This window comes from Dendrobates tinctorius, unplaced genomic scaffold, assembly GCF_039654945.1.
Source record: "Dendrobates tinctorius isolate UK_male_01 unplaced genomic scaffold, ASM3965494v1 ptg000062l, whole genome shotgun sequence".
Lineage (NCBI taxonomy): Eukaryota > Metazoa > Chordata > Amphibia > Anura > Dendrobatidae > Dendrobates > Dendrobates tinctorius.
In genome coordinates, this window is record NW_027361730.1 from 32,494,392 (window position 1) to 32,566,480 (window position 72,089).

Here is a 72,089-nt window from a genome sequence, read left to right on the forward strand (position 1 = left end):
TGATACATAAAAGAGTGGGAAGGTTTAGGATTAAAGGTCAGTCTGAAGGTCAGTCAGACAGGAGAGTCGGAGGGAGGAAGTCACTCGGAGAGGAGTGAGGGAAGGAGATCCCTGGAAGAGGGATGGAGGAAGGAGTGCTGCAGCAGGCCTGAGTGACTCGGGTCTGCTGGCACGGGAAAGGAAAGAAGGAGAAAGACATTGAACTGAAGCCTGAGCTTCCAGAAGAAAGAAAGACAAGTACGGAACATAGGAGTAAAAGGGAACACAGAGGACGTGGGTTAGGAGAGAACCCTGCCTAGAAGTTCTAAGCGCAAGGCCGGGGATCAGTCCCTGAGGTTGTGTGGACACTAATGGTTCTGCAGCAGACACCGGTGGAGTAGTGGGCTGTAAATGCACTACTCCCATCTAAGACTTGGGGGCACAACAGCAACACGGATAGAGAGCTGGGGCTCAGGAGTAAGGAGTCCCCGAAGCAGGCTACAGCTGTCTGCCGTACAAGTAGAGTTCTTGGGAACATCTGATAGGAGGAACTCCAGTGTAACTCAGTACTAGGAGATCTTCACACTTAAAGGCGCTATAGAGGAGACGTTCAGAAAAGGTACATAAGTTGGCGGAGTGTTGGAAGGGACCATTCCAGCTTGCCTGGAGATTGACTGAGTCCCTGACCCGGAGGACACGGCATAAAAGCGGGCACTACAAACTGTGAGTAAAGCTTTGGAACTACATGCCCTGGTGTCCTCCATTCCTTCCTGCGTCCGCCTGCTTGGCACTGCTGCATCCCCTGCGCCGGACACTACACCATCTAAGTGTCACTTTACCTATTCTGCCCTGGGACGACAGCCCTGCCTGTGGAGGGCTATAACATCACTGCTGCACCACACCATCTGTCCCAGAGGATCTGTCTGCAGCGTCGGCCAAACATCTCACTTGCCGAACACCACAGGTGGCGTCACAAACTTTTCCATTAACTACATTCCACCATAAGTATTATCCTGCCATTACTTGGGCGCCCAGGGCCACGGACCGGGTCTCCGCTGCTGTGACACACCACCCGCTGAGACCAGCCTGGTACCGAGTAACCCCGCAGCCCTGGAAGGGCGACCCATAAATATATTGTATGTTTTTATAATTAACTAGCTGAAGAGTCCGATGCTGCCCGGGCATAGTAACAAACTACGGTTAGTTATAACAAATTATAATGATTATATCTCTATATATAAAGATGAGTGTAGAGCCCCGCCCACTCCGCATAGCCACATTCACTATAAAATCCCACATCATCCCGTCAGCCAGGGCTACCGGATAACTACCCCTAATATCCCACATCATCCCATCAACCAGAGCCACCGGACTACTACCTCTAATATCCCACATCATCCCGTCAGCCAGAGCCACCGGACTACTACCCCTAATATCCCACATCATCCCATCTGCCAGAGCCACTGGACTACTACCCCTAATATCCCACATCATCCCGTCAGCCAGAGCCACCAGACTACTACCCCTAAAATCCCACATCATCCCGTCAGCCTGGGGTCAGAACCAGAGCACTGAGTGGAATGGTCCTAATTTCCATACCAGGGATCCCTTTAAGAGAGGCCTGGCGTCAGAACGAGAGCGCTGAGTGGATTTGCCCTGACTTCCATACTAATGATCCCTTTAATAGAAGCCTAGGGTGAGAATCAGAGCGCTGAGGGATTTACCCTAACTTCCAGACCAGAGATCCCTTTAAGAGAGGCCAGGGGTCAGTACAAAAGTGCAGAGTGGATTTGCCCTCACTTTCATACCAGGGATCCCTTTAAGAGGTGCCTTGGGTCAGAACCAGAGTGCTGAGTGGATTTTCCCTGACTTGCATACCAATGATCCCTTTAATAGAACCCTGGGGTCAGAATCAGAGCGCTGAGGGATTTGCCCTAACTTCCATACAGGAGATCCCTTTAAGAGAGCCTGGGGTCAGTACCAGAGCATTTGAAGGCAATTGCCCTGACTTCCATACCGGGGATCCCTTTAAGAGAGGCCTGGCATCAGAACGAGAGCGCTGAGTGGATTTGCCCTGACTTTCATACCAATGATCCCTTTAATAGAACCCTGGGGTCAGAATCAGAGCGCTGAGGGATTTGCCCTAACTTCCATACAGGAGAGCCCTTTAAGAGAGCCTGGGGTCAGTACCAGAGCATTTGAAGGCAATTGCCCTGACTTCCATACCGGGAATCCCTTTAAGAGAGGCATGGGGTCGGAACCAAAGCGCTGGATGGATTTGCCTTGACTTCCATACCGGAGATCCCTTTAAGAAAGGCCTGGGGTCAGTACCAAAGCACAGAGTGGATTTGCCCTAACTTCCATACCAATGATCCCTTTAAGAGACCCTGGAGTCAGAACCACAGAGCTGAGTGGAACGGTCCTAACTTCCATACCAGGGATCCCTGTAAGAGAGGCCTGGGGTCAAAACCAAAGCGCTGGATGGATTTGCTCTGACTTCCATACCAATGATCCCTTTAAGAGGGAAGATGTGACTATGAGATGGAGGATGTGTGATGGGTATATAAGCATGGGAGGGGGATTCATTTCTGTCATGTACTCACTGCTCCTTTCTGGGGGCAGACAACGGCTGGGAGCTTATGTTCCTGGGGATGCTAGATTTCTCCCACCATGTCAGTGTCTGCTGAGGTGTTGTCAACTGGGAAAACTTGCTCATAGCAACCAATCACAGCTCAGCTTCTTTTAACCAGCTCTGGTGAAATGAGAGATGCTTAGTGATTGGTTGCAAGGAAAACTGTTGCTCATAGCAACCAATCACAGCTCAGCTTCTTTTGAACAGCTCTGGTGAAATGAAAGATGCTTTGTGATTGGTTGGTGATACACACATACATACATACATACATACATTCACTTTTATATATAGAGATTATAAAATTAATAGAGTGGCCAAAACGCACCACAATCGACACAATTAAGACTAAATGAGGTGTCATCTCCTACCCACCTCCCCATCAGCCTAACACTGTGTGTCCACTTACTCGTGGATGCACAATCTAACTTGTTAATAGGCCATTATCCATTTTATATTTCCGCACAGCACAGTATGGTCACTTTACTGTATTCTTAGTTTAGAAAAACTTAGAGAATATAAAACTGCAAGGAAACCTAAAGTCCATATAATTTGCTGTTATTGCCGCAGTGGGATCCCGGACGTCCAGTGTAATATTGGCTTTTTCTACCCTGGTTAATACTTCATCAATTCTATGTGTCAGGAGCTGAACAAAGTCTGTTTGTTCTGGGTTCTTCTCTCTTTGATTATTCGCCCTGGGGAAGTTGATACTGTCAGTGGGTGAAAGAAGATATTCATTACAGTAAAAAATGTGAATGACCTCTCATGGTCATTTGACAGATTGACAACTGCAGAATGAATATTGTATATGTAAAGCTGTTCCTCACATTGGGGATATGACTTTTACCATGGCTCCTCATCAGTTTTGACAACATAATATTGCAGTGTTATCATCAGAGACGCAACATCTGGAAAGATGCAAAGCTGCGGAGGCCTATATGATCTGGGTCAGAGGAAGCAAAAAGGCAAAATTCTAGTGTAAAATCATTCTTCTAGCAAATGTAAAAATCTATTTTCAGGTAGAGCACTTTCATACCTTCCATCGTATGTGTCTACATACAAACCTACTCTGGTTCCCTGTCTACCATCCCCCAAACATATGTCCACATTGGGATTGGGCACATTGAGTACCAGTATATGAAGCATAAAGAGCCTCTGTGTGCAACTGGACCCGTGCCACTGTAACGTAGGAAAAGGGGCCATGCTACATAGAGCAGAGACGTGCAACATGATACCTGATGCTGCTGTACAAAATCCATCATAATATATATATTGCCGCCTTACAAGGACACGTAATGGAGGTTACAATGACATAATTGTGGGACATTTCTGTGTGTGTTTGTGTCTGCATTCACTGCCTTGACGTTAGTTTTCTTACAAGCTAGCAGTCCCAGGGGTTGTCTGGAATGAGGCCAGGTAAGTCAGTGATCTCACGCAGCTGGATATGGGGGGAGCCAGCGTATCCAGGTTATGAGTTAGACACATAAAGTACATTCTTAATATAATTTATGTGGATTTTTAAGTTTAGGCCTGATGTGCTGGAGGAATCCCTCAGCTTTAACCGTTTGTGTTTCGAAAAGTAATGTCACAGTGGTCCCCAGTTCCATTCCTAAAAGATCTTCTAGATAAATGTAAGACAGAGCTTCACTGTCTCAATAAGGCGTGACAACTTTTAGGCTATGTGCACACTCTGCGGATTCACCAGCGGATTTTTCTATGCGGATCCGCAGGTAAAACTGTAGGTAAATTGACCTGCGGTTTTACTTGCGGATTGGCCAGTGGTTTTCCCCTGCAGTTTGACACCTGGACAATGGAATAGGTGGCAAACCGCAGCGGAATCCGCAGAAAGAATTGACATGTCAATTCTTTCTGCGGATTTAAAAACGCAACTTTTCCGCAGTGAAAAACCGCAGCATGTGCACTGCTGATTGTAAATCCCATAGACTTACATTGTACTATACACTGTCTGCGGAACTTCTGCGAATCCGCAGAGGCCAAATCTGCTGCGGATCCGCAGCAGAATCCGCAGCGTGTGCACATACCCTGAGCGGAAAGCCAAGATCAGCTTTATGACAATCATACATAGAAAGAAGAAGGGAAAACTATGGCTCACAGAGAAAGCAAGATTTTCTCCCAGTCTTTCCAGTATCTGTGATTGTAAGTGGGTCGCCCTCGCACACCCAGGGCAGCGGGGTACTCGGTACCGGGCCGATGTCGAGGCGGGAATGTGTCACAGCAGCGGTGACCCGGTCCGTGGCCCTGGGCGCCCAATATCAATGGCGCTGATGTTAATGGTGTTAAAGTTTATATGAATAGTTTGTGACGCCACCCGTGGTGTTTGGCAAATATGGTGTTAAGCCAACGCTGCATACAGATCCGCTGGGACCGATGATATGTGCAGCTTAGATGGTAAAGCTCCCCACAGGTGGAGCTGTAGTCCCAGGGCAGTGTAGATGTAGCTGGCACGGGGATGTAGCAGTGCCGAAAGCGTAGGGAACAGACAAGACACAGCGGTTGTAGTTTCTGTACCTTTACTGAGTATATGCAGTCCAGAGTCCTGATTACAGATGGTATTGGAGCAGGTTAGCCTGGAAGCAGATCAGGATTCTCTCTCAGCAGAAGGGCTGTGCAGTCTCCTTCCTAGCGCCTTGTGGTGTGAAGCACTCCAGTACTTAGTTACTCTAAAATGCCTCTCTTTAGGTGTTCCTAGTCTTTACTTGTATGTCAGACAGCTGTAGCCTCTCTCGGGGACTCCTCTCTTCAGTCCTGGCTCTCTATTCAATTGCTGTTGTGTCCCAAGTCTTCGCTGGGAGCAGGGCATTTACAGCCTCCTACTCCTCTGGTATCTGTGGTAGGACCGTCAGTGTCCGTACCACCGTGGAGACCAGGCTCCAGTTCTGTGCGCTCTCAAGCTGAGGGAGCTCACCTTCTGCAGCTCAACCTCTCAGCTTCGCCATTCCCGTCTGCACACTTCACACTATCTGATCCTTCTTCCTCCTGGCCCTCAGAGGACACTCCTCTCCAGAATCCTGGTTCAGAGTTCCCCCTGCTGGCTCGGAGTGGGACTGTGTTGCATGCATTAGGTTAACTGCTGGAGAGACCCATCACTGCTTCCAAGCCTGGCATTACCCTCCCCTGGAGGAAGGCAAAGCCAGTGTGGCGACCATACCCCTGGGGGCGCCACATAAGAATACCCCAAAATGCAATAATGGTCTTGAAATCAGAAGTGACTTAAAGGGGTTATCCAAGGCTATTGTTTTTAAAAGGGCTATGACAGACAGGGAGTTACTAACTACCTGCCTGTTATGCCCAGCGTCGGCTCAGAGTGATCACAGCTGCACCATGTCAACAGAGCAGCTCTTCCTCTTATGGACTGCTCTGTCAATGGGGCGTGACTACCAGTCAGCATGATGGGACGCCCTCCCAGGGCTGTGGGGTACTCGGTACCGGGCCAGTCTCTCAAAGGGGAATGTCACAGCAGCGATGACCCGGTCCGTGGCCCTGGGCGCCCATGTAAAAGGGGTTAAGTGATGGAATAAAGTTTATGAGTGAATGATTCGTGACGCCACCTGTGGTGTTCGGCAATGAAGATGTTAAGCCGATGCTGCAGACAGATCCTCTGGGACAGATGGTGTGGTGCAGCAATGATGTTGTGGCCCTCCACAGGTAGGGCAGTAGTCCCAAGGCAGTGTAGATGAAGAGATAGGGGAGAGACATAGATGGTGCAGTGTCAGGCACAGAGATGTAGCAGTGCTGAGGGTTGCAGGAAGAAGGCAAGGACACAACAGGGTGCAGTTTCTTTACCTTTACTTTGCTTGGCAAATGCAGTCCAGGGTCCAGATTACAGATGGCACAGGAGCTGGCTAGCCTGGAAGCAACTTAGGAATCTCTCTATGCAGATGGGTTGCGTAGTCTCCTTCCTAGCGCTTATTTTTAGGTACTTCCAGGACTGTATTACACTGAAGTTCCACTTGCTTATTCTCTTTAGAACTCCCTCGTATGGCAGACAGCTGTAGCCTTCCTCTTCTGGCTCACACATCGCTGTTGTGCCTCTGAGTCTTATGTGGGAATAGAGCATTTACAGCTTCCTATTCCTCCGGTTTCTGTTGCAGGACCATCAGTGTCCGTACAGCCTTGGAGACCGGGCTCCAGATCATGCGTTATAGCTGGGAATGAGCCTGAACTCTCTGCTCAATCTCCCAGCTCTTCTCCTCCACGTCCACACACGTTTCCCTCCTCACACGAACTCCTCCTAATTTTCCCCCCTGGCCCCAGAGAGTAGCTCCTCCCCCCAGTTTTGGTTCAGAGCTCCCTCTGCTGACCTGGAATGGAAACTGTTGTGTGTTGTGATTAACTGCTAGAGAGATCCTTTATTGCTTCCAAGCATGACATCACACTCCCTAGGAGGAATTCAATGCCACTGTGGCGACCATATTCCTGGGGGCGCCACAATGACATTGGCAGTCCCACCCATTCAACAGAGCAGAAGAGAAGCTACTGCTCTGTCAATGTGACATCACCAGAAGCCGCAAAATCGACAGCAGGAGCGGAACATGACTGCTCTGATCAAGCAGAGATCGCCACAAGGTACAACAGGTAGATAGTCAGCAACTACCTGCCTGTAAGTTTTTAAGCCCATAAGAAAAAAATTTAAATAGTGCCATATAACCTCATTTAACTCCAGGGGACTCTATTTAAGTCTAACACAGTAAGACCTATTTGTACAGAGACTGCTCTTCTCTGCATCATAGGGGAGGAGGAGCAGCAGAAGAAAGGACAGATTAGGCTAGGTTCAGATTTGCAGATGTCAGAGCTGCGGAAGGCTGAGTAGTTCCTCTGTGAAGCTCCGCCCACTGCTGCACCTCCTCCGTTCAGCTCCGCCTACGTCTGCATGAGGCCTGCGTACCTATCTTGGGTATGCAGGCCATACGGAAGTATGAGGATTTGTCCGCATGTGTCATTTTGATGCTGTTTCGAGCTGCGCCGAACGCAGCATGTTGCATTTTGTTGCGGTCGCCGCAGCGTCAAAACGACGCAAGCGGACGCATCCGCATGGCCTGCGTACCCAATGTTAAAGATAGGTAAGCAGGCCGCATGCAGTTAGCCATCAGGGTGGATAGAAGATTGAGAGACAGGTAGAATGAGGAGAAGGCTTCAATTCTGCTGGATCCTGTCTCTCAAGAGACCCCCATGGAGTATGGGGAACCGAAGCAACTTGGCGCGATGTCCTCTCGCTCCCTGGAAAGGGAAAGAAGGTTCTCTGAGGGGCTATGCCTCTATTGTGGTAAGACAGGCCATTTTATCAAGCAATGTGAAGGTCGCATAAATCAGGAAAAGAAAAAAAAGGGGTCAGAGTAACCCCCCGTTCATATTGCATTTTTACAGTCCGCAGGAGTTTCTTTTTCTGGTAGTTCTATCTGTCATGGTCATACTATGGATTTTCAAGTGATGGTGGACTGTGGGTCTGCACTGAATTTGATCGATCAACAATTTCTAGACAAGTATAAGATTGAGTCTGTACCTTAATCATCTCGTTTTCCTGTAGTGGCGATTGATAACACTCCGCTAGGGCATGGTTGCGTTTCCCAAAAGTTCACCGGGTTTCCTCTCACTGTGAATATGGAGCACCAGGAATCCTTAGATTTGTTTGTACTTGATTAATTGCCTTTTCCAGTCATTATGGGGTTACCCTGGTTAAAAGTGCACAATCCTGTACTGGACTGGTCGTCAAATACTATAAGATCCTGGGGTCAGGGGTGTTATGGGAAATGTTGTGATGTACACATCGCTGCTGTGGTGAAAAATGAGCTACCTGAAGCCATTCAGGAATTCTGGAAAGTATTTTCTGAAGTTGCGTCACAAGCTCTACCACCGCATAGAAATTACGATTGAGCTATTGAGTTCGTCCCAGGTGCTACTCTCCCTAAGAGTCGTTTATTTAATCTGACGATCCCCGAGAGGTCATATAAGACCCTCCAAGTCCCCTGTGGCTGTGGGATTCTTTTTTGTCAAAAAGAAAGATGGGGGTCTTAGGCCGTGTTTGGATTTCAGGGAGATTAACAATATCACTGTACGCAATTCTTACCCCTTGCCGCTAATTCCGGATTGTTATACCAACTAGTTGGTTCACTAAGATTGATCTCTGTGGGGAATATAATTTGCTGCGAATTAAAGAAGGCGATGAAAGGAAGGCAGCCTTTAATACCCCAGAAGGTCATTTTGAGTGTCTAGTAATGCCTTTCGGCTTTACAAATACTCCGGCATTCTTTCAAAATTTCATCAACGACATTCTGAGGCCGTTGATCGGTAGGAGTGTTATCGTTTATTTGGATGATATTTTGATCTACTCGCCCGATCTGGCAGAGAGTCCGCGAGGTTCTGCAGATTCTGAGAGAAAACACACTCTTTGCGAAACTGGAGAAATGCAAGTTTTCTGTACAGAAAATTAGCTTTTTGGGGTACATTGTTTCCAGTGATGGGTTTGAGATGGACCCGGTGAAGGTTCAGGTGATATTGGAGTGGCCAGGACCTGAATGCTTGAAGTCATTTCAGAGATTCTTGGGGTTTGCTAATTATTACAGAAAATTCATAAAATAATTTTTCTGTTATCGTCAAACCCCTTGCTGATCTGACTAAGAAGGGTGCCAATACTGTCCAATGGTCCCCTGAGGCTGTGAAGGCCTTTGAGGATCTCAAGGAGAAGTTTAGCTTTGCTCCTGTTTTGATCCAGACAGACGAGACTAAGCCCTTTCTGGTAGAGGTGGATGCCTCATCAGTAGTAGTGGGGGCTGTTCTGTCACAGGACGGAGAGGATGGGTTACATCCCTTTGCGTTCTTTTCTAAGAAATTTTCGGAGGCGGAGCTCAACTACGATGTTGGGAACCAAGAATTGCTGGCTATTAAGCTTGCATTTGAGCATTGGCAACATTTTTTGGAGGGCGCTAGCCATCCTATACAAGTCTTTAGTGATCATAAGAATCTGATCTATCTGGATGCAGCTAAATGTTTAAATGCTCGTCAAGCCAGGTGGGCATTGTTTTTTGCTCGGTTCCATTTCTCTGTGATATATCCCTGGGACAAAGAATGTTAAAACTGATGCTTTGTCTCAAAGTTTCTCCCCAGCGGTTAATACTGAAAAGGAGGAATCTATTCTGCAGAAAGGGGTGGTGGTGGCAGCTTTAGGTTCTGAGTTGGAAAATAGCATTCTTAAAGCCCAGAATGCAGCACCAACCAACACTCCGTATGGGAAATTGTTTGTGCCTGAAGCCCTGAGGAAAGCTTTGTTTACGGAATGTCGTGAGTCTTGTTTGGCAGGTCATCCAGGGATTGCCGAAACTAGAAAGTCAATCGGTCATAATTTCTGGTGGCCGGGGTGGCTAAGAGAAATCGTCAAGTGGGTGTGTCAGTGTACCGTGTGCTCTAGGTCTAAGGCTTCTCATGCTCCAGCAGCAGGGTTACTGTGCCCATTAGAGGCTCCTAGTTCCCCATGGACGCATCTTGCAATGGGGTTTTTCTCTCATCTGGGTTGTGGTAGACCGGTTTAGTAAGAGGTGTCATCTGGTCCCGTTCAATAAATTACCCTGCGCTAAGACACTTGCCAGAGCATTTGTGAAAGAGATTGTCAGACTCCATGGTGTCCCCACGGACATTGTCTCCGATAGGGCACCACAGTTTGTGGCTCGATTTTGGCATGCCTTTTGTGACATACTTAAGGTTCATCTGTCATTTTCGTCGGGTTGTCATCCAGAGTCCAATGGACAGACCAAGAGGAAAACCTAGGACGTTGAGCAGTTTTTGAGATTTTTTGTAGCAATCAGGAGATGTGGTCGGAATATCTACCATTAGCTGAGTTTGCTCTCAATAATCATACATCTTCTTCGGCTGGGTGTTTTCCTTTTTTTTGTTGGGGGATTGGGGCAGCGGTGCCTGAGGAGGAGAGTTTTTCTGGAAATTTGGAAAGGGTTTGGACCAGTGTGCGCCATAATCTGAATCAGGCTAATAGGAGGGCTAAGAAATATTTTGCCAAGAAAAGAAGGGAGTCGAGGTTGGTTGTTGGGGACATGGTTTGGTTGTCCTCTAGGAATCTGCATTTAAAGATCCCATCTAAAAGGTTGGGGCCTAAGTTTGTAGGACCCTTCAAAGTGGTTCAGATTGTTAACTCGGCAGCGGTCAGATTGGACATTCCTTCATCCTGGAAAATTAATTCAGTTTTTCATGTATTTTTGCTGAAGAAAGTTGACACGTCTGATAAGGTGGCTATGCCGTCTGCTTCTCTAATTGATGAGAACTGTGAGTTTGAGATTTCACGCATTCTTGATTCCAGGTGGCACAGAGGAGGCTTAGGCTGAGTTTACATGTGGCGGTTTTTTTGTGTTTCCGCGGCGGTTTTATCCGCGCGATTTTGCCGCGAAAAATATGCATCCCATGCATTCCTATGGGATTCCGCAATGCTGTGCTAATGCTGCGGTTTTTACCGCGGCGGAATCACTTCGCGGTAAAAAACGCAGCATGCTCATTAATTTCGCGGAATCGCGGTGATCCCGCACCCATAGGAATGCATTGTTCTGCTTACTTTCCGCATGTGGCTATGCACACCATGCGAAAAGTAAGCAGAACATTTGTGGATGGTACCCACGGCCCGGAGGAGAGGAGACTGTCCTCCAGGCTTTGGGTACCATATCCCTGTAAAAAATAGAATTTTTAAAATAAAAAATATTGTTATTCTCACCTTCCGACATCCCGCGCAGCCTTCCCACCTCTCTCCATGCTCCCGGTCCCAGTTAGTCTTTGCGAGCGATGACGTCCATTCTTGCGGGATCGCGAAGTCTCGCGGTCATTCGCGCGACGTCATCGCGAATGACCACGAGACATCGCTATCCCGCGAGAACGGACGTCATCGCGGTAATTGTCAAAAAGGATTACTGGGACCGGGAGCGTGGAGAGAGGCGGGAAGGCTGTGCGGGACGTCGGAAGGTGAGAATAACAATATTTTATTTTTATTATTATTTTTTACATTCTATCTACATTCTATCGCATAGGCGGCCTCAATAGTAAAATGTTGGTCACACTCGTCAAACACTATGTTTGACGAATGTGACCAACCTGTCAATCAGTTTTCCAAGTGATGCTACAGATCGCTTGGAAAACGTTAGCAATTCTGCAAGCTAATTACGCTTGCAAAATGCTAGTTTTTCCGCGGGAAAATCGCGGGAATTTAAAATGCGATTTTCCCGTGGAATGGAATTCCGGAATTCTCGCGGTAATTTCCGCGAGAGTTCCGCTACGTGTGAACCCAGCCTTACAGTATCTCGTGTCCTGGAAGAGTTTCGGTCCCGAGGACAATTCCTGGGTAAAAGCTGTGGACATCTCAGCCTCAAGATTAATTAAGGCTTTTCACAGGAGATTTCCGAATAAGGCTCGGCCTAGAGGATCCGGGGGATCCTCGTTATCCCCTTCACTACCAAGGGTGGTTTGCACGTTAACTCCTGGGCCAATTTTCACAATTCTGACCACTGTCCCTTTATGAGGTAATAACTCTGAAACGCTTCCATGGATCCCAGTGATTCTGACAATGTTTTCTCGTGACATATTGTACTTCATGTTAGTGGTAAAATTTCATTCAGATAACTTGTGTTTATTTGTGAAAAAAACAGAAATTTGGCGAAAATTTTGAAAATTTCGCAATTTTCCATCTTTGAATTTTTATCCCCTTAAGTCACAGAGATACGGCACAAAAAGCTTAATAAGTAAAATTTCCCACATGTTTACTTTACATCAGCACAATTTTGGAACCCAATTTTTTTTTGCTAGGAAGTTATAAGGGTTAAAAGTTGGCCAGCGATTTCTCATTTTTACAACACCATTTTATTTTTGGGGACCACATCACATTTGAAGTCCCTTTGAGGGGTCTATATGATAGAAAATACCCAAAAGTGACACCATTCAAAAACTGCACCCCTTAAGGTGCTCAAAACCACATTCAAGAAGTTTATTAACCCTTCAGGTGCTTCACAGGAATTTTTTGAATATTTAAAAAAAATGAACATTTAACTTTTTTTCACAAAAAAAATACTTCAGGTTCAATTTTTTTATTTTACCAAGGGTAACAGGAGAAATTGGACTGCAAAAGTTATTGTGCAATTTGTCCTGAGTACGCTGATACCTGATATGTGGGGGGGAACCACTGTTTCGGTGCATAGCAGAGCTCAGAAGGGAAGGAGCGCTGTTTGACTTTTTCAATGCAGAATTGGCTGGAATTCAGATTGGACGCCATGCCACGTTTGGAGAGCCCCTGATGTACCTAAACAGTGGAAACCCCCCACAAGTGACCCCATTTTGGAAACTAGACCCCCCCAAGGAACTTATATAGATATGTGGTGAGAACTTTGAAACCACCGTACAGCGGTACAATTAAAAAATCATATTTTTTCTACAAAAATGATCTTTTCACCCCCAATTTTTATTTTCCCAAAGGTAACAGGACACTAAAAGTTATTGTGCAATATGTCCTGAGTACGCTGATATCCCATATGTGGGTGTAAATGACTATTTGGGTGCATGGCAGAGCTCGGAAGGGAAGCAGCACCATTTGACTTTTTTGGCTGGAATTGAGATCAGACACCATGTCGCGTTTGGAAAGCCCCTGATGTACCAAAACAGTGGAAAGCCCCCACAAATGACACCATTTTGGAAACTAGACCCCCCAAGGAACTTATCTAGATCTGTGGTGAAAACTTTGAACCCCCAAGGGCTTCACGGAAGTTTATAACGTACAGCCATACAATTGAAAAATCATATTTTTTCCACAAAAATGATCTTTTCACCCCCAATTTTTATTTTCCCAAGAGTAACAGGACCCAAAAGTTATTGTGCAATTTGTCCTGAGTACGCTGATACCCCACATGTGGGGGTAAACCACTATTTGGGCGCATGGCAGAGCTCGGAAGGGAAGCAGCGCCATTTGACTTTTTTGGCTGGAATTGAGATCGGACACCATGTCGCGTTTGGAAAGACCCTGGTGTACCAAAACAGTGGAAACCCCCCACAAATGACACCATTTTGGAAACTAGACCCCCCAAGGAACTTATCTAGATGTGTGGTGAGAGCTTTGAACCCCCAATGGCTTCACAGAAGTTTATAACGTACAGCCGTGCAATTAAAAAATCATATTTTTTTCCACAAAAATGATCTTTTCACCCTCAATTCTTATTTTTCCAAGGGTAACAGGACCCTAAACATTATTGTGCAATTTGTCCTGAGTACGCTGATACCCCATATGTAGGTGTAAACTACTATTTGGGCTCATGGCAGAGCTCGGAAGGGAAGCAGCGCCATTTGACTTTTTGGCTGGAATTGAGATCGGACACCATGTCGTGTTTGGAAAGGCCCTGATGTACCAAAACAGTGGAAACCCCCCACAAATGGCACCATTTTGGAAACTAGACCCCCCAAGGAACTTATCTAGATGTGTGGTGAGCACTTTGAACCCCCTAGTGCTTCACAGAAGTTTATAATGCCCAGGCGTGAAAATAAAAAAATCGTATTTTTTCCACAAACATGATCTTTTAGTCCTTAATTTTTTTATTTTCCCAAGGGTACCAGGAGAAATTGGACCCCAAAAGTTGTTGTCCAATTTGTCCTGAGTACGCTAATACCTCATTTGTGGGAGAAAACTACTGTATGGGCACACGTCGGGGCTCGGAAGGGAAGTAGTGACCTTTTGGAATGCAGACTTTGATGGAATGGTCTGTGGGTGTCATGTTGCCTTTGGAGAGCCCCTGATGTACCTAAACAGTGGAAACCCCCCACAAATGACACCATTTTGGAAACTAGACCCCCCAAGGAACTTATCTAGATGTGTGGTGAGCACTTTGAACCCCCAAGGGCTTCACAAAAATTTATAATGCCCGGGCGTGAAAATGTAAAAATCGTATTTTTTACACAAACATGATCATTTAGTCCCCAATTTTTTTATTTTCCCAAGGGTACCAGGAGAAATTGGACCCCAAACTTTGTTGTGCAATTTGTCCTGAGTACGCTGATACCTCATTTGTGGGAGAAAACTACTGTATGGGCACACGTCGGGGCTCGGAAGGGAAGTAGTGACCTTTTGGAATGCAGACTTTGATGGAATGGTCTGCGGGTGTCATGTTGCCTTTGGAGAGCCCCTGATGTACCTAAACAGTGGAAACCCCCCACAAATGACACCATTTTGGAAACTAGACCCCCCAAGGAACTTATCTAGATGTGTGGTGAGCACTTTGAACCCCCAAGAGCTTCACAAAAATTTATAATGCCCGGGCGTGAAAATGTAAAAATCGTATTTTTTACACAAACATGATCATTTAGTCCCCAATTTTTTTATTTTCCCAAGGGTACCAGGAGAAATTGGACCCCAAAAGTTGTTGTCCAATTTGTCCTGAGTACTCTGATACCTTATATGTGGGAGAGAACTACTGTATGGGCACACGTCGGGGCTCAGAAGGGAAGTAGTGACCTTTTGGAATGCAGACTTTGATGGAATGGTCTGCAGGTGTCATGTTACCTTTGGAGAGCCCCTGATGTACCTAAACAGTGGAAACCCCCCACAAATGACACCATTTTGGAAACTAGACCCCCCAAGGAACTTATCTAGATGTGTGGTGAGCACTTTGAACCCCCAAGGGCTTCACAGAAGTTTATAACGCACCGGCGTAAAAATAAAAAAATCATATTTTTTCCACAAAAATGATATTTTTGCCCCCAATTTTTTATTTTCCTAAGGGTAACAGGAGAAATTGGACCCCAAAAGTTGTTTTGCAATTTGTCCTGAGTAGGCTGATACCCCATATGTGAGGGTAAAACACTGTTTGGGCGTATGGCAGAGCTTGGAAGGGAAGGAGCACCATTTGACTTTTTCAACGCAGAATTGGCTGGAATTGAGATCAGATGCCATGTTGCGTTTGGAGAGCACCTGATGTGCCAAGCTGTGGAAACCCCCCAATTCTAACTCCAACCCTAACCCCAACACACCCCTAACCCTAATCTCAGCCCTAACCCTAGCCCTAACCCTAGCCCTAACCCTAGCCTTAACCCTAGCCCTAGCCTTAACCCTAACCCTAATGGGAAAATGGAAATAAATACATTTTTTTTATTTTATTATTTTTCCCTAACTAAGGGGGTGATAACGGGGGGGCTTGATTTACTATTTATGGCGGTTTTTATATTTGGCAACTGTCACATGCTAAAAGACGCTTTTTATTGTAAAAATAGTTTTTGCATCACCACATTTTGAGAGCTATAATTTTCCATATTTTGACCCACTGAGTCATGTGAGGTCTTATTTTTTGCAGGATGAGTGGACATTTTTATTGGTATCATTTTCGGGCACGAGACATCTTTTGATCGCTTTTTATTCCGATTTTTGGGACGCAGAATGAAGCAACAACAGCGTTTCATGAATTTCTTTCGGGGGGTGCGTTTACACCGTTCTGCGTGCAGTAAAATTGATAAAGCAGTTTTATTCTTCGGGTCAGTACGGTTACAGCGATACCTCATTTATGTCGTTTTTTATGTTTTAGCGCTTTTATGCAATGAAAACAATTTTATATAAAAAATAATTATTTTTGCATCGCTTTATTCTGCGAGCTATAACTTTTTTATTTTTTCGCTGATGATGCTGTGTAGCAGCTCGTTTTTTGCGGGACAAGATTATGTTTTCAGCGGTACCATGGATATTTATATGGGTCTTTTTGATCATGCATTATTGCACTTTTTGTTCGGCGGTATGATAATAAATCATTATTTTTTGCTTTGCTTTTTATTTTTATTTTTTAAGGGGTTCGCTAAAGGGGTTAACTAATGGGACAGTTTTATAGGACCGGTCATTACAGACGCGGCAATACCAAATATGTGTACTTTTATTGTTTTGTTTTTATTTCCAAAAAATGAATTTATTAGGGAATATTTTTTTTTTTTAATTTATTTAGCGATTTTTTTAAAATTATTTTTACACTTTTTTTTAACTTTATTACATTGTCCCAGGTGGGACATCACTGTCCTGTGACAGATCGCTGATCACACATCACAGATCGCTGTGACAGATCAGCAATCTGCACAGGCACTGCTGCAGGCTTCCTCCTTGCCTGCGCTTTGCAGGCATGAGGAAGACAGCTCCCTGCAGGCCCCCGAAGGTCCCCGTCACCATATTGGATCCGGGGACCTGCAGGGAAGGAGCCCCCTGCAGCAGTGCTGCACATTGCTGTGGGGGGCTCAGGGAAGCACGGAGGGAGCCCCCTCTGTTATGAATGGGTTGCCAAGGAAAAAAAAAACAACACAAGCTAAGTCTCAGAAAACCAGAGAGGTTGATAACTGCAGAATGCAGATCCCTGATTCTAACCACGCAACTAGCAGCAGTCGTGGAGCGTTCCTACGTTGGTCCTAGACACCTCGTCACAACCGGAGAGCTAAATAAGCCTAAAGCAGGAAAAGAGGAAAACTAACTGCCCCAAAGCAGACCCCAAAGGAAAGACAGCCCCCCACATATATTGACGATGAAACAAGATGAAAACACATACAAAGGCAGGAAAATAGGCTGAGCAAACGATGGGGCCAAACTAACTAGAAAGGACAGGAAAGGAAAGACACTGTCTGCAATCTGCCAAAAACCCTACCAAAAATAATGTCCAACACATCTGAAAGCAAAATTAACCCTTAAGTCACTAGACTTCTCCCACTATATCAGCACTCTGAAATATTCTGAGACAGAGCAAAAAGAGGCCAATCTAATAAGGGACAAAAAAAAGCAAATTGGCAAATACAGATAAATAAGAGTGGAAATTCAGCACAGCCCAGCCGGGCTGGCTGACCACACAAACAACTGAATTGACCAACAAGATCAAGTGTGAACATTAGCAAAAACAAGCTTAACTTGAGAAGACTGGAACAGAGCTGAGTCCAAGACCTGAGAAGCAGACTGAATCACCAGCACCTGGATAGGGCGTCGGCTGTCTTATATTCAGTCAGATACTCCAGAGATCCAATCGTTATCCTCCTCACCAGATGGCAGATCACTACCAATTAAACCAACCTCACTACCTCCTGTCACCACCAGAGGGAGTTCAATATAGAGTCACCGCACACATGAATTTTGATTCAAGTGAAAAAAATATTTATTTTTATTTATATTTGATGGTGAAGAAGCGACAACTTGACGTTTCGGCCTCACAATGGCCTTTATCATAAAGTCGCTGAAAAAATAAAACATACATAATAAAAATCAGAGAAATATATACAAAATAAAAGTATACAAAATAGCATACAGGATATGGAATGAGTATCTCCCAGGGGTGCATTTTAACTAAATCACATGCCGTATGATCATTGGGGAACATAGAGACATTTGAAAGGCAAGGAAAAAGGAGAAAGAAGGCAAGGCGGTAGACAAAATATAATTACATAGAAAAAATATTGCAATCATACCCCTTTAGAGAAGAGAGGTTGCAGTCACCGGTTAAATAGTTTCACTGTTATGCAATGTTTCAAGATTCAGTGGATTGTCCTGTAAGTGGGAATTAAAAGAGGAGCACAAAAATTATGTAGTCTGCTGGTTATGGTGTCAAAAAGACATATAAAAAAAGAAAAATGATGAAGACATATCATAAACCCTAGAGAATATAGCAGTGCATTATAGTACCTAAAACTGGTATGTTTGACCTTGTAGTTATGAATATAAGAAATGTAATCAGGAAAAGGGTTTGAAGTAGCTCAAAGGTCAATGATATTAATTTTTAGGATACCAAGGGTTTGTTTGTCGTATGATAAAATTGCATTAAAATAAAGGACGTGACCCCACATGGACAAAAAAATGGGGAGGGGGTTTGTATTAATTATATAATTATTCACATGAGGTAAGATGCAATATCAAGATCAGTGAAGCATACATATGGCTTGACGTATAAAGAGGCATATGGAGTACCTTTCTGGCAAGTGGTCCTAATTCCTGGGGATCCACAATTGTGGAAATATGCCCAAAGCAAATTGCCTTGAAGAAAAAAAGGGGGTTTCTTTATAAATATGTAAAAGAAACTACATTGGTGATGCAGCGATAATTGAATAAAGACATGTTACTTACTGTCATTGGTGGCCAGAGGGAGAACGGAAGGAGAACTCTCAACTGGTGGAGCAGAAAATGAGCTCATAACAGTACCCCCCCTTGAGGAGGGGTCACCGAACCCTCATCCATGCCACCAGGCCGATCAGGATGGGCCCGGTGAAAAGCATGAACCAATTTATTGGCATGAATATCAGAGGCAGAGACCCAAGAATTATCCTCCTGGCCATAACCCTTCCATTTGACCAAATACTGGAGTGTCCGTCTAACCAAACGAGAATCCAATATTTTCTCTACCTCATATTCCACATTGCCTTCAACCATTACAGGGTCAGGAGGTGCCGCCACAGGAACTACTGGCTCAACAAACCTCTTCAACAGTGATTTGTGAAATACGTTATGGATTTTGAACGTAACTGGAAGAGCCAATCGAAAAGAAACAGGATTAAGAATCTCCAAAATCCTATAAGGTCCAATAAATCTGGGCTTAAATTTTGGAGATGCAACCTTCATAGGAATATTCTTAGACGACAACCAACCATATCACCCACTTTAAACCGTGGACCAATGGTCCTATGCCGGTTGGAAAAACACTGGGCCTTTTCCTGAGAGAGTGACAATTTATCCACCACTTGGTCCCATATCTGCTGCATTCTCTCAACCACGGTGTCCACACCTGGGCAGGACGAAGATTCCACTTGCCCTGAAGAGAATCGAGGATGAAACCCAAAATTACAGAAAAAGGGTGACATGAAAGTGGCAGAACTAGCTCTATTGTTCAGCACAAATTCGGCCAAGGGCAAAAATGAGACCCAATCATCTTGATCAGCAGATATAAAACATCTTAAATAAGACTCCAGGGTCTGGTTTGTTCTCTCAGTCTGCCCATTGGTCTGGGGATGAAACACGGAGGAAAAGGATAACTGAATTCCCAGATTGGAACAAAAGGCTTTCCAAAATCTGGAAACAAACTGGACCCCTCTATCAGACACAATGTTCTCAGGAATCCCGTGTAACCGAACCACCTGTTGTAAAAACAAGGGTACCAACTCAGCGGAAGATGGCAACTTTGGAAGTGGTACAAGATGGACCATCTTTGAAAATCAATCACAAATTACCCAGATAACAGTCATTCTCTGAGAGACAGGAAGATCAGAAATAAAATCCATTGAGATATGGGTCCATGGCCTCTTGGGCACCGGGAGGGGCATCAGCAACCCACTAGAACGAGAACAGGGTTTACACTGAGAACAAGTCCCACAGGACTGTACAAAATTCCTGACATCACGAGATAAGGCAGGCCACCAAAACGACTGACTCACCAAATCTCTAGTACCAAAAATACCTGGATGACCAGCCAATGCGGAACAATGGACTTCAGACATCACAATCTTCCCATAGGGCAACGCTCAGGTTTATCCTCCTGAAATTCCTCCAGGGCGCATCTCAAATCGGGCGAAATGGCAGAAAGAACTACCCCCTCACCTAGGATAGTAGTAGGCTCGGTCACATTAAGAGAATCAGCAAAAAAACTCCTAGAAAGGGCGTCTGCCTTAACATTCTTAGTGCCCGTAAGAAAAGAGACCACAAAATTAAAACGCGTGAAAAACAAGGCCTATCTAGCCTGTCTAGGATTCAAGCGTTTGGCCGACTCCAGATAAGTCAGATTCTTGTGATCGGTGAGGACCACAAATTGATATCTAGCTCCCTCCAACCAATGCCTCCACTCCTCAAATGCCCATTTCATGGCCAACAATTCCCGATTCCCCACATCATAGTTGCGTTCAGATGGGGAGAACTTTCGAGAAAAGAAGGCACAGGGATTCATCTTAGAAGTCACAGGGTCTTTTTGGGACAAAACAGCTCCTGCACCAATCTCAGAAGCGTCTACCTCCACTTGAAATGGAAGTGAGACATCAGGTTGCCGTAAAACTGGAGCTGAAGTAAATCTCCGCTTAAGCTCCTGAAATGCTGAAACAGCCTCAGGAGACCAATTCAGCACATCAGCTCCCTTCTTGGTCAGATCAGTCAGTGGTTTGACAATACTAGAAAAATTACCTATAAATTTACGATAGAAATTAGCAAAACCCAAAAACTTCTGAAGAGCCTTCAACGAAGTAGGCTGAACCCAATCATAAATGGCCTGTACCTTGGCCGGGTCCATTTCAATAGTCGATGGAGATAAGATAAATCCCAAAAATGAAATCCTCTGTACACCAAAGAGACATTTTGATCCCTTAACAAACAGGGAATTCTCCCTCAAAATCCGGAACACAGTCCGGACATGTTCCACATGGGAATCCCAATCACTAGAAAAGATCAAAATATCATCCAGATAGATGATCAAAAACTTATCCACAAAGTCTCAGAAAATATCATTCATAAAGGACTGGAAGACAGAAGGGGCATTAGAGAGCCCAAAAGGCATCACCAGGTACTCAAAATGTCCCTCCGGAGTATTAAACGCCGTCTTCCATTCATCCCCGTGCTTGATGCGAATAAGATTATACGCCCCCCTGAGGTCAAGCTTAGTAAACCAGCAGGCACTCTTAACTCTGGAGAATAAATCAGACATCAGAGGTAACGGGTTCTGATATTTAACCGTCATCTTGTTAAGGGAACGATAATCAATACACGGTCTTAATGAACCATCTTTCTTGGCCACAAAAAAAACAGCGCCTAAAGGTGACGAGGATGGTCTAATATGACCCTTCTCCAACGACTCCTTAATATAGGATCGCATAGCATCATGTTCAGGTACAGATAAGTTGAAAACCCGACCCTTGGGAAATTTACACCCAGGCATCAATTCAATTGCACAGTCATAACTCCTATGAGGAGGCAAAGACGCAGACTTACTCTCACTAAATACATCAGAGAAATCAGCCAGATAATCAGGAATATCATGAGACTGAGGAGAGGTGGAGAACACAGGAGCGTCCCTAAAAACACACTGACAACCCCAACTCACCACAGACACAGATCTCCAATCCAAAACTAGGTTATGAGTTTGCAACCAGGGGAAACCCAGAACAATAGTATCATGCAAATTATGCAGCACTAAAAATGTACAATTTTCTTGGTGGTCTGGGGCAACTCGCATTATCACCTTGGTCCAAAACTGAGGTTTATTCTCCGCCAAAGGAGTGGCATCAATACCCCTCAAAGGAATAGGCGTCTGCAGAGGTGTCATGGACAAACCACGATGTTTAGCAAAGTCCAATTCCATCAGATTCAGAGCTGTTCCTGAATCCACAAAAGCCTTAGTGGAAAACGTGGACAAGGAGCAGATCAGAGTAATTGCCAAAAGGAACTTAGGTTGTACACTGCCCACAGCAAATGTGTGTGCAGAACGTTTCGATCATTTAGGGCAGACAGAAATAGTATGAGAGGCGTCTCCACAGAAAAAACACAACTTATTACGCCTTCTAAACTCCTGATGTTGCACCCTAGACAAAACCCCATCACATTTCATAGGTTCTGACATTTGTTCAAAAGGTGGCAGCGCCTCCCATGTAGTTTTACGTTCACGTAAACGCCGATCAACTTGAATGGCTAATGACATAGAGCCATCCAGACCAGAAGGAACAGGAAATCCCACCATAACATCTTTTACGGTCTCTGATAAACATTTCCGAAACAGGGCTGCCAATGCACCATCATTCCATGTAGTAAGGACCGCCCACTTTTGGAATTTTTGACAGTATAACTCTGCAGGATCCTGACCCTGGTTTAATGCCAACAGGGTTCTCTCAGCTTCATCAACGGCATTAGGTACATCATACAAGAACCCCAAGGCCTGAAAAAATGCATCCACATTAGTCAGAATAGGATTTTCAGGTGTCAGAGAAAACGCCCAATCCTGGGGATCGCCGCGCAGCAAGGAGATGACAATTTTAACCTGCTGCACAGAGCTCCCCGATGAGTTAGGCTTCAAGGCAAGAAATAATTTACAATTATTCTCAAAAATTCAGAAATTTAGACCGATCCCCAGAAAACACATCAGGAGTAGGGATCTTGGGCTCAGCAGCACGTGACTGAATGAGGTAGGTGGAAATTCCCTGTACTTCAGCAGCAAGTTGCTCCACACGATCAGACAATTGCTTAATCTCCATTAGGAGAAAAAAAAATCCTCCTAAGGCCCCAGAGAAAAAGAGGAAAAAATAAAAATAAAAAAAAAATTTCAACACTCTTTTCTCTTTTTTTTTTCCCTTTTAAAACAATTTTTTTCCTGCTTTTGAGTACCCTAGAATCTGCGATAGGGCTGGTGATTCTGTTATGAATGGGTCGCCGAGGAAAAAGAAACAACACACACTGTCTCAGAAAACCAGAGAGGTTGGTAACTATGCAGACTGCAGATCCCTGATTCTAACCACGCAAATAGCAGCAGTCGTGGAGTGTTCCTACGTTGGTCCTAGACGCCTCGTCACAACCGGAGAGCTAAATAAGCCTAAAGCAGGAAAAGAGGAAATCTAACTGCCCCAGAGCAGATCCCAAAGGAAAGACAGCCCCCCACATGTATTGATGATGAAACAAGATGAAAACACATACAAAGGCAGGAAAATAGGCTGAGCAAACGATGGGGCCAAACTAACTAGAAAGGACAGGAAAGGAAAGACACTGTCTGCAATCTTCCAAAAACCCTACCAAAAATAATGTCCAACACATCTGATAGCAAAATTAACCCTGAAGTCACTAGACTTCTCCCACTATATCAGCACTCTGAAATATTCTGAGACAGAGCAAAAAGAGGCCAATCTAATAAGGGACAATAAAAAGAAAATTGGAAAATACAGATAAATAAGAGTGGAAATTCAGCACAGCCCAGCCGGGCTGGCTGACCACACAAAAAACTGAATTGACCAACAAGAGCAAGTGTGAACATTAGCAAAAACAAGCTTAACTTGAGAAGACTGGAACAGAGCTGAGTCCAAGGCCTGAGAAGCAGACTGAATCACCAGCACCTGGATAGGGCGTCGTCTGTCTTATATCCAGTCTGATACTCTAATCGTTATCCTCCTCACCAGATGGCAGATCACTACCAATTAAACCAACCTCACTACCTCCTGTCACCACCAGAGGGAGAACGGAAGGAGAACTCTCAACTGGTGGAGCAGAAAATGAGCTCATAACACCCCTCCCTGCCAATGCTTCCCTTTAACCCCCGGTACACCGTGATCATGTTTGATCGCAGTGTGCCAGGGGTTAACGTGTCGGGGGCGGTCCTTGACCGCCCCAGACACATTGTGCCGGGTGTCAGCTGTGATAATCAGCTGACACCCGGCCGCGATCAGCTGCGCTCACCACGTGGGCGCCGCTGATTGCTCTGACGTAATATTCCGTCCATGGGAATTAGGTCCCAGGTCACATGGACGGAATATTACGTCTATTGTAGGAAAGGGGTTAAAGGGGAGGTACTGTTAGAATCTGTTCAGTTTGTGACTATCGACCATTTTCTTGTAGTGTTCTGGCTGCTGGTCTTTTTCCCCTGGTGCTGGGTTTGTCTTGGGTCAGGTGATTGTATCACCCTTTATTAACCTGCATCTGTCTCCAATTCCTTGATGGACTACAGTGTTAAACCGCTTGAAGTCTGGCCTGGAGCCTTGCTTTGCCTTCTGAGTGTTTAATTAGTGCAGTTCTGGGACCTCTGGTTCTCCTAGTCTTAATTTCTGTTTTCAGTTTGTTTCTGCAGCCTTCTCTTTGTTTTCTATTAGGAGGTGACTCGTTTTTGTACCCAGTCCTTAGATCTTTCAGGGACCCCCTTCCCCTTATCCATAGGTCTTCGCTTGAGATTAACCTCGGATCATCGGTGGGTCTATTCACAAGGAATGGGTCGCCCACTCCATTGTAGGGTATCAGCCTAGTCGCAGTGCAGGGTCAGTTTTCCCCCCCTCCTACTCTAGTCCTGTGCTGCAGAACCGTAACAGCTGCATTATACTGTATCGAGGAATATGGGAAATACATTATACTATATGAAAAACTATGGGGTGCACTATACTATGGGAAGTGAATTGTACTACATGGATGACTGGCGTTGTATTATACTATATGGAGCACTATGAGGAGTGTATTATACTATATGGAGGACTGAGCAGTGTATTTTAATATATGGAGGAGTGTATTATATTATATGGAGGACTGAGTGTATTTTAATATATGGAGGGCTATGAGGAGTGTATTACACTATATGGAGGACTGAGGAGTGTATTATACTATATGGAGGACTATGGGGCACATTATATTATATGGAGGACTATGGGGTGTAAACTGTAGATGTGCTGCTCATAACATGATACTTTATGGGGACAGATTGATCCTTTAGTGATTGTTCTGTCCCCATCATTCTTTCTCAGATGGTGGAAAGAGGCCGGGAAACAAGTGTTGAACGACTTCAATATTGTCGATCACACTCATTTAGGGCCCTGAACTCAGCGCATGTAAATACACTCGAAATGCTTCTGTGTGATGTGCAATATGTTAGAATTTGGGGCCCCATTTTAAACTTTGCCTAGGGCCCCACTTTACCTAAAACCGGCCCTGACCCTATGTGCACCGCTTCAAAAACACTACCACTTTGCATGGGGCGCTAAAGATTGCACATTATAAAATGTATTTACTTTTCCCTTATCTTTTATTTCTTATTATCTATAGTAAACCTTGTACTTGTGAATAGATGTCACATTGCTGGCTAAAATATCCAGCTTCTGTTCTGCCCAAAGGCCTTCCCTTAGTAACCTCCGTCTGTTACATTCAGTACAAGAGGTTACTTTTTCTAACTACACAAATAAGTATTCTAAAAATATTAGCAGGATCAACAGCCAGGGAATCTTTCTTTTCCTTTCCTCCCACACACTTGAAAGAAAGCACTGGGTGGAGGTACTCTCTAGAAGGCAGCGTACAGCAGGGATGTCTAATTAGTAGTTTGTAGGGCTATGCGCATCCTTCTATTTTTTTTTTCCTTAGTTTGTGGCTTGAAGCTTATATGAAAGCATCTCCACCCTTCTTATGTGATATTTTACTTGCATTTAATTTCCCATTAGAAGACTGTGTAGGGATGCTCATTTTTTCTGCCAAACATCATTATCACAATGGTATACCGGATGTAAACAGCAACATAATAAAACGCTAAAATTTATGATCTTATTTATGATATCATCTTCTCTCATCCAACAAAATATCCAGGTGTGGAAATGACTATCACAGAACAATGTAAAATAACTTTATATCTAAGGCTCTGTTCATATCTGCGTTCTGTCACAGTGCAAACACAAACTGTGACGACTGGAACCCACAAACTATAATAGAGTTCGTCGGGTTGATGTTATGCTGTTCATCTTTTTACTGATGGAACTAGTTCACCATGCTGCACTAAATCTTCCAGGATATGATGCAATCTGCTTTGGAGGCTCCTAAGAAACCCTCCAGTACAGGGAAGAACAGCTGTATAGCGCACATTGTCAGGATACTTTTCTTTGAAGCTCAAGCATGCACATTCTGCTATGTAGACCAGAGCTTACCTAGGCCTTCAGATGACAGTATTGCATGTACTGACAATTTTCTAGGCTGTCTTTTTTAATGAGAGATATAATATGAACAGGCAATCTAATACTAGTATTATATAGCGCCGATATATTGTCTTCTTGTTTACAACTAGTAAAACAACAAACAAGCAAATCACATACATAATCAATTTTAAGATAGTCTTTGCTATACATTCAGCTATTTTCACCCAACACTTGTACAGTAGCTTAGAGGAATTGTCCAGTATTTGGACAAACTGTTATTTAATCTTGTAGACGCCCATTTAGCCTCTTAGTGACCACTAATATGTTTTTTGACTGACCTGCGTTATAAGAGACAAGCACCCCACTACAGGTGACAATCCAGCATCTGTCGGCTGTACACTATAGCTGACAACTTGCTGCATCAGCCACGATCAGTGCTGGTAGTCGTTTAACCCGTTAAATGCTGTGGTCAATAATGACTACAGCATCTAGATGGTTAACAGAGTGTGAGGGCTCCCTCTTTATCTCTATCAGCACCCTGTGATCTTGACCATGTGGTCCTGATGTTTGCGATGGTAATTCATTGCCAAATAATAGCCTTAGGCTATGTGCACACGCTGCGGATTGTAAGCGTTTTTGCCGCATTTTTTCGCCGTGAAAACACTTACACAACGCTACCCATTGAATTCAATGGCATTCCGCAATGCTGTGCTAATGATGTGTATTTTTCCTGCCGCGGAATCGCATCATGGAAAAATACGCAGCATGCTCATTCTTTGTGCGGAATCGCGGAAATTCCACACACATAGGATTGCATTGATCCGCTTTCTTTCCGCATGTGGCTATGCCCACCAAGCACAAAGTAAGCGGATCATGTGCGGATGGTACCCAGGGTCTGGAGGAGAGGAAACTCTCCTCCAGGGCCTGGGTACCATATCCCTGTTGAAAAAAGAATTAAAATAAAAAATCGTGATATTCTCACCTTCCGGTGGCCCCCGGAGTCCTTCCCGCCTCTTACCATGCTGCCAGCATCTTCCGGTCCCAGTGATGCCGTGCGACAATGACCTGTGATGACGTAGCGATCTCGCGTGATGCTACATCATCTGGGGTCATTGTCGCAAGGCATCGCTGGGAACGGGAGTTGCCGGGAGCATCGCGAGGATTGGGAAGGCTGCGGGAGCAGCCGGAAGGTGAGAATATCACGATTTTGTTGTGTTTTTTTAATTATTTTTAACGTTATATCTTTTTACTATTGAGGCTGCATAGGCGGCCTCAATAGTAAAAAGTTGGTCACACTTGTCAAACACTGTGTTTGACAAGTGTGACCAACCTGTCAATCAGTTTTCCAAGTGATGCTACAGATCGCTGGGAAAACACTAGCATTCTGCAAGCTAATTAGGCTTGCAAAACACTAGTGTTTAGCAGGAATACGCATGCCAATTCCGCATACGTATTTCCCGCGGCAGGGAGTTGCGGAATTGTCGTGGAAATTTCCGTGCCAATTCCAAATCTATGCACATAGCCTCAGAGTATTCCAGCTATTGGGGCCTGCTCAGAAGTTAGAAACAGTCAGGTGGTAAAAATAAACTTCTTCATTCCTGTCGTTACTTTGCATTAATTCATGAAAAGCACCCGAAGGGTTAATGAACCACCTGAAAGCAATTTTGAATATATTGAGAGGTGCTGTTTTTAAAATGAATTCACTTTTGAGGGCTTACAACATATAGGACCCCCAAAGTCACTTCAAAACTTAATAAGTCCCCAAAAAAACAAATTTTTCCTTGGAAAAATGAAAAATTACTGCTTCATTTTTAAACCTCCTAAAATTCTAACAAAATAAAAGAACATTTTACAAATGGTGCTGATGTAAAGCAGACATGAGGGAAATGTTGTTTACTGTTTTTGTGTGGTATGACCATCTAGATTAAAGGGTTAATCGTTCAAAGTTCAAAAATTGCTCATTTTTTAAAAATTTTATTACATTTCTTATATTTTTATAAATAAATGCAGAAAATTTGGACATAAATTTGCCATTATCTTAAAGTATATGTCACGAAAAAACAGTCTCAAAATCAATGGGATATGTTGAAGCATTCCTGAATTATTACTACATAAAGTGACACTGGTCAGACTTGAAATATTTGGCCTGATCACTAAGGGTTTAAAGTACCATAAATTTAACAGATACTCACCTACCGCACAGGTGCCGTTTTAGCATTGCCAGCACCAGGTCTACTGCTGATGCTCACCTGACATTCTTACGCCATGTCAGTGCTGAAGCCAATCAGCATCCGGTAATGGGCTGCAGCGCTCACACCTTCCCAGACAGCTGAGTTTCATCCGAGGGGAGAGTGACCACCGTTGCCTGTAAATTTGATCAAATACATAATAAGGTATAACTCTCCGGCATAGGCAGATTATTCCAGCAGATAGCTCTCCTGGCACTGCGCTGCAGACAATGCAGAATGGCAGCGCTGCTCCAGGGAAGCTCCTGTTGCCTCTGCTGTGCCAGTGCGATGACATCATCACGTCAACATGTACCAGATCAGAAATGGAGCCTTGGGGACAGCAGCAGAGCAACAGGTGAATGAAAGCAAGGTGAGTATGTCTGTATGTCCTTTTTAAAAATTACTATTATTATGTGTATGAGATGTGAGGACTTACTGTATAGGAGGCTATATAGGGGCTCACACTGTATATAGGAGTCTATATTGGTGTTCACACTGTATATAAGAGGCTATATAGGGGTTTACACTGTATACAGGAGGCTATATAGAGGCTCACACTGTACATAGGAAGCTATGTGCAGCTTTCACTGAATATAGGAGGCTATGTGGGGCCTCACACTGTATATAGAAAGTTATGTGCGGGCTCACATTGTATATAGGAAGCTATGTGCCGGCTCACACTGTATACAGGGAGCTATGTGGGGGCTCACACTCTATATAGGGAGCTGTGTTGGGGCTCATACTGTATGTAGTGAGCTTTGTGTGGACTCATACTGTATATAGGGAGGCTGTGTGGGCTCATACTGTATATAGGGAGCTATGTGGGTCTCACATTGTATATAGAAGGCTATGTGCAGGCTCACACTGTAAATAGGGAGCTATGTGGGGGCTCACACTGCATTTAGGAAGCTGTGTTGGGGCTCATACTGTATGTAGTGAGCTGTGTGTGGACTCATACTGTATATAGGGAGGCTGTGTGAGGGCTCATACTGTATATAGGGAGACTATGTTGGGCTCATACTGTATGTAGGGGGCTTTGTTGGGGCATATTGTCTAGACCTGTGAGCTGTTAGCCTCACAGCAGTATGGCTTATGGTCTCCTTTTCTTGTCCTGATTGAAGGAATTCCCTGATAAAACACTAAATTACCAAAAGAGGGGGAAACGTGTCAGAACCAAATTCCATTAGGCTATGTACACAACTGTTTAGGCCATATAGGGTGTATATATGTGTCCATGACCATAGCAATGTGGCTATGAGGTATATTGATGTTTTGTGGTTTTAACTGCACTGGAACTTGACCGGCCATTTCTGATCTGAAGGGTTATTCTTTGTTGCACAAGGACATCATGTTTGTTTGTTCTTGGACTATATTTTTCTGGTCAGATTGTTGAAAAATATTGATGATATGTGTATATAACCATTAGCCCACTAGTATCTACACTGTATATATTTATATTTGTTCATTACATATTATCTCACCTATAGAGGATGCCTGGTCAGTCACAGTAGTGGTAGAGGTACATAGGGGCAGTCGACGAAGAGTGGGAGCGCCATGCCGTTACAATCACTGGTTTTATGTGCAGTTGTGTGTGCATTTATGTCTGTGTATATTAGGTTTTTAAACTAACTAAATAAAGAGAGATTTTTGTAAGTTTTTATTTATTTATTGTTTACATATATATATGGGTTCCATTGGTTGATAGATTTGGTTTGTTGATTGAAGAGGCTGTGTGGGGGAGAAAATTGTATGTAGGGGGCTATGTGGTGGGTCATACTGTATATAGGGAGATGTCAGCACACTTAGTTCTGCTCAATATTAAGTCACACAATTATTAATAATTATTTTATATATTATATTAATATTGAGCAGAATTAATTTCAGCCTATTGGTTCGGCCTACACAATAGTCACGGTCTGTCATGTGACCCCTTGGGAAAATGAATCTCCCACCCATGCTCCATTTCGAATAGCACTATGTCATTTATAGTGCCCTACATACTGTATTTCATGTGACTCACTGCGGAGGCACGGCGGTGCCTGCATCTCCCACTGCGCCACCAATGATTCTTTGGCATACCCCCAGAACTTCTGCTCTTCTGGAATCAGGGCCACTGGCCACATTGGATATTTCACATCTTTTTGAAATATTGCCTAGCAGTGATTATAATTAACCGGTGACTACAGAAATTCTACTTTAAAAGGGCGACTATGTGATAAAGGCCGTTGTTAGGCCGAAACGTCAGCTGTCGCTTCATCACCATCAATAAATAAAAAGTTCACTTTGAGCATATTTCACGTGTGCAGTGATTCTATATTGAACTTCTGCTTAAGGGACCATTGGCTCCTCACTAGCACCGTATACTCAACTCTTCAGTCGAGTGCTAACCATCTTTAGTATCTAATGCACGGGGTATACCGCGCCTGAGAGGGCGCCGAGGCCCGAATTCTGTAGCGGCTCGGGGAGAGACTTCTGCACAGTGCACGCAGTCAGGGCCCTCTACTTGGTCTGGTCGGGTCCTGTCTTGTCTCCTCTCGCTCTGAAATGCTGACTCACTCCAGACTGGGGAAGTCCCTAGGCTCCTCCCACTTATGTCTCATATCTCTCCCTGCCCAATCTCCTTTGTTTCCCTGCACCACTCGTTTTACAGTGAACCCGCCCCCATTTGCCTAGTCAAAGGTCGGTCCTGACCTGTAATCATACCCCCCGAGAACACGGGTGACAGCCCCCTTAGTTCTGGCCCGGAAACATGGTCGGTCCTCTTTCCTGGACCTACTCCCCTACATAATACAAGTGCTTCTCACTAAATTAGAATATCCTCAAAAAGTTAATTTATTTCAGTTCATAATGTGAAACTCATATGTTATATAAAGTCATTACAAACAGTGATCTATTTCAAGTGTTTATTTCTGTTAATGTTGATGATTATGGCTTACAGCCAATGAAAACCCAAAAGTCATTATCTCAGTAAATTTGAATAATTATCAAAAAACACCTGCAAGGGCTTCCTAAGCCTTTAAATAGGTCACTTAGTCTGTTTCAGTAGGCTCCACAATCATGGGGAACACTGCTGACTTGACAGATGTCCAGAAGGCACTGACTGTCAAACGCCACAAGGAGGGAAAGCCACCAAAGGTCAGAAAAAATTGGACTGTTGCTCAGTGGTCCAAGGTGCTGTTTTCAGATTAAAGTAAATTTTGCATTTCATTTGGAAATCAAGGTCCCAGAGTCTGAAGGAAGAGTGGAGAGCCATACAATCCATGATGCTTGAGGTCTAGTGTGAAGTTTCCACAATCAGTGAAGGTTTCGGGAGCCATGTCATCTGCTGGTGTAGGTCCACTGTGTTTTATCAAGACCAAAGTTAGCGCATCCATCTACCCGGAAATTTTAGAGCACTTCATGCTTCCCTCTGAAGACAAGCTTTTTGGAGATGGAAATTTCATTCTCCAGCAGGACTTGGCACCTGTTCCCACTGCCAAAAGTACCAATACCTGGTTTAAAAACAACAGTATCACTGTGCTTGATTGTCCCACAAACTCGCCTGACCTTGACCCCAAACAGAATGATCTATTTCAAGTGTGTATTTCTGTTAATGTTGATGATTGTGGCTTACAGACAATAAGAACCCAAAAGTTATTATATCAGTAAATTAGAATATTTTATAACACCAGCTTGAAAACTGATTTTAAAATCCGAAATGTTGTCCTACTGAAATGTTTGTTCAGTAAATGCACTCAATACTTTGCTGGGGCTCCTTTTGCATCAATTACTGCATCAATGCAGTGTGGCATGGAGGTAATCAGCCTGGGGCACTGCTGAGGTGTTATGGAAGTCCAGGTTGCTTTGATAGCAGCCTTGAGCTCGTCTGCTTTGTTGGGTCTGGTGTTTCTCATGTTCCTCTTGACAATACACCATAGATTCTCTATGTAATGATTCTATATAATATGAGTTTCACTTTTTGTATTGAAGAACTGAAATTAATTTACTTTTTGATGATATTCTAATTTGATGAGAAGCACTTGTATATCTTATCAGAGCAATCTTTTTTCTCCTTCAGGATTGATCTTTTACTCTCAAAATCCTCAATTCACAGGTAAAAACCTGTTGGAATATACTTGGTGCAACATTTCCATTCCTGTCTATGAGTGTTCAGTTGATGGATTTGTATGCTGTTTAGAAAAGTTTAAAAAAAAAACTCCCAGAGGCTCACACAGGGAGAACATGTGACTGTATTTCCGGTATTTCCTGTTTTCCTGTGTCTATGTATTAAAGAAGTTGCCTGCTGTAGATGCCGCACAGATAGAGACACAAAATTGATTTATTCCTGATCTATTTAGCTTATCATATATTGTTCCTTATTGTTCTTGACTAAAGAAGCTCTGCTGTCACACGCTTGGAGAGTATCCTGAATAATCCGTTGCCATCAGATTATGGGCCCAGAGTGACACAGAACCCCAGAGTATTACAGCAACAAAAGCACAGAGCAACAGAGATGTCCACTAGCAGCAATCCTGTCAAGTTCTCAGAGCCAAGCCTCACTAACCAGAACTACCAGTCATGGAAATTCAAGGTGAAGATGCTGCTCATAAGAGAAGGTATTTGGAAATATACTCAGGAACAAGTGCCTCATCCATTACCAGATGATTGGCTAGACAAGGATCAGAAAGCACAAATCATGATCTCTCTCAGTGTAGATGATAATCAGATTTGTGCATACATGCAAGTGTGCAACTGCAAAGGAGATAGGGATGAGTTACAGAAAGTGCATGAAAGATCAAATCTCAGCAATAAGCTTTATCTCATGAGACAGCTGTATCAGTCAAAGCTAAGTAATGGACAGAATATGCAGGACTATATAAGAAACACCCTAGAGATTGTGGAGTGTCTCAGGGGTATTGGAGAAGAAATTAAAGATTTTCATGTTGCTGCACTTCTATTAAGTGGTCTTCCAGAGAGTTATGACACACTCATGACTGCACTAGATGCACGGCCAGATGATGAGCTGACACTAGAGTATGATAAAGGCAAACTTGTGGATGAATTCAAGAGAAAAACGCAGCATGTAAGCAGCAATAATCAATCCAGAGCAGAAACAGCATTAAAGACACAGGATTTCCCTAAACATAAGAGCAATCTAAGAGAAACTCGTGAATGTTTTGTTTGTAAAAAGCCCGGCCACCTTAAAGCAGACTGCAGAATTTGTAAAGCAAGAATGAGTCATCTTAAAAAGCAGAACAGTCATAAAAGAGTTAAAACAGATGTAAAGGAAGATTCTGCATGTGTTGAAGCTGCATTTAATGTAAGTACAGACACATCTGCAAAGAATATATGGTGTATAGATTCTGGTGCAAGCAGTCATAACAAGGATTTCTTCACTGACCTTAATAAAAGCAAGCCAGAAAAGGTCATCTTAGCTAATGGTCACTATATAACTTCAGAAAGAGTAGGAGACAGCTACCTCCACTGTCCAGTTTCCTCAGCACACAGCAGAAATATCTCAATAAAGGATGTTCTCTATGTTCACAGCCTTGAAAGCAATCTTCTGTTAGTAAAGAAGCTCAGGCAAAAGGGGAATGTAGTTGCTTTGAAAGAAAACAGCTGCATCATCTCAAAGAAGGGTCACACTCTTGCAAAAGGAAAAATCCAAGATGAACTTTATCAGCTAAAATGCAAAGAAATATTGTACAGGGCTAGACAAGATCTACATAAGAACTGTATCCATGTATGGCACAGATGTTTTGGGCACAGAGACCCAGAAGCAGTAAGGAAGCTAGCTCAACTTACAAGTGGTATTGAAATCAACCAGTGTAGTCCAATGATGAAGTGCACTAGCTGTCTTAAAGAGAAAATGTCCAGAAAATCCTTTCCTAAAATAAGCACCACTAGATCTGCACAGCCACTGGATCTGATACATACAGATGTATGTAGTCCAATGAGTGTTCAAACTCCTAGCAAGAAGAGATATTTTCTCACATTTATTGATGACTACTCCAGATATACAGTCACCTACCTGCTTCACAGTAAGGATGAAGTTCCACAGACACTTGAAGAATATCTTGCTGTAGTGTTTAACAAATTTGGAAGAATGCCAAAATCCCTGCGTGCACATAATGGAACCAAATATACAAGTGGTAAGGTGCAAATTACCATTCCATACAGCCCAGAACAAAATGGCATTGCAGAGAGAAAGAACCATACTCTCTGTGAAAATGGAAGAAGTATATTGTTTGATGCGAATCTACCTACAACGTATTGGGGAGAAGCCATCATGGCAGCTTGCTATCTTCAAAACAGGTGCCAGGTAAAGCCACAAATAAAACTCCATATGAGCTATGGAACTTCGAGAAGCCTAACCTGAAGCACCTTAGGATATTTGGAAGCAAAACGATTATGTATGTTCCCAAAGAAAAACCTTCCAAGTGGGAATCACACACAAAGCAAGGAGTCCTGGTGGGCTATAGCGAAACTCAAAAGGGATACAGAATCCTGCACCCAGAGACCAACACAGTAACAATCAGCAGAGATGTAGCGATTGATTAAAACTGTATCGCTCAAATTCCATGATGTTACACCAGATTTTCAACAAATGATTTATTTCTGATCTATTAAGCTTATCATATATTGTTCCTGATTGTTCCTAAATAAAGAAGCTCTGTTGTCACATGCTTGGAGAGTATCCTGAATAATCCACTGCCAACAAAATCTGTCTTCAGTGAAGACAGATTTCTACATCAATGAGAAAGTAGATGACAGTTGCTACTGAAAAGATTCTATATAGGTAGAAGGAAAAGAAGAGACAGAGCTCCTCCTTCCTTCGATCCCTCGATCAACATAAAATCTTATCATCACCATCCATCATCTCCTGAGTGATTTAAAAAATCTCTTCTCACTGAATACAGATTTTACCCATTAATTAAGAATTTTGATATTGAAAGATTATACTTTAAGAATAGCATAATATTAGAAAAAGAAATAAACCTGTCATGATCCATGCTGGATCAGGACATATAAAAAGCACAGGTAACCTTTTTTCCTAAGCTGTGCTTAAGGTTGGTTTTTGCCCCCGGTGGCCATTAGGATTATTGCACTGTGGTGTCGTTTGTTCTAAGTTTACCCCCGGTGGTGGTGAGCGTCTTTGCACTCTAGTTTCTTTTGTTTAGTGCACATGATTATAATACAGGTGTGATTGCTGGCTGCTATAAAAGAGTCACAGGTGTTACAATCAGTGTTGGTGATAGTGTTAATTATAACCATCCTTGGTGGAGGAAGGAGCAGGAGAGCAGCTCTGACAGACCCTGGTGTAAAATGAGTCATAGGGGATTTCCTTAGCTCTGACAGAGCTTGGTGGCAGCGATTCAGGAGGAGAGCTGCATTCTGGTGGTGGACTCTGTTGCCAGGAGCAAGTGCAACAGAGTAAAAGCTAAGTTGTGTTTCCCCGTTTGTGTTTTCTCCATAATGTGTATTAGTACAGCAGTGGGGCCAGTGCCTGCGCCACCCAGGTCCCTTGTAAGGGATAGGTGTAGGGTGTGCTAGGGCGATAGGTTTATGATCGGCGCCCGGTGCGGAACCGGCATAGGGAATGTTAGGAGCGTTAGGGACACTGACTCAGGGGAGTGCAGAAGGTCTCCACGTCCCCTTTGCCTATCGCAGGGCCCACCATTGTAACTGTTTCCCTACCCCTTGTCTTGTTGTTTTAGTTACCGGCCTGCGAGCCGTGTCACACAGGACAGTATCACGTGCTGCGTCCTGTTGTTTTAGTTACCGGCCTGCGAGCTGTGTCACACAGGACCGGTCCACGTGATATTATCACCAACCTCAACTTTTTTTCTGCTGAGCCAAGGACCTTTGCCCAATTGCTGTAGACCCTTACTTATGAGATTATGGGGCTGCACGGAGGGTTGGTGCGGCAGCTGCGGCTGTTGGTGGGCTCTGGGAGCTTGGTCCAGGAAAAAGGCTCAGCCAGAACCCAAGATATCCCTCCCTGACAGATTTTCTGGAGGGAGAGATCAATTCTTGGTGTTTCAACAAGCCTGTAAATTGTATTTCAGGTTGCACTCTCGTTCATCAGGGAGTGAAGAGCAACAGGTGGGAATCATTATGTCCCTTCTTAAAGGGGATCTCCAATCCAGGGCCTTCTCCCTACCGAACGATTCTCCATCTTTAGAGTCCGTGGACGATTTCTTTGCAGCTTTGGCGCTTGTGTATGGGGATCCTGATGGCGTCGCCCTGGCGGAATCTCAAATCCGTAGGTGTAAACAGGGAGCCCGGGTCGCTGAGGAGTACTGCTCAGAGTTTAGGAGATGGGCCTCTAATACTCAGTGGAATGACCCTGCACTTAGGAGTCAGTTTGTGCAGAGTTTGTCTCCAAAGTTGCAGGATACTCTGGTGCAGTACGCTGCTCCCAGGTCGATGGAGGCCGCCATGTCCCTTGCCATCCGGGTGGATAGACGCCTTAGGGAAAGACATATACAAAAAGTGCCCCCTGATGTCCTCGCTAGGGAGGAGGACCCACCGGTGCGGACGGAGGAACCCAGACAGCCCGGTGTTGTTGATACAAAAAAGGGGGTGTCTGCGGCTCGTCGTGGTGGGGGGGTATGCTTTTCCTGTGGGAAGCCGGGCCATTTTATGAGAGCCTGCCCAGTTCATGCCAAGTCTCCAGATGAACCTATGCAAGTAGGAGGAGCTAGTTTGTGTACGGAGCTGCCTACGGTTCGGGGAGTGGTGTCGGCATGTTTGTACTGTGGGCAGACTGGTCATGTCCTGAAGGCTTGCCCATTGCGCGCCAAATTATCTGTGCCATCTGAGAAGCCGCATTCCCCTGGTTGCTTGGAGGGAGGTGACCAGGGAGTATACATTTCCTCCATTTTGCCCTCCCAAAGTACAATCTCAGTAGAGTTCTTGGCTGGCGGGGTACCAGAGGTGATACCAGTGTTCGTGGACAGCGGAGCAGGAGTCAGTCTGGTGGTTGCTCGCTTTGTCCAGACTCATGGCCTGAGGTGTAGGACGCTAGCTCAGCCTATAAGCGTTCGGGCCATAAACTCTGTTCCACTGAGCCAGGGGAGCTTGACCAAGGTCGTAGAGAATATCCATCTGCGTATAGGACATCATGAGGAGTCCTTGTCATGCTACGTCTTGGAGGGAATGCCAATACCTATTGTTTTAGGCCTCCCTTGGCTGGAGAGACACAATCCGGTAATAGATTGGTGGGCGAGGGAAGTGGTCAGCTGGGGGCATTCGTGTGAGGATTGCTGTCTAGGAACAACTGTCTCTGCTGTCTCTCTTCAACTGACCCCTTCCTCTCCGGTGAGGGCAGCAGATGTGCTGCAGGAGAGTAGGGGTGAGTCTCAATCCCCGCCATTGGCCAACCCTGGGAGGCGCAGACCTCATGGTGGAAGGGGTTGGAGGGTGGTATACCCCTTGGTGAGGTGCGGGGGTGTGAGTGTGGTGACACAGGGGGACGCCTCTGTTGTCAATCCCAGAAAGAGTTCTCCAAGTGGTGACAAACGAACGAGTGGCAATAAACATTCAGGTCCGGACCTGTGTGTGAACGAGCGTGTATGGGTGGCCACCAAAGAACATCCAGTGGAAGTGTGTTGTGGAGTCTTACCAGCTCATACCAAACATACACATACACAACTCATTCCCCAGGTCAGAGCTTCAGAGATGTGTGTTGCCTCCAGAACATACGTTGCCAATACCAGTGGGCTCGTGTCTCATCAACCTGACATGCAGGTAGTTGCTGGGGTGAACTCTGAGTCTGGGCGTCCCCGCTGTAGGTGGTTCCCTGATGGGGAGTGGTTTTGAGGGTCCAGAGGCCCCTCGTTAAGGGGAGGGTACTGTCATGATCCATGCTGGATCAGGACATATAAAAAGCACAGGTAACCTTTTTTTTCCTAAGCTGTGCTTAAGGTTGTTTTTTGCCCCCGGTGGCCATTAGGATTATTGCACTGTGGTGTCGTTTGTTTACTCCTGGTGGTGGTGAGCGTCATTGCACTCTAGTTTCTTTTGTTTAGTGCACATGATTATAATACAGGTGTGATTGCAACACCTGTGACTCTTTTATAGCAGCCAGCAATCAGTGTTGGTGATAGTGTTAATTTCAACCATCCTTGGTGGAGGAAGGAGCAGGAGAGCAGCTCTGACAGACCCTGGTGTGAAAGGAGTCATAGGGGATTTCCTTAGCTCTGACAAAGCTTGGTGGCAGCGATTCAGGAGGAGAGCTGCATTCTGGTGGTGGACTCTGTTGCCAGGAGCAAGTGCAACAGAGTAAAAGCTAAGTTGTGTTTCCCTGTTTGTGTTTTCTCCTTAGTGTGTATTAGTACAGCGGTGGGGCCAGTGCCTGCGCCACCCAGGTCCCTAGTAAGGGATAGGTGTAGGCTGTGCTAGGGTGACAGGTTCGTGATCGGCACCCGGTGCGGAACCGGAATAGGGAACGTTAGGAGAGTTAGGGACACGGACTCAGGGGAGTGCAGGTCTCCACATCCCCTTTCCCTATCGCAGGGCCCACCATTGTAACTGTTTCCCTACCCCTTGTCTTGTTGTTTTAGTTACCGGCCTGCGAGCCGTGTCACACAGGACAGTATCATGTGCTACGTCCTGTTGTTTTAGTTACCGGCCTGCGAGCCGTGTCACACAGGACGGGTCCACGTGACAAAACCAAGACATGATGGGATTCGGAGAAAGAAAATGGTAAAACTGTGTTTAAAATAAGTACCTTTAAAGTGTAGGAGGAGAGGCCTCCGCCGAGTACCCGGGCCGGAACTGAGGGGACCGTCTTCCAGGTTCCTGGGGTATCTGTTTCCAGAGAGCAGAGCTAGGGGATGGACTGCTGAGAGTGACAGGGCAGTTGGGGGAGGAGTCCAGAGAAGAGAGGCAGAGAGGGCCAGACTGGGTGAGTCAGCAGAACGAGGGAGAAGGAGGTGGAGACTTGGGGAGGGCCAGAGAGCGAGAGCCAAGAGCAGCTTCCAGAGAGGAGGACAGCAACAGGAGGGAGACTCTCGGTGGACCGCAGGGAGATGGCGCCGAGCTTACCGACAAAAGAAGACTGCTGCCTCACTACAGCTCTCTGCTGCGGCCTCCTTGCTGCTGCCCGCAGCCACCACCACTTCACTCCTGACCACGGCGGTGACTCCTCCTTTGCCGCCCGCAGCTGCCACCGTCCTGCTCCAGTCCGCGGTAGAGACTGGGCCTGTGCCCGCTGCGGATCCTCCAGTGCGGCCTCAGACTGCGCCTGTGGCCTATCAACCGCCACTTATCACCACCGCTGCCAGTCCCTGTCAGGAAGTTGCGGCCTCCACTCTCCCACTCCCAGGCGGTATCCCGCTGCCTCCGCTGGGGGACATCCCTCCAAAGAACTCTCCTGGGCGTTGGAATGCCCAAAGACTACGCCAGATCTTCAGCAGCTGGGCCCAGTGGCTGCAATGAAGACACACCGTGGAACAGAATGCTGAGGGACATCAGGACGGATAAGTGATACATAGTGACTAAGGACTCATAGTCGGCCATTCTGCGGCCATATAGTGACCAGTCTTTGCCGGATTAGTCATGTTCTTCCAATCCTTGTTTATGTGTATTGGCTCCCTGCGAGGAAAATTACTGTTATTCTGCTGGTTGCGTAACAATAGCCCTAACATTTATAGATAAATGCCGTTAACGTTTAAAGTAATTTCTGTCTCGCGTCTCGTCACTGCATCCTGCGTACCTGCTATTACCACATTTGGCGTAGTCGGCAGGATGCAGTCTCCGATCGCGGACAGTGGCACCCCAGGCCAGAGCAGGGCCATAGACACAGCAAGCAACCAGGGACCCCGGTCCAGCATTTCTCTGCTGGCTATGCTAAACAACCTGCCCAGGTTCTCAGGCTCCAACACTATGCTGTGGAGCTGGGCAGAGTGAATGCGAGGCCTCTTCCGAATGCATCCGATGACCCCTGACCTGGAAGCCGAGGCAGCTCTCATGGCATTAGAAGGGGAGGTCCGGGATTCAGGAATGTTGATGCCCCCGGGACATCGCAACACCTTTGCTAGGGTCTTGCGGATACTGGAAGAGACCCATGGGGATCCGACAGATGTGGGAGAGTTGAGGACCCAGTTGTTCAGTCGAATGCAGGGAGAGGGGGAGACTATCACCCAGTATGTGAATGTCCTCCAAGAGTTATACACGGCCATCGAGCAGAAGGATGGCGTAGGGGTAGGACCCATTGACATTACCCTACTCGACTTGTTAGTGACTGGACTCCAAGACCCGTTGATAAAGCAGGCACTACGGGAGCAGGTCCGAGTGAACCCACATTTAGCTTTCTCTGAGGTGGGGAGTCAGGCGCGTGCACGAGAGAAGGAGCAGGGAATGACGGTCCCCGTGGGGAAGGTCCGGAGTGTGGAGGCCGATGTGACTGCTGTCAGAGAGCCCCAATGGATAGAGGAGATGAAACAAGAGCTGAAGAACATCAGGGGAGAGTTGGCCAAAGTGAAGAGAAGAACCGAGGTCACGTCTGGGCGGCCTAGTTTCAATCCCGGGCCCTGGGGGCCTCTCAATGCTCGGAGAGACCGTCCCTCACAGCCCCAGTGCTATGAGTGCGGGGAGCTGGGCCACTTCGCACGAGAGTGTCCGTGGTGTGGGAGGCGCCCACCCCGGCCGCCATTAAACTAGAGGGCTCCGGGCTGGGGGGACGCCACTCGGAGCCAGAAGCCACGACATGGGGTGGTGGAAGTCCCGAAGATCTGGTCGCAAAGTGTCCGGTGGTATGGGCTGAAGTCGAGGGCCGTGCCGTACGGTGCCTAGTAGACACAGGGTCGCAAGTAACAACCATGCCTGCAACTTACTTTCGGCAGACCCATGATAAAACTGGTAGCCGCCAATCAATTACCGGTCCCTGTCACCGGGGTGGTTTGGGTGCAGATGATGCTGTGTGGCAAATCCCTCGGATGCCGGGGAGTGGTCCTGACTCATGGAGAAACCAATGACAAACATCCAGTTATCCTGGGCATGAACACCCTGTGTCAGTTTGGCAATTTACTCCTCAATGACCCCACGCAAGATACTCTGAACCAGTGGGGTTCCCGCACGGCCCAAGGGCAGGTCTTCCAGCAGTTGGTGCAGGAGGCGCGAGTTCTCCAGGACTGCAAGGAGGGCGAGGCACTGGGCAAAGTCATTGCGCCAGCAGCTCCCCCGCTCATGCTGCCCCCTGGGCAGACAGGAGTGGCCCTGCCCATCTGGGCCCCGGTGCCTTTGGAGGGCATGGAGATGCAGGTGGAGCCATGCTACTCGGAACGCCTGCCTCCTGGCATACTGGTGGCCCGCTCCCTGGCCACTGTGCGGAGAGGGACTGTCCTGGTGCGCTGTGTCAACCTAGAGGACCAAGACATCGTCTTAAGGCGCCGGGTCGACAGGGGCTGGCTGGCACTTTTCAGCCTGGGGGGCAATCACAAGGCAGTGGACCTTGAATTGTGGTGGCCCACCTCTGCCCAACTTATCTCTGGCCGCTGCATTAAAGCAGCAGAGATGACAGGCTTTAAAGACAGACTGGTACATAGATATGGGAACAGAACAAAGCTTGCTGCATAGATATGGGAGCAGAACCAAGCTTACTGCCTACATAGATACTGTTACAGAAGCAAGCTAAATACGTAGACACGAGAACGGAACCAAGATTATTACGTAGATAAAGGAACTGAAAGGAGTTTACTACAGAGATGTGGGAGCAGAACCGAGCTAACTACAGAGACATGGGAGCAGAACAGAGCTTACTACAGAGATATGGGAGCAGAACAGAGCTTACTACAGAGATATGGGAGCAGAACTGAGCCTACTACAGTGATATGGGAGGAGAACAGAGCTTACTACAGAGATATGTGAACAGAACCGAGCTTACTACAGTGATATGGGAGCAGAACCGAGCTTACTACAGACATATGAGAGCATAACTGAGCTTACTACAGAGATATGGGAGCAGAACCGAGCTTACTATAGCGCTATGGGGGCAGAACGGAGCTTACTACAGAGATATGGAAGCAAAAATGAGCTTACTACAGAGATATGGGAGCAGAACAGAGCTTACTACAGAGATATGGGAGCAGAACAGAGCTTACTACAGAGATATGGGAGCAAAAATGAGCTTACTACAGAGATATGGGAGAACCAAGGTTAGTACAGAAATATAGGAACTGAAAGGACCTTACTACAGAGATATGAGTGCAGAACAGAGCTTACTACAGAGATAAGGGAGCTGAACCGAACTTACTAAAGCCCCTGTCACACATAACGATGTCCCAGCGATCCCACCAACGATCCGACATGGATGGGATCGCTGGGACATCGTTAGGCTGATCGCTGGTGTGCTGTCACATAGACAGCCCCAGCGATCAGGACCAGCGACGCTGGACACTGGTTTCTAATGTAAACGTCGGGTATCCAGAAGCCGCGACTCCTGGATACCCGCTGTTTACCTTGGAAACCGGCGTACACGGAGCCGCGCGACTTCTGGATACCCGCTGCTTACCTTGGAAACCAGTGTGTCGCCGGTTTCCAAGGTAAACAGCGGGTATCCAGGAGCCGCGGCTCATGGATACCCGACGTTTACATTAGAAACCAGCGTCCAGATACGTGCTGGGCAGCGGGAGACCAGCGATGGAAAAACTTCCCAGGCCGCTTGAGCACGTTCAGCGATAACCGGCAGGGGGGCCGGTCACTGATCCCCATCACACACAGCGATCTCGCTGGCGAGATCGCTGATGTGTCACAAGATCAGCGATCTCACTAGCGAGATCGCTGTGTGTGAGGGGACCCTGTGTGAGGGGACCCTAAATCTACTACATAAATACGGGAACAATACCAAGCTTATGGCATACATATGGTACCAGAATCTAGATTACTACATCGATACAGTACCAGAACCAAGCTTACTGCTTAGATATGGTACCATAACTGAGCTTACCTGCAAACATATATACAACTCCAAAAACACGGACATGTAAACACACAGAACGCAGGGGCGTTGCTAGGGTCCTAAAACATCAGGGGTCCAAGCAGCGTCGGACTGGAACACCTTGGGCCCACCAGAGAAAATCATTCTTGGGGCCCACTATGTAGCTGCATAGAGTTAAATACCAGACCACCAATTATGCGGTAAAACACGCTAATATCCGGGTATAAGGTTGTACATGTCTTAATTATGTAGCAGGAGTTGGGGTAGCCCCCTCATAGAATATAAAGCAGCCCCCTCACATAGTATAATGCAGCCATCTCATAGAATATAAGGCAGCCATCTCATAGAATATAATACTGCCCCCCTCATAGGGTATAATACTGCCCCCCTCATAGGGAATAATGCACCCCCTCATAGGGTATAATGCACCCCCTCATAGGGTATAATACTGCCCCCCTCATAGGGTATAATACTGCCCCCCTCATAGGGTATAATGCACCCCCTCATAGGGTATAATGCTGCCCCCCTCATAGGGTATAATACTGCCCCCCTCATAGGGTATAATACTGCCCCCCTCATAGGGAATAATGCACCCCCTCATAGGGTATAATGCTGCCCCCTCATAGGGTATAATGCTGCCCCCCTCATAGGGTATAATACTGCCCCCCTCATAGGGTATAATACTGCCCCCCTCATAGGGTATAATACTGCCCCCCTCATAGGGTATAATGCATCCCCTCATAGGGAATAATGCTGCCCCCTCATAGGGTATAATACTGCCCCCCTCATAGGGTATAATACTGCCCCCCTCATAGGGAATAATGCACCCCCTCATAGGGTATAATGCACCCCCTCATAGGGAATAATGCTGCCCTCCTCATAGGGTATAATGCTGCCCCCACATAGGGTATAATGCTGCCTCCTCATAGGGTATAATACTGCCCCCCTCATAGGGAATAATGCACCCCCTCATAGGGTATAATGCTATATAGATATATAGATATAGAGTTAGATAGATATAGATAGAAAGATAGATGTAGAAATAGATAGATATAGAGACAGATAGTAGATAACGGATAGAAAGTAGATAATGGATAGATATAGATAGAAAGATTCATAGAGATAGATAGAGATAGATAGAGATAGATATAAAGATAGATATAGAAAGAAATATAGATAGATAGATCGATAGGTAGATAGATATAGAGATAGATAGAAAATAGATAATGGATAGATAGATATAGAGATAGATGGCTATAGATAGAAAGATATAGAGATAGATATATAGATAGAGATAGATAATAGATATAGATAATAGATAGAGATATACAGATATAATAATAATAATAATAATAATAATAATAATAATAATATAGACATATATAGATAGATATAGAGATAAATATATATAGATAGATGGCTATAAATAAAAATAGATATAGAGATATATAGAGATAATAGATATAGAGATAGATAGATAGATATAGAGATAGATATAGAGACAGATAGATATAGAAAGATAGATATAGAGATAGATATAGAGATAATAGCTAGATATAGAGATATGTATAGAGATAGATAGATATAGAGTTAGAAAGATAGATATAGAGAGATATAGAGATAGATAGATAGATATAGATAATAGAGATAATAGATAGATATAATAGATAGATATAGAGATAGATATAGAGATAGATGGATAGATCAATAGATAGATAGATAAAGAGCGAGAGATAGAGATTGATAGATAATGAGATATAGAGATAGATATAGAGATATAGTGTTAGAAAGATAGATATAGCGATAGATAGATATAGAGATAGATATGGATATAGAGATAGATATGGATATAGAGATAACAGATATAGAGATAGATAGATAGATATAGAGATAGATAGATATAGAGATAATATATAGATAGATAGATATAGAGATAATATATAGATAGCTATAGAGAGAGAGATATAGAGATAGATATAAAGAGAAACAGATATATATATATAGAGAGATAGATATAGAGATAGATAGGTAGATAGATATAGAGATAATAGATATAGAGATAGATAGATATAGATAGAGATAGAGAGAGCGGTAGATAGAGAGAGAGATAGATATAGAGAGAGATAGATACAGAGATCGATAAATAGATAGAGAGATAGATATAGATATAGATAATAGATAGAGATAGATAGATAAAGATAGATAATAAATATAGAGATAACAGATAGATATAGAGATAGAGTAAGATAGAAAGATATAGAGATAGGTAGATATAGATAATAGAGATAGCTAGATAGATAGACATAATAGATAGATATAGAGATAGATGTAGAGATAGAAAGATAGATATAGAGATAGATCGATAGATAGAGATGATGATAATAGAGATAAATAGATAGATAGATAGATAGATAGAGAAAGATAGATAGATATAGAGATAGATATAGAGATAGAAAGATAGATAGATATACAGAGAGATAGATATAGAGATAGAGATAAATAGATAGATAGATATAGAGAGAGATATAGAGAGAAATAGATATAGATATAGAGATAATAGATATATATAGAGATAGATAGATATAGATATAGAGAGAGATAGATACAGAGAAAAGATATAGAGATAAATAGATAAAGATAGATAGATATATAGATATAGAGATAGAAAGATAGATATAGAGATAGAGCGATAGATAGATATACAGAGAGATAGATATAGAGATAGATAGAGATATATAGATAGATAGCTATAGAGATATAGAGATAGATATAGAGAGAAATAGAGATAGATATAGAGATAGCTAGAGATAGATATATAGATATAGATATAAAGATAGATATAGAGATAGATATAAATATAGAGATAGAGCGATAGATAGCGAGAGATATAGATATAGAGATAGATAGATACAGAGAAAAGATATAGAGATAGATAACGGATAGATAGGTATAGAGATAGATAGATATAGATATTAGATAGATAGATATATATATAGATAAAGATAGATAGATATAGATGGTAGCTAGATAATAAATATAGAGATAATAGATATAGAGATAGATAGATATAGAGATAGATAGATAGACATAATAGATAGATATAGAGATATATATAGATAGATATAGAGATAGATAGATAGATATAGAGATAGATGTAGAGATAGAAAGATAGATATAAAGATAGAGCGATAGAGATAGATATAGAAATAGATAGATATAGATAATGGATAGAGATAGATATAGAGATAGATAGATATAGATAATAGATAGAGATAGAAAGATAGATAGATATAAGAGAGATAGAGAGATATATAGAGAAATAGAGATAGATAGATAGAGAGAGACAGATAGAGAGAGCGAGAGATATAAAAAAAACAAAACAAAACACAATACTCACCTCTCCTCCTCGCTCCCACGCTGATCCCGGCTTCAGTGTCAGGAGCTGCCCCCTCTGCCAGACACACAGCGGGTGCGCGATGTAGTGACGTCATCGCGCACTGGCTGTGAGCCAGGAGCAGAGAGGACTGAGGGTGGCGCCGGCCCTGATTTACAGCTGTAGTCTGCAGAGCGGCTTACTGGGCTGGGGGCGGGGCCTCTGGGGGGGTGGAGACCTGAAATGATATTCACTGCTTCGCAGTGAATATTCATTTCTCTTTAGCAGTGGGGACAGGGGCTCCTGCCTCCTGACACCCGCTGCTGCTCCGCTGGCAGGGGCCCCCATAGCAGCTGCATGGTGTGCGACACACCACTGGCTGGGGGCCCCTGGAGCAGCGGGGGCCCTAGGCAACTGCTGGCCCTGTATGCCAGCAGGTGCCAGGGCCCACCAGATGCCAGGGCCCACCGGAGAATCCTCCGGTTCCCCGGTGGGCCAGTCCGACGCTGGGTCCAAGCCCCAAAGTGCATGTTTCCCCTTATGACCCCCCTATAGCCATATAAAATAGCATCTGTATATATGTAATTACAGTATACCACTGATGCTAGCCAACAACGCATAATGCAAAGACCAATATTATCAAAATGACTACTATAAAAGACCAAAACAATACGGCTGCACAATGTCCAGTACGATCACCACTACACAGCGAATACATAATAATATGACCATTACCTCTACATAACAAGACACTCTATACAAAGACCAATGACACCACCATACACCTTCTACTACATAATGACTGAAACACATTAAGCTGTTACTAAATAAAAAAATAAAAACACTAAAAAGAGCAATATTCCCACCTTACAGTAACCATATATTGGTAGATACCAGTCCCACAGAACATACACGTGATTACAGTACAGTTTAATTTACACATGTTTCGGGTCGTTCACTTTTCCAGTCTTTTCCATCTGGCCCAGACCTCCATTACCACTTCTCCAGCCACAGCTTGTCTGCACAACAAAAACACATTTTCAGCGACATCGCCATCTATTTCCAACCAACAAAAACTCCCCACTCTGCATGCACTTGTGATGTGGAGCACTGACCCCAATATTTAAAAAATTGTGCCATTATTAGGATTACTCCCTCCCCAAAAAATGAAAATGTCCCATAGAAAGTATTAATGCCCCTACTGTGCAAAGGCCTTTATTCTATATAATATCCCAAGTGCCCCCTTCCAGCAACAAATACCCTTGAGTGTCCACTTAAAGTTAATAATGCCCCCCAACAAAAATGAATAAATAATGGAACCTGAGTGCTCCTATCAAAACTAATAATGTCCCCTTTTATAACAAATAATGTCCTCTGAGTACCCACACAGCTCTGTATATACAGATTGATGGTCCTACAGCCCTCAATACACAATATGATGGTCCCCAAAGCACTTTATAGTACATTGAGGACCCCAGAGTTCCCTATAAATAGTAAAATGGCTACATAGCCCGTATATACAATATGATGTCCCCACTGCCCCCTATATATAGTATGAAGGTCCTCACTGTCCTATATGTATTATACAGTGGGGAAAAAAAGTATGTAGTCAGCCACCAATTGTGCAAGTTCTCACACTTATACAGATGAGAGAGGCCTGTTATTGACATCATAGGTAGACCACAACTATGAGAGTCAAAAAGAGAAAACAAATCCAGAAAATCACCTTGTCTGATTTGGTAAGATTTATTTTGCAAATTATGGTGGAAAATAAGTATTTGGTCACCTAAAAACATGCAAGATTTCTGGCTCTCACAGACCTGTAACTTCTTCTTTAAGAAGAAGTCCTCCACTCATTACCTGTAGTAATGGCACCTGTTTGACCTTGTTATCAGTAAGAAAAAACACCTGTCCACAACCTCAAACAGTCACACTCCAAACTCCACTATGGTGAAGACCAGAGAGCTGTTGAAGGACACCAGAAACAGAATTGTAGCCCTGCACCAGGCTGGGAAGACTGAATCTGTGACGGAGTCAGCTTACGCTGAGTCGATATCTTTACAGTGGACCCTCTGGGTCGTGACACCCACCAACCTAGGACGAGCTGACCTTGTGAGGAACCACCCCCTATACAGGGTGAGCCACCATGACTGCTGGAACCAGACGGACGGCTCAAGTAGACACTAGGTTGGAGTGTCTGACGACAAAGGACGTGCAGGAAACAAGACAAGACAATATGTGAATTCAAGGTATCTTCATTAAGGCAAATTCAGGATAACATTAAGTGCAAAACGTGATAACAGGCAAACACAGCAAGGTGCGTGCGTGGCACGCCAAGGTCCATGGCATGGTATGTGCCAGAGGGTAAGCCCGGTTACCGGGAAGGACACGTTGGCATCGGACTCCGGACAGCTGGCAAGGATCAGGGCATCAGGCTGCGGACACCAGCTCCGGACATCAGGCCATAGTCTTCATGCTTACGATCTCTGGCAGTGATGGCAGGTACCGGGAATCCAGCAGGCAAACCAGGGTACAGGCATGGAGGCACGACAGATCTCCAGACATGGTACATGTTAGGAACGCGCCGAGGTCCAAGGCAAGATTCAAGGCAAGGTGCGTGTGTAGGGGACTTGCCAGGTTCAAAGTACAAAACACGGTGCGTGTGTAGGGGACATGCCAGGGTTCAAAGTTCAAAGTACAATACATGGTGCGTGTGCACACTGCTTCCAGGGATCTTGCAGCATAAGACATAACGGGCATGATAGTTCAGTGCATGTGCACACTGCCCCAGGAGTCATGCAGCATACCAGACATGGCGGGCATGATAGTTTGGTGCGCATGCACACTGCTCCAGGGTTCATGCGGCACAAAAGACATGGCGGGCATGACAGGCATAACAGACATGGCGGAAATGACAGTGAGTCGCCCGCCCAGGGCTGGCGGGGGGTTACTCGGTACCGGGCCCGATGAGCTTCAATGGGTGATGTCACGGCAGCTGGGACCCGGCCCGTGGCCCTGGGCGCTCATTGTAAAATGGGGGAAAGTTCAGTGTGCTTATGTAGATTAAAGTTTATGAATTGATTCCTGACGCTACCTGTGGTGTTCGGCAATGAAGATTTTAAGCCGACGCTGCCCACCTGGAAAATGCCAGATTGGGGGCTCTGGAGCAGCGATGGGTGGGTCGGATGGCCAAGTTCAACTACAAGATCATCTACAAAAGAGGAGCAGAAAATGTGCATGCGGATGCCCTCTCCAGGATCCGGCACACAACGCCAGGGAAAAGTCGAGACGACGAATTGGAAGGAGAAGAGACACCGTATGCCCTCACCGCCGCCGTGCTCACTGCTGCCACACAAGAAGGACCCCCAAGGGGTGTGCTGGAGCAATCACGTGACAGATGGATCCAACAGCAGCAAGAAGATGAAGAAATTGGGCTCCTACGCCGATGGGTGACCATCGGCAGACTACCCACCGACGCCCAGAGACAGACTTCGTCTCAGGATATGTTGCTGATGCTACGCCAATGGGAGAAACTAGTCATCAAGAAAGGACTGTTTTATCGTAAGACAGTATCACAGGCAACGTCTGCAACAACTTGGCAGGTAGTCGTGCCCAGAGCCCAACTCAGTGAACTGGCACGGGAAGCCCACGAAAAGGGGGCTCACTTCGGAGTCCAGAAAACCTTGCAATGGTTGCAGCAGATAGTTTACCATCCGCGCTTGCACGCTGCTGTGGAAGAAACTTGCCGGGTCTGCCGCCTATGCGAACTAGCTAAACCACCCACACAACGGTCCCCGGTGCAAACGATAATGACATCAGCACCCCTCGAGCTCTTGACGGTGGACTATGTGACCATTGGCCCTGCATATCAGGGGTATGAGCATTGTCTCGTCATGGTGGATCACTTCACCAAATTTGCCGTGGTAACCCCCACCCGAGATCAAACTGCGGAGTCAGCCGCCTATGCCATCAGTAAGAACTTTATCCAAGTGTACGGCTGCCCTCAACGGATACATTCAGATCAGGGAGCATGCTTCCTTTGGAAGGTCATGGAGGAGCTACATTGTCTCTATGGTATCAATAAATCTCGGAACACACCATACCACCCACAGGGAAACAGGGCCTGCGAGCGCTTTAATCGGACACTAATTCAAATGTTGCGTACATTGAAGAGTGGCCAGAAGGCCCGCTGGCCTGAGTATGTCCCTGAACTAGTGTGGGTCTATAACAACCGGGTGCCCAGAGTTACCGGCTATACCCCCTACTCACTGCTATTCGGGCGAGACGGCAAAGGGATCACGAAGGTAGAACTAAACCCGGAGGAACACCAACCCTGGTCTGGCGTGTCATCATGGGTCCGAAACCACCGACACCGACTACAGACCCTTCACCGCATTATCCACACAAAACTCCAGGACCTAGAGCACCCAGGGGGGACTCTACCTCCACCCACTGACTTTCAGACTGGGGATCGAGTACTCATACTAGACCAGCGCCCCCAGAACAAGCTAGAACCCTGATGGGAAGAGAGTCCTTACCGATTATTACGCCAAATAAGCCCCAATGGGCCTGTGTATGAGATACGACCTGAAAGGGACGGGGCACTTCCCACTTGTACTGTGCACCGTAATATGTTGCGGCCCTGTACATCCAACGATCCCGTGCAAACTGAACCCACTCCTCAGGCCCCCGAACCAATGCCCACAGTCTGGGACCTAGATGACGAAGAAGATAGCCCAGCGGTACAAGCGGGCCATCCAAGGAGCAATATCTCAGCAAGTCACGCCAGCAGCCCACCAGAATCTGCCAGTCCACCATCGGCCACCACCCCAGAAAGCTCCACCACAGTCGAACTAAGATGCTCTGGGCAGTCAACAGCCGGCAAACCCCCCCGAACGCTACGAACAGGATCAGTTCGTATGGCAACAGGAACTTTTGTCTCAAAAGGCGAACCCGAGCCTACCAAGACACTCGCCCGAGGACTGGCAAGCATACAGGATGGAAGGATGGAGGAGTGTAGGAGGAGAGGCCTCCGCCGAGTACCCGGGCCGGAACTGCTGCCAAACTCCAGCTCTTGGCTGCAACCTACTCGCAGCCGTCCGCGACCGACTCCAGCTCACGGCTGCGGCCTCCTTGCTGCTGCCCGCAGCCACCACCACTTCATTCCTGACCACGGTGGTGACTCCTCCTTTGCCGCCCGCAGCTGCCACTGCCCCGCTCCAGTCCGCGGAAGAGACTGGACCTGTGCCCGCTGCAGATCCTCCAGTGCGGCCTCAGACTGCGCCTGTGGCCTATCAACCGCCACTTATCACTGCCGCTGCCAGTCCCTGTCAAGGAGTTGCGGCCTCCACTCTCCTAATCCCAGGCAGTATCCCGCTGCCTCCACTGGGGGACATCCCGCCAAAGAACTCTCCGTGGGCCTGTTGTGCCCCTACTCCTCCTGGGCGTCAGAACGCCCGAAGACTACGCCAGATCTTCAGCGGCTGGGCCCAGTGGCTGCGACGAAGACACACCGTGGAACAGGACGCCGAGGGACATCAGGACAGATAAGTGATACATAGTGACTTCCAGTCCATTCCTGTGTATTCTGCTTGTATTCTGCTTGAATCCCTGGCTCTGTGCTGCAAGAGACTGCTGCGCTTTAGAAGATCCGATTCAGCCCTTCCAGGAAACCTCTCCAGCTCTCAGTGTTACACCTGCAACAAACTTTGTGTGTGTTCTCTGCATCTGTCTCAGCCTGACTGCTTAGGACACGTAAGCTTGGCCTGCTTCAGCTAATTTTGTTTGTGTGCAGTGGCAGTATATTTGACTGTTCTGGACTTTCTCAGAGGCTCACAGCTCTCACTGTTTTCGGGACTCTTATTCAGAGACTGTTGTGAACAGTGTCTTATCAGCATTCTCTAGTTAGTATGTGCCTCTCCCACGAGACTTTACTTGCAGCAGTGCTGCATATGAACTACTTCTAGTATCTTCCTGCCAGCTGTTTGTTCTTGAACTGTTGCTCACTTGCGGCACCTACGTTTATTTGTGTAATACAGACTTGTTAACCATACTCTTTTTCAGTTGAATCATTTGTCTCAAGCCAAGAGGTTCCTGAGTGTTCCACTAAAATTGTTACAGGATATACAAGCCACATAAGGAATCTGCTGAGACAATGGCTGCTAAGCCTAAATTTGAACAGCTGTTTGCCATGATTAGATCTCTGCAAGAAGATGTAGACGAGCTGCAGAGCAAGTTAGGAGGATGGAACATAATGAGCAGGTGTTTGGACAGACTCTACTGAATCTACAGTAAGTACTCGAATGGCCGCTCAGGAAGAAAAATTTAAAAGCATGGAGTCCCATTATGGACAGGCCTTTCAGGACTTAAGTACACAGATGGTGACACGAGTGGCCTCACCCCTGGCAACTGCAGGCAGCCAGTCCACCTAAACTGCCACCATTCCAATACAATGGCGATTGCAGCAAATTTAGTGATTTTGTAAATCAGGGTATGCTGTATTTTGATGTGCATGTGGGTCGCCCTCCCAGGGTAGTGGGGTACTCGGTACCGGGCCGGTGTCAGGGGGAGAATGCAGTGGTGACCCGATCCATGACCCTGGTCGCCCAAGTCGATGGCGGGTGATGTTTGTAATGTAGTTTATATGGATAGTTTGTGACGCCACCCGTGGTGTTGGGCAAATAAGATGTTAAGCCAACACTGCTTGCAGATCCACTGGGACTGATGGTGTGATGCAGCAAAGATGGTGTAGCTCCCCACAGGTGGAGCTGTAGTCCCAGGGCAGTGTGGGTGCAATGGCTGAGGAGAGGCACAGAATGGTGTGGATGCTGATACCCAGATGTAGCGGTGCTGATGCAAGAATGAAGGGAGGACACAAGAGCTTGCAGTTTCAAAGCTTTACTCACAGTTCGTAGTGCACACAGGTGCCTGCTTCAGTACCGTGTCCTCCAGGGCAGAGGCCCAGCCAACCTCCAGGTGAGATAGGACTCTCCCTGTCAACACTCCGCCAACATGTGCCTTTCTGAACGACTCCGCCAATGCGCCCTTAATGGTGAAGCACTCCAGTACTTAGTTACCCTGGAATACCTCCTGACTAGATGTTCCTAGAACTCTCATTTGTATGACAGACAACTGTAGCCTGATCAGGGACCTCCTGGATCCTGGTTCTCTATCCGTTTGCTGTTGTGTCCCAAGTCTTGGATGGGAGTAGTGCATTTACAGCCAACTACTCCACCGGTGTCTGCTGCAGAACCATAAGTGTCCATACAACCTCGGGGACCGGGCCCCGGCCTTGCGCTGAGAACCTATAGGCAGGGTTCCTATCCAACCCACTCCTCCTCTCTGTTCTCTCTCCTTCTTCGTTTCGTACTTGTCTTTCTGTCTCTTATGGAAATGCAGGTTACAGTTCTACGTCTCTCTCCTTCTCCTTCCTTTCCCGTGCCAGCTGGCTCAATCACTGAGGTAGCTGCAGCACTCCTTCTTCTATTCCTTTCCTCGGGAGCTCTCCACTAAGACCAGTCCTCAGCCTCTCCTGACTGACTGTCTTTCCTCCGCCTGATCTCCCGGCAGGCTGACCTCCTGTCAGCCTGCTCTCTCACTCTCCAGTCATACTGACTGACTGACTGAGCTAACTCAACTCTAGATCCTATCTTTCCCCTTCTTTTATACTAACTCCACCCACCTCCCAGCACATCTCGTGTTACGAAGCAAGGATCCACGAAAGGTGCTCTGCTACCCACTAAGCATTGAGCTGCAATCTGGTCCTCTGCTGAACTATCCTGTGTGTGGGATGCAGGTGTTGGAGTGTGCGCAAGGAGTTCCCACCTTACCTGGATGGTGGGGCACTACACCTTAGGAGAAGGTGCAGTACCTCTGTGGCGACCGAGCCTCAGGGACACCACACATGACGACCAATATAAGGTGCTATGTATCATCATGTTATTGATAACACGAGCACTCGCCTGGGCGAATACGATTGAGTCCCGTGATCCATGTCTTAATGTATTGGATGTATTTTTGGCTGCTATGGCATTAAACTTTGATAACCCTATCCGCAACACCTCTGCTGAGATGGCCTTACTGTCTTTACGCCAGGGTAAACGTTCAGTTATTGAATATGCCACTGATTTTAGCAGGCTAGCTGTCGATACTAATTGGGATTGTTATGCACAATTGCCTATTTTTAGGAGAGGTCTGTCTCACGTTATAAATGATGAGCTAGCCCGTTCTGAGTTACCACAAAAGCTAGAAATGTTTATTCAACATTGTGTACGCATAGACATTCGCCTTACTGAGCGTAGACAGGAGAAATTGACGGTATTTAATCGTATGTCTAACTTTTCCCTTCCTCCCAAGGAACCTGCAGGTAAAACAACTCGGGAGACAGAGGTAGTGCCTATGCAGATTGACTCAGTACAGAGGCGTGAGAGTAATGAACGCCAGTAGCGCCGCCTCCAGAAAAGTCTATGCTTCTATTGCGGCCAGTCTGACCACTTCCTAATCAACTGTCCAAAGCAGCCTAACAAGGTGTTAGCAGCGGTAGGGGAATATAACTGTGATGATGATTCAGATGTCTCTGAATTTAGCCTACCGTTGAATGCTGTATTCTATTCTCCCTCTATGACTACTCCTTTCAAGGAGCAGAAGGAAAAGAACTCTCACTTCTCTATTAAAATCTTGTGTTCTGGGCAGTGGATCTCTAGTGCAGCCATGATCGACTCTGGGGCAGGGGGTAATTTTATGGATATTGCATTTGCCAAGGTACATAGTATAGAGATTCAGCATAGAGCCTCTCAATTGCCATGGAGACGGTGGATGGGTCACCTTTAATCTCTGAGCCTGTTGATCAGGAGACCGTATCACTCGCCATTTTGCTGGAGCCAGACCATCAGGAGCAGCTTTTTAATCTCTTCTCTCCATTTTCCTGTGATTCTAGGCAGTAGCGTAGCTACTGGGGGGGCAGAGGGGCGGTGGCCCCGAGCCCCGCGCTCTGAGGGGGCCCACCGAGCTATGCTACTGCAACTGTATGGCGTGCACAGCGCGCCCATACAGTTACAGTCTGTGGCAGAGCAGGGAGAATCGATCTCCCTACTCTGCCGCCCAGTCGCTATGGGCCCCTGAGAGGGCGGTGGGGGGGCCCCGATGCCAGCAGTAGGCCCCCCACCTCACAGCCAGCAATGTCATCCTGGGCTATTCTGTGCGCACAGGACCTGTGATGAGGTCACAGGATGGGCGGAGTCAGGGGATCACATGATCAGGGGCTTCAGTGGCAGCAGGACTCTGCTGTGCTGGTTGTCATGGTGCTGGACGAGGTGAAGTAAGTTTCTGTGTGGGGTCAGGAGGGGTTTTACAGGGTGGATGTAGCAGAGCTGTGTGTATGAGGTGTACAGAGAGGAACCGTGTGTGTAGAAGGTGTACGGAGCAGAGATATGCATGTATGAGGTGTACAGAGGAGCGGAGCCGCGTGTGTATGGGGTGAGCAGAGCCGTTTGTGTGCGGAGCCGTGTGTGTACAGGGTGTACGGAGCAGAGCCGTGTGTGTACGGCGTGTACAGAGCAGAGCCGTGTGTGTGCGGGATGTACGGAGCGGAGACGTGTGTGCAAGGTGTACGGAGAGGAGCCATATGTTTACGAGGTGTATGGAGCGGAGCCGCGTGTGTATGGGGTGTGCGGAGCAAAGCCGTGTGTGTACAAGGTGTACAGAGCGGAGCCAGGTGTGTACAAGGTGTAAGGAGTGGAGCCAGGTGTGTACAGCGTGTACGGAGCAGAGCCGCGGGTGTATGGAGCAGAGCCGCATGTGTACAAGGTGTACAGAGCAGAGCCGCATGTGTACAAGTGCACGGAGTGGAGCCAGGTGTGTACAAGGTGTACGGAGTGGAGCCGCGTGTGTACAGCGTGTACGTAGCAGAGGTGCGTGTGTACAAGGTGTACGGAGCAGAGCATCGTGTGTGCAAGGTGTACTGAACAGAGTGCGTGTGTACAAGGTGTACGGAGCAGAGCCATGTGTGTATAGGGGGTGCAGAGCAGAGCATTGTGTGTATAGGGGGTATCAGGTGCAGTAATAGGGACACATACGGCAGCAGCGGCTCAGTATTGGAGTATCAGGTGCAATAATAGGGACACATATGGCAGCAGAGGCTCAGTATTGGGGTATCAAGTGCAGTAATAGGGACACATGTGGCAGCAGCGCCTCAGTATTGGGGTATCAGGTGCAGTAATAGGGACACATATGGCAGCAGCGGCTCAGCATTGGGGTATCAGCAGGATGAGGGGTTTGTGCAGGTTGGAGGTAGATGGAGATGGGGCTGGAATATGAGAAGTGAAACATGTCGTTGTTGTATTCTCTGTAGCAGAGTCGTGGCTGGAGGAGCTGTCATGTCGGTCTGGGCCAGATGGAAAAGACATGAAAAGTGAACGATTCCATCAGAAAGATCGCCAGCGGTAAGACACCAACTATAACTGTGCAGTAATCACTTATATGTTTTGTAGGACTGGTATTTACCACTGACCATATGGTGGTAATATCAATATTGGTGTTTATATAGGGATTATTTTCAGTAACAGCACAGTCATCTCCTACATCCACTATTAGGGTGCGTCACCGAGTTGTAATCAAAGTTACCTAGTTAAGGGCCCACTCAGAAGTTTCGCCCCCCCCCCCCCGAACCAAAACCCTAGCTACGTCTCTGATTCTAGGCATTCCTTAGCTGCATTCACAGAATGGAACTATCAACTGGGTGACCAAAAAAATTACATTTCCAATAGTGAGTGATTCAGCATTAACGGAAACTGTTCCGAAGACCCGTGATTCGGAACCTCCTGAACTGATATTTACTTTATCTTCTGTGTATAAGGAATTCTCTGACATCTGTGACAAGAAGAAGGCAGATCAGCTTCCTCGACATAGGCATTATGATTGTGCTATTGAATTGCTTCCTGGGCAGCTATTCCTTTTAGCAACGTATATCCATTGTGTCACGATGTTACTGGCCCTGCGAGACGCGACCCGACGATCGGTCGGTCACAAAACCAACAAAGACAAACAAGGGGACACCGGGGATACGATTACACTGGTGGGCCCTACAATAGGGAACAGGGAAATGGACACCTCCTGCACTTTCCTAAGCAAGTGCCCTGACTCTCCTGACGTTCCCTATACTCGTTCTTTCAACCTGTCGCCGAACAGGATACCTTGGTCCCTCACTTGGCCTGTACCTATCCCTTACTAGGGAACTGGTAAGTGCGGACACTGGTACCACCGCTGTACTAATAAAACACCAAGGAAAAATAGCAGACAGGGAAAAACAAACAACACTTAGCTTTCTCTGCTGTCATGCACAGGACAGCAGAGTAAGGCACCCGAACTCAGCTTTCAGCAGAATCACCACTGCTCCAGAAAGCTCCTCTCTTCAGCAGCATCACCACTGCTCCAGATAAGCTGAGCCACTTCTGCACCAGGTAAGACCAGTCTTCACAACGATTGGTTTCCAAAGGACCTGTATCACCAACACCAGATGATGCCTCAGGCGACCTTTTATAGGAAGGAGGGAGTGGTCACCACCTGCTGACTAACTAAACATGTAGTAACACCGGCGGTCACCAGGGGCAAAAACCCACCAGCAGACTAACTAAACTTGTAGTAACACCAGCGGCCACTGGGGGCAAAAACTAATATTAACCCCCAATGGCCTGGAAAGAAAAAAGTTTATATAAGAGAATCCAGAATCTGACACAGATCCAAAAATGGATCGTGACACATTGGCGGCTACTGAGCTCCAAGCTTTGAGGGAGTATATTGATGAAAATTTGGCCAAGGGCTTTATACGTCCTTCTTCCTCACCAGCAGGGACGCCTATCTTTTTTTATAAAAATAAGGATGGGACCCTAAGACCCTGTATCGATTATCGGGAACTCAGTAAAGTGACCATTTAGAATCGGTATCCCTTGCCTTTGATTCCAGAAATATTGGAAAGAATTCATCATGCAAAAGTATTCTCTAAACTGGACCTTTGTGGGGCGTATAATCTGATACGTATCTGTCCCGGTGATGAACAGAAGACAGCATTCAGATGTCGGTATGGACATTTTGAATACTTTGTGATGCCTTTTGGGCTGTGCAATGCCCCTGCTACATTTCAACATCTTGCCAATGATATTTTTAGAGATTTTCTGGACCAGTTTGTTGTGATCTATCTGGACAACATTTAAATTTTTTCCTGACTCTTTCCAGGAGCATCTAGAACACAACTGATTTTGAATCGTTTGCAAGAGAACCATCTTTATATCAAGCCAGAGAAGTGTGTTTCATCATTCTGAGATACAATTCTTAGGTTATGTCATCTCTCCTCAGGGGCTAAACGTGGAATCCGGTAAGATTCAAGCAATCCTTGATTGGCCGGTGCCTAAGAACATGTCATGGCCCCCGTCGCGCGCCATGCCACGGCCCCCGTCGCGCGCGCTCTCGTACTTACCTCCCAGCGCCACAGCCTCTCTCCCTCCAGCGTCGGCGGCGGCATCCTCCTCTGACCGGCCCGCGGCCTGTGACGTCACTGCGAGCCCTGCGCATGCGCCATAGGCCACAGCCAGCCCTCCCCGCTTGTTCTTATACTCCGGCGGTGCCCTGACCCGATAACACCGCCGGACCAATGGGGGCAGATCCTCGCCTATATCAGGCCACCCTCCCATAGTGGAGGTGCCTGATCGTTGATGTATTATCAGCTCTAGGCTCCCGTGCCTTTGCCTGTGCACAGCTACTGTCCTCACACTTCCTGTGCTTCCTTGCAGTTTTACTCCGGTCCTGTGTGTGTTCCTGCTCTGCCCTGCCTACCCGTGCCTGTTCCTACAGTCCTACTCCGGTCCTGCCTACCCGTGCCTACCCGTGCCTGTTCCAGCAGTCCTACTCCGGTCCTGCCTACCCGTGCCTGTTCCTGCAGTCCTATTCCGGTCCTGCCTACCCGTGCCTACCCGTACCTGTTCCAGCAGTCCTACTCCGGTCCTGCCTATCCGTGCCTACCCGTGTCTGATTCCTGCAATCCTGCTCCGGTCCTGTCTACCCGTGTCTTAGCATCCTGCTATCCTACTCCTGTCTTCTCCTGAGGCCTACACCTTCCCTGTGCCCGTTGGACCAGGTCCTCTGTCTCACTTCAGTCCATTCCGAGCCGCCCCTCTTGGTTCCGGCTGCTGTGGTATTCGAACCCCTGGGCCTGCTCCTAACGCTCCCTATATAGGGGTCGGTCCCACCAGATTGCTCGTCCGGCGTCCCTCGGTGCCACGGTCCAGAGGGTCCACTCCTGGAAACCCCCTTGCCTAGCGCTACGCTAACAGTACGATGAGGCCATGGATCCCGCCGGTGCATCTACTCCCGCTCAAAAGGAGTTGCTCTTTTTGCGGGAGAACCAGGGGAGCATCATGTCCAAGATTAAGTCCATGAAGTCACGCCTGTCAGCTCTTCAGGCCGTCGATCCGGGAAATGCTGCCCAATTGGCCAGTCTACAACAGGAGCTGGGCCAGCAGCGTGACGCCCAGTCCCATATTTTGATTTATATGGCCTCTGTAGATAACCGTTTGGTGGCCCTCCAGTCTGCCGCTGCGGCATCTGCCGCTCCCCCCGGTCCCACTTCTTTTACTTCTCCTCGCCTTGCCAAACCACCCCGGTACAGTGGCGACCCCAAACATTGCAGAGGGTTCTTAAACCAATGTAGTCTTCACTTCAAGCTTCTACCTCACCAGTATCCCTCCGATAGAGCCAAAGTGGCCTTTATCATGTCCCATCTGGAGGGGGAGGCCCTGTCTTGGCTAAATCCTCTCTGGGAGAGGGATGATCCCGTGGTTTCAAATATTCCGGTCTTTTTGGATACCTTTCGTAAGGTGTTTGATGAGCCAGGACAGGTAGCCTCTCTTACTGAGTCGCTTTTCAACCTCCACCAGGGTGCCCTGAGTGTTGGTCAGTATGCCATCCGGTTCCGCACGTTGTCTTCGGAATTGGGTTGGAATAATGCGGCACTGGTAGGAGCCGTTTGGCGTGGGTTATCGGGAAGGATGAAGGATGAATTGGCGGGTCAGAATACTCCCACCACTCTCGATGACCTCATCTCCCTGGCTACTCGCATAGACCTCTGGTTTCAGGAGCGCGCGCGGGAGTCAGCTAGGGACAGGAGACCCACCAGGCCAGTCCCATCCGCGAATCGGTCCTTTAGTCCACGACCAGCGGGGTCCGCCCACGCGCCTCCTCCCGAGCCCATGCAGGTTGACCGTGTCAGGTTGACCGTGTCAGGTTGGCTGAGTCACGTCAGAGAGAGAGACGGGCGCAAGGTCTATGTCTCTATTGTGGAGGAGCGTCGCATTTCATCCGTTCTTGTCCTGAGAGACCGGGAAACTCTTCCACCTAGGCCAGGTAAGAGAGGCCTCCCTAGGTGTTAATGATTCCTCTCAAGCCCTCACGATTTCTGCTCTTTTGCTTTCAGGGGAGAGGCGTGGGTCCGAGGTGGCCTACGTGGATTCAGGCTCGGCAGGTAACTTCATCCGGCATGAAGAGGTTGACAAGTACCAGATTCCTGTGTTTACCCTAAAGAACCCTCGATTAATTGCTTCAGTTGACGGCAAACCGCTACAGGAGCCCATCACCATGTTCACTGAGGAGGTTGTGTTGCAAGTCGGCGCTCTCCACCGGGAAAGAGTGGCTTTCTACGTGCTGCCCGAGTTGTCTCACGCCATTCTGCTTGGTCTTCTGTGGCTACGGACCCATCAGCCAGTCCTCAACTGGTCTTCCGGGGAAGTATTGCACTGGGGGCACTCGTGTCAAGGCCGGTGTCTAAACGCTATTCATCCTGCTGTTACCGCACACCCACCTCTGGAGCTCTCGGGGCTTCCCTCGGCCTTTTGGTCCTATGCAGACATCTTTGACAAGAAGGAGGCAGAGATCCTTCCCCCACACCGGTCTTTCGACTGTCCAATCAAGTTAATCCCCGGTTCCACCCCTCCTAGGGGTAGGATTTATCCATTGTCTCCCACAGAAACCACAGCCATGTCCGAGTACGTCCAGGAGAACCTTGCCAAAGAATTTATACAGAAGTCCTCTTCCCCCGCAGGAGCTGGTTTCTTCTTCGTTAAAAGAAAAAAAAGACGGTTCGCTGCGCCCTTGCATTGACAATAGGGACTTAAACAATATCAATATCAAGAACCGGTACCCCCTTCCACTCATCCCGGAGTTGTTTGATCGCCTCAGAGGGGCGCGGATCTTCTCCAAGTTGGATCTCAGGGGAGCTTACAATCTTATCCGCATCCGTGCCGGCGATGAATGGAAGACCGCTTTTAACACCCGTGACGGTCACTATGAGTACCTGGTTATGCCCTTTGGTCTGTGCAATGCTCCGGCTGTGTTTCAGGAGTTCGTCAATGAGATCTTCCGGGACCTTTTGTACTCCTGTGTGGTAGTGTGCTTGGATGACATCCTTGTCTTCTCCCCAGACCTTCCTTCTCATAGGAGGACTGTCCGCTTGGTTCTTCAGCGTCTTCGGGAGAATCGTTTGTACGCCAAGATGGAGAAATGCCTGTTCGAGCAAACCTCGCTACCAATTCTGGGCTACATAATCTCTGATGCCGGGCTGCAGATGGATCCCGAGAAACTGTCCGCCATTCTCAAATGGCCCCGCCCCGTCGGCATAACAGCTATCCAACGTTTTCTCGGTTTCGCTAACTATTACAAGCAGTTTATTCTGCACTTCTCGTCACTTACCAAGCCGATCTCCGCCCTTTCCCGTAACTGGACGAGTTCAAACTCCTGGACGCCAGAGGCCTTCCAGTCACTGAAACGGGCATTTTCCACGGCCCCTGTGTTGTTCCGTCCTGAGAGCAGCAAACCCTTCGTGCTGGAAGTGGACGCATCTTCGACAGGTGCCGGGGCAGTATTATCTCAGAAAACCACCTCTGGTCGCTTATGCCCTTGTGGATTCTTCTCCAAAGCCTTCTCCCCATCCGAGTGCAATTACTCGATTGGCGACCGTGAACTCTTGACCATCAAGTTGGCATTGGAGGAGTGGCGTCATCTTCTGGAGGGAGTTGTCCACCCGTTTGTTATTTACTCGGACCACCAGAACCTGGCCTACCTTCAGTCCGCCCAGAGACTTAATCCTCGGCAGGCCAGGTGGTCCTTGTTCTTCGCTCGCTTCGATTTTGAGCTCCATTTTCGCCCTGGGGACAGAAACACCTAAGCCGATGCCCTATCCAGAGTCTTCCAACCGTCTGAGGTTGGGGAGGAACCATCTCACATCATCGAGCCCACGAAGATTATCACCGTGGCACTGCTGAGTTTGCTTTCTCCACCCCCAGGCAAGACTCTCGTGCCAGAGAGTGCCAAAAGAAGAGTTCTGCTTTGGGGGCATTCCTCCAATTTGGCAGGCCATGCAGGAATTCAGAAGACTCTTGCCCTCATATCTCGGCACTATTGGTGGCCAACTCTCCGCCAAGATGTGGCAGACTTCGTTGCCTCCTGTCCCTCCTACACTTGGAATAAAATACCTCGTCGGCCTCCGTTTGGTCTGCTGCTCTCTTTGCCGGCTCCTACATCACCTTGGGAGAATATTGCCATGGACTTTATCACCGATTTTCTCCGCTCTTTGTTCGGTGATTCTAGTAGTAGTGGACCGCTTTTCCAAAATGGCACATTTTATTCCTCTGAGCGGCCTCCCCTCTGCGCCCGGATTAGCCAAGATCTTCATCCATCAAATTTTTAGGCTTCACGGTCTACCTCAACGTATTGTATCTGACCAAGGAGTCCAGTTTACTTCCAAGTTTTGGAGAGCCCTTTGCAGACTCCTGGATATATCCCTGGATTTCTCATCCGCCTACCACCCGCAGACCAACGGACATGTAGAGCGAACTAACCAGACGTTGACTGGATATCTTCGTCACTTCTCCAACACCCACCAGAAAGACTGGGTTGTCCTGCTTCCCTGGGCGGAATTCGCCTACAACAATCATGCCGGCAAATCCTCTTCTAAGTCGCCGTTCTTCGTGGTGTTTGGCAGACATCCCAACATACCTCTCCCTGTAGCTCCGGCCTCCGAGGTACCTGCAGCCAACTCCTTGTCCCAAGAATTTTCTGAAATCTGGTCCAAGACCACCACGGCACTCAAGAGGGCCATTGAGCGGATGAAGAATCATGCGGACAAGAGGAGGTTAGATCCTCCAGCGTTTCACATCGGGGATAAAGTCTGGCTCTCGTCCATGTATATCCGGTTAAAATTACCCTCTTACGAGCTGGGTCCCCGGTACATCGGTCCTTTTGAGATCCTGGAAAGTGTCAATGAAGTCGCCTACAAGTTGAGGTTGCCTGCTTCGCTCCGTATCCCGAACACCTTCCACGTCTCTCTCCTGAAACCCGTGGTACTAAATTAGTTCCATCCCTCACCCTGTCCTGCTCCTCGGCCGGTGTGCTCCGACAACACCTTCGAGGTAAGAGATATTCTCGCCATGAAAAGAGTCAGAGGGAGGACCTTTTTCCTGATTGACTAGAGGGGTTTTGGTCCTGAGGAAAGATCCTTGGAACCTCGGGAGAGCATCAACGCTCTCCGTATTCTCAGGACATTTTTTGCCAATCGCAGCAGGGGGCGGCTTAAGGAGGAGGGTACTGACACGGCCCCCATCGCGCGCCATGCCACGGCCCCCGTCGCGAGCTCTCATACTTACCTCCTAACGCCGCAGCCTCTCTCCCTCCAGCGTCGGCAGTGGCATCCTCCTCTGACCGGCCCACAGCCTGTGTTCGTCACTGCGAGCCCTGCGCATGCGCCATAGGCCGCGGCCGGCCCTCCCCACTTGTCCTTATACTCCGGCGGTGCCCTGACCCGGTAGCACCGCCGGACCAATGGGGGCAGATCCTCGCCTATATCAAGCCGCCCTCCCATAGTGGAGGCGCCTGATCGTTGATGTATTATCAGCTCTAGACTCCCGTGCCTTTGCCTGTGCACGGCTCCGTCCTCACACTTCCTGTGCTTCCTTGCAGTTCTACTCCGGTCCTGTGTGTGTTCCTGCTCTGCCCTGCCTACCCGTGCCTGTTCCTACAGTCCTACTCCGGTCCTGCCTACCCGTGCCTACCCGTGCCTGTTCCAGCAGTCCTACTCTGGTCCTGCCTACCCGTGCCTACCCGTACCTGTTCCAGCAGTCCTACTCCGGTCCTGCCTACCCGTGCCTGATTCCAGCGGTCCTGCCTACCCGTGCCTGTTCCTGCAGTCCTACTCCGGTCCTGCCTACCCGTGCCTACCCGTTCCTGTTCCAGCAGTCCTACTCCGGTCCTGCCTACCCGTGTCTGATTCCTGCAGTCCTGCTCCGGTCCTGCCTACCCGTGCCTACCCGTGTCTGATTCCTGCAGTCCTGCTCCGGTCCTGTCTACCCGTGTCTTAGCCTCCTGCTATCCTACTCCTGTCTTCTCCTGAGGCCTATGCCTTCCCTGTGCCCATTGGACCAGATCCTCTGTCTCACTTCAGTCCATTCCGAGCCGCCCCTCTTGGTTCCGGCTGCCGTGGTATTCGAACCCCTGGGCCTGCTCCTAACGCTCTCTATATAGGGGTCGGTCCCACCAGGTTGCTCGTCCGGGGTCCCTCGGTGCCACGGTCCAGAGGTTCCACTCCTGGAAACCCCCCTTGCCTAGTGCTATGTTAACAGAACGTTAAAGAAGTTCTGTGCTTTGTTGGCTTTGCAAATTTTTATAGATGTTTCATTCGAAATTTTTCAGAGATTGTTCATCACATCACTTCTCTGACTAAGAAGTAGAGATCCTTTAAGTGGTCTTCACAGGCTCAGAAAGCTTTTTATTGGCTTAAGTCATGTTTCACTTCTGCTCCCATTTTCATTCACCCAGACCCAGCACATCCTTTCATGTGGAGGTGAAAGTTTCTGATTGGGCGTTGGGAGCCATTCTTTATCAAAGAACTGGGGAGAAGGCTCTGTTACATCCTTATGCCTTCTTTTCCTGTAGACTTACCCCTGCAGAGAGGAACTACGATGTGGGAGACAAGGAACTTCTGGCGATTATTGCGGCCTTTAAGGAATTGAGGCACCATCTGCAAGGGGCCGCGCAACATATCGTAGTGCTGACTGATCATTGCACTTTAGAATTCCTCAGATCTGCTAAATGTCTGTCTCCACGTCAGGCTCGGTGGAACTTAGAGGAACTTATTTTTAAACCAATTTAATTTTGTTATTTTGTACCGTCCAGTTTTGGAAAGGCTGATGCTTTGTCCCGAATACATTCTGCGGCTTCCGTACCTGGGTCACCGCCTAAGACTATTTTATCAGATGCCAACTTCATCGGAGTAATCCATGATCCGGACCTGTGGACGGAGATCAAGGAGGCTTATGACGGTGATGTATTTTTTGCGCCCAGATCTGACATTTTTAGTAATACCATTTTGGGGCAGATACAATGTTTTCATCACCTGTTATTGCATTTTATTGCAATGTTGCGGCATCCAAAAAAACTTAACTTTTGCATTTTAATTTTTTTCCTCATTACGCCGTATACCGATCAGATTATCTTATGTTATATTTTGATTGGGTGTTTCTGAACACGGCAATGCCAAACATCTATTTTGGCTGGAAGAAGTGACGGCGGTCTGTGCTGGATGAAGATGAAAGACTTCACCTAGAGATGTCACTGGTGAGTCAGTGTGTTACCTATACTCTTACACTATACACTGTATACTGTATACAGCGGTCCTGTGTACAATGTCACCAGTGATCACTGTATTACATGTACACATACACTGCATACTAAATACAGACATCCTGTGTATAATGGCTCTTATGGTGATATTAGTATTGTGTTTTTTTATTGATCAGTATTGTAGTATTCAGTCACTATGTGGTGGTAATATGTTGTCCGGCCATGGTGTGGTGGTATTTGTTCTTTGTGGTATTATTAGTCAGCATGTGGTGGTAATATGTGGTCTCGACATGGTGCGGTAGTATTTGTCCCTTGTATGTGATATTATTCAGTCACTATGGTGGTAATATGTGGTCTGGACATGGTGTGGCGGTATTTGTTTCTTGTATGTGGTATTATAGGTCACTATGTGGTGATAATATGGTGTCTGGTCATGGTGCGTTGGTATTTGTCCCTTGTATATGATATTATTCGTCATTTTAAAAATTGAAAAATAAATAATAATATATCTAAATTGTATTGCATATTTTACCAAATGTTTACTAGGTTAGAGTAGAGTAGGGCCCGGCCAAAAGTGTCTACCGTGTTGTGGTGGCGGCTTAAAAAATCTTTTGGCCAAAACAAAAGCTGCTGGCTATGTGTGATCTGGTGATGGAAACTGTTAATGTGTGATTTGTGAGAAGTGGAGTTTTTCCAAGAGAGAGCGGTGGGACTGTGGACAGATCGAGGGATGGAGGTGGGGCTGGGGTAGAGCCTGGGAGGAGTCTCAAGGGGGCCTCGAAAATTTTGCCAGTATGGGGCCCCGAAATTCCTAGTGGGAGCCCTGCAAGAAACTGTGGGAAGTGCAGCCTGCCTTTTTCTTGATTTGACAAAATCAGATCTAGGCTGGAAAGTTTTGAAGTACTTCCTAGGCAGAAATTATAAATGCCATCATTGTGGTCCTAGGATCCCAACCTACATCGAATAGCATAGTAGAACTTCTACACATATAGCCGTTTAACAAAGATCTCACAGAAAAACAGTGATCTGGTATGAGATGTCAAAAAGCGCAGTCACTAGCATCACAAGACATTACTGCAGTCCTGGTATCATACTAATACAGTGTGTGCAGAAGTTCTGTAATTGTAGGCCTGAAAGTAGACCTGTCACTGCTAGGAAACCATGTTTACAGCATAATATCCCATCACTATGTTTTGAAGCACACAGTGAATAAAGACATCTACATCACAGGTAGATAAAGGGATATACTGTAATCGGCATAGAAGTAGCAGATGCATCTAGGCCAGGGGTGGGCAATTACTTTTCCATAGGGTCCACATGAGAGACCGTGACTGTTGTGGAGTGCTGCACCAATAGGCTAAAATTAATTTGGATTAATATTAACATAATATTAATATTTAATTATAATAACTGTATCGCTTAATATTGATCAGAATTAAGTATGCTGATATCCACCTATATACCATATGAGCCCCTTGTATATCATAAGAGCCTAACATAGCCTCCCTATATACAGCATGAGCCCCACATAGCCTCCCCATATCCAGCATGAGGTCCCTATAGCCTCCCATGTCGAACAAGAGGTCCCAATAGCCTCCCCATGTCCAGCATGAGGCCTCAATAGCCTCCCCATGTCCAGCCAAACATCCCATACACACGGAAAAAAAAGATCACCACATACTCACCTCACTCCCCTTTCTCCGGGGCTCTGCTCCTGGCTCCCGTGCACTGACTCTCTGCAATGCACAGCTGACGGGATGAAATGATGTCATCACATCAGCTGTTTCACATACTGATTGGTGGAAGAGGGAACGGAAGGCCCCTCCTCCACCAATGCATTCACTGCAGCCTGCATCCCGAAGATGCAGGCAGCGGTGACAGCAGTTAGGGGAGGGCACTATGCAGTCTGTGGGCCACTGTTTTCAGGCCTTCGGCTGCCTCGGACTGCAGGTCAGACTGGAACAGCCAGAGGGCCCGATGTGGCCAGCGGCCGCACTTTTCCCAGTTCTGATCTAGACCCTACTTGGCCCAATGGGCAGTATTATAAATGGAAAATAACAGCTGTGAGGGCTTGTAACAGATTTTGCATGTAGTCCAGGAGTTACATCTCTGGGCAGGTGTCTTATTGTAGAAATATGGCATGTTCACTTGAGTCTGTGAACACTTGTTTGTATGGGAAATAAAGAGATACAGTCATGGCCAAAAGTGTTGTCACCCTTGAAATTGTTCCAGAAAATGAAGTGTTTTGCCCAGAAAATTATTGTTATTGCAGTTAGACATGTTTTGATATACACATGTTTATTTCCTTTCTATTTATTGGAACAACACAAAAAAAAACAGAGAAAAAAGGCAAATTGGACAATAATTTCACACTAAACCCCCCGGACAAAACTGTTGGCTAGAGTTGAGCGACTTTTGGTTTTTTAGGGTCGCGTTTCGTTTCGTGAAACCCGACTTTTCCAAAAGTCGGGTCGAGCAAGATCGTCCGATTATAGGGAAAAGTCGGGGTTGTCCCGAAACACGAAACCCAATGTAAGTCAATGGGGAATAAAAGTCGGCAGTGAGAGGAGGACAGGAAACACACCTACAGTGCCCATTTGAATGCCAAAAGCATCAATTCTTCTTACTTAAGCTTGTCAACCTTAATTAACTTCATAATATAAGTTACGCACTGAAAAATGGGGGTTATTTGGCTAAAGTTGTGGGGGGGGGGGGAGGGCTGGCTGCAGGTTTTCATGTGCCCTGGGCGAAAGAGACCTTTAACACATACCACAACTCATCATGCTCCGATACGGCAGATAAATAGCGGTATAGTACAATGAAAAATACCTCACTTTTTACATCTCATGACGAGGCCCATCTATTTCTCCATACAGAATCATTGGTCCCATATAATGTTTGAAACAGTATATGATGAGCGCCACATAATGCTACAGTATATGTTGGTCCCCATGGATGAAGCTCCACTGTCTTATGGGCCCAAATAATGCTCCAAACATAATGGGCCCCATTTCTAATGCTCTAGTGTATAATGGGCCCTGTAAATGCTGCTCCAGTGTCTGATGTCCACCTTTGGAATGTTCCAGTGTATGGTGGGCCCCATCTATCATTCTCCAGAGTATAGTGCTCCCCAAAAATTGCTGTCCCAACATTGAAAACAATCAAATAAGTCTCCTCGCTAGGGAATCCCTGTACTTGTCTGGACAGGTGCTGTAGCTTGCTTAACAGCTCGCCAGCCGTTCTCACGCCCAGTATGGATTGCACGTGATTGCACAAAGGTTAGAAAGGGTACCGTATCCCTGGATAACATGTATGGATAGCGTACACATTCAAAATATATGTCTATACAGCATGAGGCAGGCTCAGACGGTGTTAGGCCCAGTATGGATTGCACGTCATTGCACAAAGGTTAGAAAGGGTACCCTATCCCTGGATAACATGTATGGATAGCGTACACATTCAAAATATATGTCTATACAGCATGAGGCAGGCTCAGACGGTGTTAGGCCCAGTATGGATTGCACGTGATTGCACAAAGGTTAGAAAGGGTACCGTATCCCCGGATAACATGTATGGATAGCGTACACATTCAAAATATATGTCTATACAGCATGAGGCAGGCCCAGACGGTGTTAGGCCCAGTATGGATTGCACGTCATTGCACAAAGGTTAGAAAGGGTACCGTATCCCTGGATAACATGTATGGATAGCGTACACATTCAAAATATATGTCTATACAGCATGAGGCAGGCTCAGACGGTGTTAGGCCCAGTATGGATTGCACGTCATTGCACAAAGGTTAGAAAGGGTACCGTATCCCCGGATAACATGTATGGATAGCGTACACATTCAAAATATATGTCTATACAGCATGAGGCAGGCTCAGACGGTGTTAGGCCCAGTATGGATTGCACGTGATTGCACAAAGGTTAGAAAGGGTACCGTATCCCCGGATAACATGTATGGATAGCGTACACATTCAAAATATATGTCTATACAGCATGAGGCAGGCTCAGACGGTGTTAGGCCCAGTATGGATTGCACGTGATTGCACAAAGGTTAGAAAGGGTACCGTATCCCTGGATAACATGTATGGATTGCGTACACATTCAAAATATATGTCTCAGGAGGCAGGCTCAGGCGGTGTCAGGCACAGTATGGATTTGACGGCCCAGATTACACAGCGGAGGAGCAGGGAGAGGTAAAGATTGCAAATGCTGGGGCCCTGCCCAAGCAAGGGGGGCCCACTCGTGGGCGTCTGTACTGGCACTGGGCCCCTCATAGTACAGCGGTGTGTCTGGCGGCGGGTGTGCACCACCACCGTCAGAGACACTTGATTGCACTATGAGGGACCCTGTGCCAGTGCCCGCGCCCAAGAGTCGGCCTACCCACCTGTCCAGGGCAACGGCACTCGCACGGTGTCGTGCGCTAGGTGGTTACCCCGGCCATGGGGGGGGAGGCAGCACAGTTAGGGAGTTTTAGAAAGTGGCATATGTTGATGTTGGACATTCAGCTGATGCAAAAGGCGAAATAGGTGAAGTACCAGGAAGAGGTGGACCAAAGCAAGCCATTTTTCTGTCACCCTATGTGTCATCAGGGGAAGGTGGGACAAAATCCTTGGAAACCCATGCGTGGTTCATTTTAATGAAGGTTAGATCATCCACATTTTGGGTTGACAGACGGGTCCTTTTTTCTGTCAGGATTGATCCAGCTGCACTGAAGACTCTTTCCGATAGCACACTTGCAGCTGGGCAAGCGAGCTCCTGTAAGGCATATTGGGCCAATTCAGGCCAGGTGTCCAGTTTAGCGGCCCAATAGTCAAAGGGGAATGACCTGTGTGGGAGAACATCGATATGGGAGGAAAAGTAGTTTGTAACCATAGTTGACAACTGCTGTCTCCTGTCACTTTCCATCGATGCAGTATTACCAGTTGTGTGAGCGGTATTTGAAAAATCAGTCCACAACATTGTCATGAAACCCCTGTCTCCAACGCCACTTCTGCTGTGTGCACCACGAACACCTCTGCCAAGCTGCCCCCGGCCCGTACGGCTCGTGTGAGAACCATCACCGCTGCTGTGTGCTGGGAATGCCTCAAGCAACCGATTTACCAGAGTTCCTTGTTTATTAGCCAATATTAGGTCAAGGTTCTCCTGTGGCATGATGTTTTGTAATTTGCCTTTATAGCGTGGATCCAGGATGCTGGCCAACCAGTAGTCGTCATCGTTCATCATTTTGGCAATGCGGGGGTCCCTTTTTAGGATCCGCAAGGCATAATCTGACATGTGGGCCAATGTTCCCGGTGTCAATGATGCACTGCGAGTGCTGGGTGGAGGAGCACTTTCTGGCAAATCCACATCCCTCCAGTCACGCACAAACCCTGTACCAGACCTTGCCACGCCAACATTTTCACTTGCCCCACGAGATGCATCCTCCTCCCCTAAGTAATCATCCCCATCATCCTCCTCCTCCTCCTCTTCTTCCTCCACCTCGTTCAGGAGAGGTCCCTGAGAAGACAATGGCTGAATGTCATCAAGGATTCCCTCCTCCTCTTCCTCCTCATCAACATTGGCTGCAGGCGCCTGCTCCTTAAGGTGCGTCAAAGTTTGCATGAGCAGACGCATAAGTGGGATGCTCATGCTTAGGATGGCGTCGTCTGCGCTTACCAGCCGTGTGCATTCCTCAAAACACTGAAGGACTTTACAAAGG